Genomic DNA, 54,141 nt, shown 5'->3' with positions numbered 1-54,141 from the left:
AAAAGCAGCAAACAGGTAATAGCTGTGTATGTTGGTGGGGCGGCATATTTATGTTTTATATTTTAGCAGTATCTGTCGTGATCTGCTGGTTTGACTCACCCAATAAAGAAATGCATAGACAAAAAACACAGAGTTATATTTCTCTTATGTATGAGGACAAAATTTCAGCAGACAATTCTACAGGACGACAGTATTCAATGCAACTCACCCACTCACCTTGTAGAAACTAGACATGGACCGATCCGATATTACATATCGGTACTGGATCGGCTATCGGCGAGAAATAAAAAATGTAATCGATCCATTAAATATCAAAAAAGCACCTCACAAAACTTGCTACACGGTGTAACTCTGCTCATAACCGTAGCACGTTGGAGCAGTATGCATCACGGCTGTGTGTATTTGTAGGGTAGCTACCAAACCAGCATTTCATCTCCGAGGAAGTTTTCCCAGAGAGAAGTAAAGCAAGTGTGTAAGTTCATCTCTGAATGTTTGTAAAGCATTCCCACGTTAAGCTTAACAACCGATATATGGTGCGACTGCCTCTTCTCTCTCTCTCTCTCTCCTGCTGCTACTTCAATCCTGAAACTGCTTAATGATCAGCTGATCGGCTTTTCTGTCGGAGTCCGTCTCTCTTCTTTGTTTTTGGCCCATTTTGCACCAGAAAGAGGAAACCAGCGGCTGAACAACAGCAGCACGTTTAACCTTGATAAGCTGTTGTTAGAATTTATTTAACATTACTTTCTAGACCAGGATCCTTTTCTATGTAGCTGGTAACTGTGCAGGGGCGGATCTAGCAAAGTTTAGCCAGGGGGGCGATAGGGCATGAACAGGGAAAAGGGGGCACAAAGACATACTTTTCTTTCTTATTCTCATTTAAAATGTCCAGCTTTCAATGAATGATCATCCGAATCTTACACCCAAAGTTTTAATCTGATGTATAGAAGTCCATTACTGTATATAGTAACTGTTAAGTCTAATATACCCTAGTAAGCTATAGTACTTTTTCCTTTGTGAAAGTACCATCTGTGAATTCTGCAATTCTGTTGAAGAAAGATGTTGAATCTATTTAATTATTCTTGAAAAATAATTTATTTCTGTGCATTTCCCCCCCTGCATCAAATTAAATTTGATTACATCGATTAAGCATCATGAGGTGGAGGGTGGGGGGTGGTTCCCTATTTTATTTTGCTGGGAGTTTGCAACCCTATTAGTTAGGTTGCTTAATATTTCTTCTAGGTACTCTTTAAATACCAGAATAGAGAGGATGGAGTAGGTTTACGTTTATTAGATTGATCAGTGTTGCTGAACTATGAATATTTTGGGCGCAGTGTATTTTTTACATACAGGTATAACAGAATAGCGTTAGTGTTGTTATTTATTTAAACTTGAGTATAAACTTATACAAAATGCAGCAAGATATTAAAAAACGTTTTATTGATTAAAAAACACTATATCGGATTCATATCGGTATCGGCAGATATCCAAATTTATAATATTGGTATCAGACATAAAAAAGTGGTATTGTGCCATCTCTAGTAGAAACGCTTGAGTCAAATGTGTGACCCACCTGCCCCTGGGACTCAAATCTGTATTAACAGTTTTGCTTCACCTTTTATTAAAATAAATAAATAAATGCATATAAATATGCAACTGTACATACTTTGAATTTCTCCTCTTACTGTGGCTCCCCTGCAGTACTTTCAAAGCCCACCAGGGGGCCCAGGACCACACTCTGGGAATCACTGATCTAAACCATTTAAGAGAAAAGGTTCCTTTAATGCCCACACAATTCTCAGTCCAGAGACTAGGATACTATGATCCACTGTGCCAAATAGCATAATCATTCGAGTCTGAGATTAATAGAAGATGAATAAAAAACATCTAAAAGTGCTTATTCTGTGCTATTGTGTGCTTTGAAACCAGACTTCTCACCATTGAAACCATTTGACATCTTTTTCCAGCACCTTGGACAGGAAAGGAAATTTAGAACTCATTCAGTTTTTCTGTTTTTGTTTTTTTGTGAGAGAGAGCTGGCTGCACTACCACATGTTTGAAGATGGCAGGGAGAAAGACATGTCCCTTTTAGAAGACAGACATCAATAATGGATAGCACCCTAGGCCTGACTGTGTCTTCTTGAATAAATGAGTGGGAATAATGTCTAGGGAGACACACAGAGAGCTTAAGATGGGTAATCATTTCAGCCAATTTAGACAGAGAAACAGGCTCAAAGTGATAAAAAAAACAAAACCAAACAACCAAGGATTTTGGGGGAACCGAGGGATCATAGGCAGCTGGAGTCATTACCGATAAAATTTTCACATATAGCTGGAGTCTCTGGAAGAGAAGTGGTAGGTTAGTGACTGATAACAGTGGTAATGGTACCAAGTAAAAAACGAAACCTGTCGCAGTTATTTGAGATGTCAGTGTGTCAGATGTGTATGTGGCTAGAGACTGGCCACAAACATATGTCTTAGAAGTTATTTTTAATTTAGAGACCACAAATAGGTTTTCAAATTATATTTGACCCTTTAGCATTTGTATGTGTATTTTCTTAATCTTTCTCATCTCCTTCTTCTCCCCCCCCCCCATTTCTACCTCATTCTCTTTTTCCTCACCTCAAGCCTCATTTCCTGAACTGCAGTCAGCGCTCTAGCGCAGAAAAACCTACTTAATCGTTTTCAGTATTGTCAGTTACTTATTGCCAGCAGACTAGACATGCAACCGTCCCATCTCCAGACAGCTGACAAGCCAGCTAAACAACAGCTGGTCAGGAGCTAAGATTATGCCTGCTGATGTCAGGCTTGAGTGTCTAAAAGACAGAAAAATCACACTTTCCCTCTGACAAACAGTTTGATTACATTCTCCTCCAAGTATCCCAAGTTTCCAACAAAAATGTTAGAGCCATTTCAAAGAAAATATGGCTAACAGCAGCTAACAATGACAAAAAAATAATGCACAGAAAATTTCAGGATATCCCCAACAACTCACCTCATTATCACTGTCATTGGACAGAAGTCAGCTTCACGGCTCATGGAGTCCTTTCACAAAGTTTTATAGCTTCCTCTGGAGTAAATAGATATTGACAATGGTGGTCAGAGGGCCCGGTGGCGCCAGTGTCCGGCAGCCTCGCCTCTGTCAGTGCGCCCCAGGGCAGCTGTGGCTACAATGTAGCTTGCCATCACCAGTGTGTGAATGTGTGAATGACTGAATGTAGTGTAAAGCGCTTTGGGGTCCTTAAGGACTAGAAAAGCGCTATACAAATGCAGGCCATTTACCATTTACACCCGAGGTAGACATCAGACTGACAGCTTACAGTCACAAAAGATGAACGATGGCCAGAGGTGCTTGTTCTTTGTCTTTGGCCACAGATTTGCTGGTACTCTTAGCTAGGTTTATGCACTTGAACTTAACCTAGTTCCATTTTTGTACTCCCCTGACTGCAATCTACTGACATCCAGTGATGAGATTTAACACACTGTAACTTTAAAGTTGCAACTTAATTTTAACAAATTAACAATATGAAGGAGCTAACTGTGGTAAGCTAACAGTGGATATTTAACCAGCACAACACCAGTGGTTCATTAAATAGTCAGTCAAATATTAGCAGACAAATCATACAAATGGCATTTAACACATGTTGTTTATTATCCATAACTGGGATTTTTTGCATTATCTCCTGCAGGAAGTCAATAACGTATCTGTTAATGATGTAACCTAGTCTCCATTCATTTCTAAATGGCAACAAATGTTTATTAAAACACAAAAACAATTCACATGCTTGAACTGGCACTTAAACGTTTGTTTTTTCATTAAAGAAACAAACAAACAAACAAAAGAAAACACACACGTGGAGAGCAGAATGGACAAATGAATGTCCCTCTGAGTCTGAGTTTCTAAACCAGTCAGTTAAACATACATTTGCATTTACAAAAAACCCAAAACATGTTGCTGCCTTTCTTCAAGCTGGAAGCTTTTCTTGTAAGATTACAAGACCTTTCAGCTCTCAAACTTTTTGTATGTGTTTTGAATGTCACTGTCTCAGGTTCCAAACTTAAACTGACTAAAGTTTTTTGGTACATCTTCGCATTTATCGTAATCCTGCATTAATTCAGTCATGTTGGTTATAGCTGTTGAAGCAACACTTGACATTGTTGTACTGCATTCTGTTATATACACATTCTGATATGCCTAAAACTGTGGTTATTGAACGCCTGAAAATCTGGGTTGTATAAATCTACTTCAGGCTGTTATCTCAGTATATATAGCAGGCAACCTAGTTGTCAGCAGTCAGTACAATTTGTGTATCTTCATAGTCTATAAAAATTTATTTATTTATTTTTTACTAATTTTAAAAGAAAAAAGGCTCAGGCTTCTGGACCTTAAAATCGCATTTCATGCACAGTGATGACAGTTCAAATTCTTAAAGATAATTGCAAAATTCTTGTCACCATTTAGGAAGCTTCTCTGCTTCAAACTGAGATTTCACAGCAAGAGCACGATCTGAATTACAGCCACATGCACCACGACACCACTGAGGTGAAACGGTTTAAGGTCAGATTCAGGCAGACAGTTCACTAGTAATCTTCAACTGGCACTATACTGTAGAAAACATATTGCTCCTTTCAGAGAGGAAACGTGTGAATTTTACACTGTACATAAGTAGCTCCCTTATTTTTGACCCTCTAATATGCCCTGGTCTCAGAATATTGGTCATTTTTGGAAATTAACCTTCTGCATCTTTGTTTGAAAGTCAGCGCACAGTTAGTACCTATAACTAAAAAGGTCTTCCCATAATAAATTGGGTTCCCATGTGATTTAAGAGGTCTGATTATGTCCACAAAAGTAGCATTTCTTTTTCTGTCAGAGTTGACTCAAGAGCAGTGAAATATTGTTAAATTAATATTTGGTGGTACTCTTATTTCTAAGGAGCATAAACACTATATTATAGTTATTTTAATTGACACTAAATCTTAGGTCAGATTGTCTTATTATTTACATACAAAGTGCCGAATTCAGACTTACTAAGCTACTGTTAGGATGCTTTGTGTCAAGAGCTGAAAAGTGTACTGTATGTAGACAAATTGGATTCATCCAGCTAAGATACTGACAATGTATTGTCAATGGTTTCTTGAACTTGTGCTCTTACACTGTATCATAAGGCCCCAATATAGATTATAATATAGATTATTTGTACACTGGATTAGGGATATACTGGCTATGGCTGCAGTGATGGCAGAATACGATTCCTGTGTATGAAACAGAAAACTATAGCTATAAAGAGTACTTTATAGGCCACTTAGTTATAGTTGATTAGACATGATTGCTGATCCCCTTTCAACATGAGAAACTGCATTTTTCAATATTTAACAAAAAAAATAAACATGTAAAAAATCTTTGTAAATTCATTTTCTATTTACAAAAGACACAAGTCAGTGTGGAATATACACCAGGTTTCGGGAAAAAGGCTTGAAACTGAGCTTTTGTAAAAAACAAAACAAAAATAATAAAAAAAAATTAAAAAATCCCATGCCTCTATTCCGAGATGTGGTCCAATATTAGGCTTTTCATCGGTTTCTGAAAATATCCATCATTCATACTTAGTCTGGGTTTTTTTTTGTTTTTTTAAAGAGGTCTCATCCGGGGGGAAGTTCCAATGAAATCAAACCGATAAAGCTCATTTGTGCACCTGTTAACTCCAGAGAAAAGTCTTCAGAAAAGTGCTTTTTACCATTTGGGATGAGTGAAGCTGATGTTGTACTGCTTTCCCCAGCGTGCAAACACCTGTTTCTCTGTAATAAAGCGATGGTGGTTTCCTCTTCGGCTGCTCTCGTGCTGGATGTATGTTACACATTCATCACCGCCCCTGGGCTTGTAGTAGTGGTATGGCATCTTCTTGGATCCAGATTTTCTTCTGGAAAAACAAATTGATTTCTTTATTGGTTAACTGGTTTAAATTCCCTGTAATGGGTTGAAGTCAAATGTTATACTTACCCACAGTGATTGGGTGGAACCATCCCATATACTTTGATATTATCACATATTTCAATGGCTATGACCATTGTGAACCAACCTGTGCTCAACCACGAGTGAGATTTTTGTCTGAGAAGAAAAAATAAACATATAGGAAAACAGCATTTGGTTACATTTATCAAAACATTTTATAACCACCCTTAACACTCACCGGTCACGTCCTGTCTCTCTTTGGAACAGGCTGTCAAATCTGCGCATTTTGCTCGGTGTGACAGTGAAACAAGAGAAGTCTCTGTAGGTCATGCTGACTCTCTGGATCAATCTGTACAGGGTTCCTTTGGCATCTTTCCCAATCTTGTTTGGGGGTCCCCAGAAAATGATCACTGGGTGGCTGTCTGTATGTCGTAGGAATTCATTAGGTCTCCGGACCACCCTGAAAACACTGGAGTGGGCTACGACCCTCAGAGTGGTCCGGTTCCCGACGTCAGATTCATACCCCGTCGTAGGGGCGTCGTTCATGCGGATCACACACTCGGTGCGGTCAATCTCGTCTCCCGCTCGACTACCCAAGACGTGGCTGGAGCTCGTCACCAGTGCACACTCATGACAGTGCATGGTCATACTCTGAAAAGAAGCACAAGATGGAGCTTTTTAAGATAACATATTAAAACAATAGCTGTCCGCAACAGTGGTGTGGTGTCTGTATTTTACCAGTTTAAGTGCTGATTTAATTTTTAAAAAACCTAAAAACACTAAAACTAAATGCTAAATCCAGCTGACAATGCTCATAACAATGATAATAAGTTAATATAGACGTTTTCAGCAACACGGGTCATGCAAATGTGTGTGGGTTTAGCCACACATAGTCTATGATAACGTCCATGTATCTGCCCAGTCTTAACAACTACAGCCCAGTGTGTTAGGCAGGGTTATCACTATATCAGATTCTCGCTACCTGATTAAAATAATAAACTTTATTGACATGCAGTATAAGAAAAAAACAATAAGGGTTTCTTTCAGGGAGTTTCCGGGTGTTTTTAGCTCTGATCACATTATAACGGTTGGCAGTGGGACAATTTGGAGGCAGTGCACCTTATCCCAAGTCTCTAACTTCAGATTGGGTTGACATCCCAGTCAATGCAGTTTTTTCCTGAAGAGGAAAAAAGCAACATTTTTTCTTTACTATTGGCTGGTTCAGGAAGCCACCCCTATGCACAGATAAAACTCAACTTGGATATAGCGTTCACAGGACAGCCTGAGCTGGGCCCAGTTTAATGACATCCTGTTACAGCTTCTTCCAAAATACATATTAGTAAATTACTTCAGCAGCATTTGATGCACTCCATTTTGTCTCCATACCTTCACAGGTATTTAGAATAAAACACAAGATTATATATCCAAATGAGTGTCGCAGTCAGTCTCTAAAACTAAATTAATTTCACTCGCATTACCAATCGGGAAACTGACTCTATATTGATTTCTGGTTCAAAGTTCACTTATAGTTCCAGCTTTAACTTTGAGTGTTTGTGCACAACCTACTTTGTTCCCATAAACTGGCACATAGCCGTCTTTTCCTGTCCATTTCCTCAGGTCTGTGGTCTTGGTGGCATGGTTGGTAGCCACATGGAAAGAAGCGTAGACAGCATCGATGCTGCTGTTATTGTTGGAGCTGTACAGGATGAAGAGCGTCATCAGGATGAGGATGGCAGCAAAGATCACCATCTTGTGGCTCTGTTGTCCCTGCAGAGTAAAACACAATGGTGCAATATACAGAAAAACATTTACTAACATGGAAACTAGAGGCAATACTTTTACTTTTTATTGGATTAAGAAAGGACCATGAAAACCACAGTGTGTGAGAATGCAGCAGCAAAATTAAATGTTTTAAAAAAAAAGTGAAACTGCACACAACCACGTTATTTTAGATTTTAATACACAAAAAGGCAAGCTCTAACTGGCCCTGATTCTTGCTATGAGTGACTTAGTGTAGGCCTAAATCATACACAGTGTAACAAAAAGATGTTTTAGTGGCCCCATCTGGCATACTTGCATACATGCAGAGTGAGACAAAAGCTGACATAAAGTTGTTTCCTGTGTACAAACAAACTGTTAATGGAGAGGCAGCAGCTAATGAGGCTAACCCTCAAAACGCACATGCTCACTGTCTGAGCCACTCACCACCGGCTGACCACTGAGTGTCTGCATGATGCAGCTGACTGACAGCATGAAAATAGCAGCCTGTGACATGCCAAGAAAGTGGTTGTTTCCCAAAAAATGGCCGCCAATATTAAAACTGGCGGAAATCACTTGCTGAACTATAATATGTCAAACATCTTGAGGCATGCCTCTCAACTCTTTAGGCACTACCAAAGCAGGTCATCTCTTTGCTTCATGTATAACCCTTTCGTAAATCCTGTTGACTACATCCTTTTTACTAATATAAACAAAGATATTAGATAAGAAAAACACATACAGCCACAAGTGCCTGCTTTTTAGCACCAGCTGCTGCAGCATCATCATCATAAAGCTGCTGGCTCACAGGCTGATCGACCGGCTGATCATTGCAGCATTATCATATGTCACATCTCCCAGAGTGACATACCACTGACCACTTATGAGGTTTTTTTTCTCTTTCTATCCAGGTATGCTTTTACTACACTGTCAATGTGATTGGGATCATTGTCATGTTAATAAAAATGAAGCCACAGTCAATCAAATGCTTTCCAAATAGTACTGCTTCGTCGAACACACTCTGATCGTAGTTTTCTGTATTACTAATCAGTTTTTATCAATTTTGTTAAAATCCCAAACTCCACTGGCTGAAAAACAGCCCCAAACCATGACAGAACCACCACTGTGTTACACAGATGGCTGTAGAAAAGGGGTGGGCAACTCCAGGCCTCAAGGGCCCTGCAGGTTTTAGATACCACCCTGTGTCAACACACCTGAATCAAATGATTAGATCATTACCAGGCCTCTGGACAACCTCAAGACATGTTGAGGAGGTAATTTAGCCATTTAAATCAGCTGTGTTGGACACATCTAAAACCTGCAGGACACTGGCCCTTGAGGCCTGGAAGTTTCCCACCCCTGCTGCCGCCGCTCATGGTTTCCCGTCAACTGAAGCTCCATATGCATCTCTCAGGTCTTTGTGCCAAAAAGTGCCAGGGACAGAAATGCTCTTGATGACCAGCAACCTTCTAGCCATCAGTCGAAAGTCACAACAAGTGCCTGCACTTTTTAACAGTACTAACAAAGATACTAAGGGCAAGAGGTATGGTGCCACCACACCCTCTAAAGGTCTTACCTTGCCACCCAGCCTGAGCCCCATGCTTCCTGATCAGTTCCAGCACACGGACTGTAATTGTCTGTCATCATACCTAAACAGGAAAAGGTAGACTAAAACAGACATGCACACAAATTCATCCCACTTCATTTAAATGGCGCCACTCGTAGTGATATTATCTAGTTAGCTGTAATTAGTCTAATAGCATGTTTAGACACGTAAGTATTTACAGGCTATGTGCTGGTGTACCTAGCAGCCGTCATACAGCTGCTAGGTACACCTGACAAATGTTAAAGCCAAATATTACACATTTTGATACAAAAACACCATCTTAAATGCGCAACCGGCCGCTTTCCGCGGGGTTACGCTTTTCTTTACTGGTTATTCTTAAGAGCAGCGTCCGGCTAACGGTGCTAGCATATCAATGAAGTTGACGGGTGATAATGGGTTAACGGGGGCCCGTAATGGTCCGGGTTTTTTACCTTTTCATGGTCTGTTTAGCCTCCGTTAACGCTCTCCCTCGTTTCTCTCGTGCCTATCTTCCTGCACCACTTTCTGACGTCATTGCCCCCGTCCTCTCTGTGTGCCTGCAGAGCAGTGAGCACAGCTGCGGACTCCGGAGCTCATAAACAAACGTTGCTACGGTAGTTTCCAGGATGTAGCCTGACATCGTCACAGATATGTCCTTTGTAATCAGGTTTTATTTTATGTCTGTTTCTGTTATTGTTTTCAGTTCATTTTAGTTTCACCAAGTTTTAGTCTTTTAAATGCTGCTCCATATTCCATAAATTAAGTAACAGATAATATGCATTGCACAAAGTCTACACAAAGCTTTGTGAAGACAGTTGATTAACAGGAAAGTAGAGAACACAACCCAGGTTGCCAGTATTATCTAAAACTAATGTGTTAAACATTTTGAAACTGAAATCAGGTAAGGAAGCATCTAAACTGAGGCACAACAGCACAGAGCTTTAAATAAAGGCAAACAACAATCTCACATCAACTGAGGGAGTTCTTCAGCCTTAAAAAACAGACAATAGTACAGAGATGAGTAACTGCTGACAGCCTCTAGGTGAGTGAGGCCACCTAGACACAGGAGGAGTCCCACCTCTGAAACAGACAATCTGAGTCCACCCACTACAACACTGATTCAGATCAGATTTGTCACTGAAACCTACCTGAAGCTTTGCTGCATGTGTTTATTCAGACCTGGGATGTCTGCATAATTGTGAGTCATCTGCCTTTGCAGTGTAATGAGATGTATTGTAATATCTGTCCCAAATTTTCCAAATCTTACTTCTAACAAAAGGCCTTATAATAATAATAATTAACAAATTAAACTAATGAAAGCCAAACTAAAAGTAAATTCTTTATAAATAAAAACTGAACTGAAATAACTACTTCTACTCTGGGAACTAATGAAGTAAAATGAATTGAAAACACAAATCCAAGACAAAATAACAATAACATAAAATAAACTATAAATTGAGATTCATGGGTAAGTGATCTATGTGGAGTGTCAAATTTGTTTAGCGTTTCTTTTTGGGGGTTTTTTAATTTTTTTTATATGAATCTTCATAACTTTTTCAATTCTGGGGGGAGCATAATGGCATGAAGTGACACAAATTTAGACACGAAATTAGTTGATTTCCAGCCAGACACAACTGCCCTCTGAGAGAAATACTAAATGGCCTTTGCCTTCTGCTAACTAGTCTTGTGCTGATTATTAAGCTAATTTTGATCTGTGACAAAGTTCGGCACAAGTGAAGAGTCTCACTTTCCTCACTTTTCATTTCTTTAGTTTAGTTTCAGTTTAACACAGAAGGCTCCTCTTTGAAACATTTTCTGTTCCCCACAATCCCTATGCTATGTTATACTGGAAACTTAAACAACAACAGTATATACTTAGGACATGCAGTCTATGAGTAACACATTTGGATTTATGCACTTTATCCTCCCTTTAAAAGTAATGTTTTATTTAATCCTGTATTAACAAAATGGAGGTATTTTATACAATTTTAAAATAACAAAAGCTAACAGAAGTGAGCCAATCATCTTTCACATCCGCACACTGACTAATCGGATATTGGTGAAAGCACCAAGGGTAGACAAAGAATGTCCAAAGCACTGAACTGAATTCAGATGCACATATTCAAGTAAACAAGACTCTGAAATCCAAACTCGCACATACAAACAGAAAGTGTTCTTTAGCAGGTTTATTCATGATAACACTTATCTTACAGTGATGAGTGTTTACATTCAAGTTTGTGCCTTCAAAGGTTGTTTTTTTTTCTTCCTTTTACCATATACATGGACTTTGGCTGCTAAAACACAAGTAAATTTAAACACTTCATGTCTGAAGTACACATCATAGTAAAACGCTTCCTCACTAGTGCAAATACTGATGCAGTCTCTGTAATAAGCCACCAAATAAGCATTATGCAACTGAAAAGGCGGTGCTATGTTTTTAATAGTAACAGGCAGCAAAATATAAATGGTAAAAAACTTTAAAGATGAAATTTAGTATTAAAACAAGACAATGAGTCTTCCTTTGCTCACAATTGTTCATTCAAATGTAACATTTTGTCACACACCCTAAAGGGTTTTTTCAGTTTCCGTGAGTGTGAGCGAGTATGTGGCCACCAAAGCAGATGTGAAAACAGCAAACTGCAGAATCACGAGTTCAACGGCACCACAGAAAGACCTGAACACGTTAATGCACATTCAATGAAATGTTGCCACTTCGAGCATTTTAACACTGTAACTCGCCCATATTGTTACAGTTACTGTGTTAGCAACAAATGCAAGCATAAAGCTTTCAGTAGAGAGCTTACAGCATAACAGCAAGAGGTTTTTACAGAAATAAACACCAACTTCAAGTTGCTCAAATATGCTTATTTGTTGAAAAAGTTCAAATGAAATGCAACACAAAGGCTTGTCTGAAAACAGCTTTCCTTTTAAAATGTCCCGGGGCCATAAATACACTATTACCTCAACTGTGCTTTAATGCTGAATCGGCATTGTCATCTTTTGATCACGATCATGGACCAAGAGCGTGTAAAACAATAATAGAAGAGCTGAAGGGATTAGTCATTATTTGTTCTAATCAGCTGGATTTTCTGGTGGTTGACTTTCTTATAATAAGTTATCTTTCATACAAAAATGCTAAAATGCCACTATCTTATGCGTGTTTAGATTTCTGTGATGGTAAAGTAAGTGCCAGTTATTTTCTGACAATTTGTTATCGATTCAAAAGCAGCATTAACCTAATTGTGACCCTACATAACTATAGGCTGTATATAAAAGATGGCCATGATGGCATAGTCATCATGACACCCATTGGTTAGTGAGGTTCTTAATGAGAAATTGAGGGACAGCGTCCACCACAAAGTAAAGCTTAATCTAATTACTGTCTGTTTTGACTCTGAGGAATATAATTTATAAAATCAACATGTTATATTCAGTAAAACCTGAAACTGAGACCACAAACTCATAACAAGGGTTGAAGGGCTGTTTTCGTGTAGACTTCTATTAAACCAGATGAAACCAGATGGGTCGCCCCCTGCTGGCCATTTGAAATGAAGCACCTTTAAAGAACATTAGCTTTTTTTAGCTAGGTATATCTTTTATATACAGTCTGTGTATATAATTATAATGCACTTTCTGTCTCAAATGAAATGTATATAATTGCAGCTTTATATTACACAGGCCAGATTGAAGCATGAAGTAAAAAAAACTGTGCAGAAAAGAGCAAAAGTCAAGGCACAGTTATAAAGAATCTAAAAGCAGCTTTGGTATTGACAGGTTTTAATTTATGGTGTTGTGTTTTAATATGTTTTTTTCTTGTAGTCCTACTGATCTCTGCAATACCGAGGGGCCATTATCATTTGTTACCAGTAAAGCTTAATCTCATTCTTCAGAGGCTCCAGGAGGGGTGTTTAAACTCTATCCTGTGGCGTGCTGCCCATTTGGCATAGATGGCTTTCTCAGTGATGAAGCGATGGCCTCCACGTTGGGTGTGCTCATGGACCTTGTACATCTTGCACTCATTGATTCTGTTTTGTTCATAATAATGGTAGGGAACAACACTGTGATTGGCTCGGCTGTTGACAGGAGGGAAACAGTAGGTCACTAAAGATAGTAATAAGCCACTGTATGTACATAGAATATATACACACATAGAAAAAAAAAGATGGAGCTTGATTATGGATCATAATCTCACCTGCAGTAGCCGTCATCAATCATTCCATAAACATGGATGCTGTCGCACATTTCTATGGCCAGAATCATTGTGAAGAATCCAGTGCTGAGAAACGCCCCAGTTTTCATTCTGAGTGAGAAACACAGAATATTTGTTCTTCCAAAAAAAGTTTTGCAAATTCTTACAAATTCAAAAATAAATCCTACAACTGCCACCAGTCATAATCTACACATTAGATCATAACTGTATCATACACTGTACAGAAGAGGGTATGTAATTATTTAATTTCCTGTAGAATTTGTAGGTTTGCTCATTTTCCAAATGAAAGAGAACAGCCTCTATTTTTATGGTAGTTTCATTTTGATGGAGAGAGACAGAATATCAACCACAAATCCAGAAAGAAAAACACATAACATTAAAGTTAGAAATTGATTTGCATGTTATGGAGTGAACTGTATTTGATCACTAAGCAAAACATGAATTAGTACTTGGTGGAGAAACCCTTGTTGGCAAACACAGCGGTAAGATGTTTTGTGTAGTTGGTCACCATGTTTACACAAATCCCAGACTGGATTACTTATTTTTATTTCCTCCACTGTATTTCTTTTTAGAGACCCTCATTTCCTCAAGAGGTTTTGCCATTAGCCAGGCTGTCATTGTGTAAAGAACGTCCTCAGTAAATGACTGACCTGATTAAACAATGGGAACACTGAGTAGCTTCACCCCCTTGTGGTAAAAACATGGTATTACATAGAGCCCAGCCCAAGCGCAGCTTCAATTGATATCTCTTTGACGCTCACATTTTTGGATTTCAGGTTATAGCAGTTATTTCCTCACATTCTAACTGTAATTCATTTAAGAAAAACTTAAACTTTGAACACAAGAATTCACAATAACTTCCTTTAAAGTAAGGTATCAAGATTTAACTGAGTTGATTTAAGGCTGAAATGGGTAAATTATATTTTCACCTTTAATATTTTGAATTAGAGAACAAAGTTATACAGTGTGTAAATGGCTACACTTTCTATTTGTACAACTTACGAGTTAAACTCCTACCGTACCTGTTTTTTCCCGTTTCGTTCTGAAACACCCCGTCACAGTACTCAATCTTGTCTTTCGTCACAGCATACATTCGGACATTTGGATATTTTTTTGCCATTTTCAGGAGGGCATTGAAGATGTGTCCTTTGCCATCTTGCCTCATGTTCCTTTCAGGACCCCAAAACACATATGTGGTCTCTGCTGACTGCTGGAAATAATACTGCTCATTTTTTACCAGCAGGGGAACGCTGGTGTGAGACACAACACGAACGGTGGTGCGCCTCCCAACGTCTTTCTCAAACCCCTTAGTGGGCGCGTTATTCATCCGGATCACACACCCGATTTTGTCTATCTCCTCTCCGGCGCCAACTCCGAGCATCTGACCTGAGCTGGAGACCAAGGCACACTGACTACAGTTGATGTCCAGTATCTGTGGAGAGAAAAGGGGAAAGATGAGAATTTTTTAGGCTGTGGTTTGTGCACATAAATCAGTAATTGGATGGTTATAGCTCAGCTGTTATTCCATTGTAATTACAGAATGTGCTTTCATAATGTTTTGTGTTGGGCTAATTAAAATAGACGAAATCAGAATTTTAGGTCAAGTATGTCTTGCTGGGAACAATTGGAATTGATTATATTATTTACTGGGTTCAGCTGTAGACTCTGGATGTGCAACTCAGGACTTTCACAGACTTTTTCCAAAGCCACTCCTGTGTTCTTTTGTGGTACGCTCTAGCTTTTTGTCTTGTTGAGATGCAAATGTATTCACAGTCTGACAGAAATACTACAGATCTGTAGTAATGGTTTTCACCCTAACACACACAAATACAATCAACAGAGACTGACAGTTGCATGCCTTTGTTATTTAGGTTAAGAAATGCACTGTATAATTAATATGAGTGGCTATCAGTTTTCACGGTCACCATGAACTTAGGGAACCAGACCTCTGTAAGCTTTTTTTGTGTAATCCTACCCTCCTTGTGTCTCACCTGGTCCATTCTGTCGGGCTTGATCCTCTTGTAGCCCTCGAGTCCCTTCCTGGCCGCAGCAGGTGATGGGCCGTCCCGTATCATCACATGTCCAACCCAAAACAACAGAGGGAGGCTCAGGGTGAGCAGGCAAAGCCAGCGAAGCATCTGCACAGGCGGATAAGATGTAGGAAATGTTAGGGTAGTGCAGCTCCGCACACATTATTAGCGATCGGATGGGTTAAATAAGCAAGTGACTCTTACCAGAACGTTCATATCAAGGCCTTCGGCAAACCCCTGCTTCCAATGGCCCGGACGACACTCATTTTTCACGCCGACTCGAGAGAGACATGCCCAGTCAGCCACCGTCGATTCATGATCACAAAGGTTCCATATCAAAAGATTTTTAATTGCCTTTCCAGCTCTGTCAAATTCCAGCATCCGTTTCTTTGTGCGGTTACTTTCATTTTCATCACGTAGCCGACCACATTATTCTAGTCTTATTTGCACCATGTTTACATCAACTACCATCCGAAATCTGCAAGCTGCCCGTTTCTTCCCCAGCTTTGTTGACACAGTACCCTACAAACAATTCCTAGGACCCGCCTTGTAAATTATAACGTAGCCCGTCTTTACAGAATACGGCTTCCGGGGCCACTATTTCGCAACAAACTATCACCGGAACAAACTTGATTAAAAAAACATTACTTACCAGACATAACTGTAACTTTAATAACAATAACTATAATAACTATGAATTTAACTATATAAACAATGATGGTATACGTTTTTATTGTTAGTATTTAAATTCATATAATGACATTAGACATGCGGAGGGCAGTCACGCCTTTATTCTGAAAGAAACATGCCAAAACCGGAAGCAGTCTTCTCAATACTTTTGGTTACTTTAAAGTAGCCGTCCATGCGACGTTCCAGTACCCCTCGTAAATTTTCTTTCCCACAATAGAAGGAAAGTAATTTATAAACATTATTTCAGATGGTTAAACTACGCCGTCTCAATACTTTTTCTCGTTATACTATTCTGGTAGCCTGACTCCAATGTTATGGCCTTTAGCATATAATTAAGAATAATTGTGTTTGCACATCTCTGTTGCTTGTGGGGCTCGCACACAAGAATTTCACTCGCATGTGCTGTGCCAGTGTGCCTGCACATGTGATGTGACAATAAAAAAAAAAAAGTGATTTGATTTGATAATTATTCAATAAACGTAACCCATTTATGTCCCTTTAGCATTGTTTTTAATTATAAAGTATATACACCGCCTTGAACTTTCTAGCAGTATTTCCCCTCTGTTTGATCAGGATAGAGTGACGATATTTCAAGAACTAATATCTGATTGGATTAGAAAAGTCTTTGCCCCGCCTACTCTTTTATCTGATTCGTCAAGAAATAGGTAACTGTCTTCACACCTCACCCGACTGGCCCGTGTCCGCGTCGGTATTCTTGCGTTAACTACGTAGGGCCTTGGGAAAAAAAAGAATCCACCGTGCGACTTTCACTGACTGTGACACGGGGATGTCCTTCCTTGAAGCCTCGGATGATCACGGTATGTACCTACGCAGGGATTATGTTATTAGTTGTGCCTCTGGGGAAGCTGCACACAAAGCCGCCTTGAAGTGTGTGAGCTGTCAGCTCACAGACTTTGCTCTGAAGCCAGCTTGACCTGGTGATGCTATGATGCAGACTGACAGATAAGGCTAGCCGAATAAGCTAGCTGACGTTAGCATATGCTCATCTAAAAAGATAGTTTCATCTTTGCTAGTGCTAATATTTAGCTGTCCTTGACTTGAGCTTTAAAGAAAGACATAAACCCTGCTGCTGAATTTATGGGGAAAGCTCTAAAATAATTTGTGTCAGTTGAAATTACTGTCTTCTGCTTCCTGGACTGGCTAACAGCTAGCTTTCGCTTTAACATATTGTCAAAGTTCTTTCAACTAGCAGCCTTGTTTTCAATAACTTAAGTCTGCATGGAACATAGTTGTGCTTTATGTACACTAGTTTGCTTCAGAGACGTAGAAAGTCAACCAGTTTCTCATGTTGAAGCTACAACTACTATCTTTTGTTAGGCTTTGTCTCGTACAGTATGTTGAATGGCGTGCTTGTTGCCTATTTGCATACCAGACACTCCAGACTGGTTAAGTAGTAGCTGGCAGAGTGTCAGTCTGCTCTCCTTCCAGGTCAAACCATAAACCTGTACAAGTTAAGTTTTTGTCTGGAGAGTGGTACAGTGAAAATAGTTTCTACTAATAGCTGGTATTATAATGGCTGTGCAGTTAGAAGCACCTACACTTAGGTACAAACCTTGTGCCCTATCTGTTGTAGAACAACAAGACTGCAGTTAGCCACTGGATGAGAGAGTGGTTGATTACGGATGGTTCATCAGCAGGTCCTGAGCTGGCTGATCTCAGACCAGAGGGGAAACTTAATTTTTGCTGTGGCCTGAAGGCATTATAATTCCTGAGATGTCAATGAGACGAGGAGAAGGGATGTCCATCGCTCAGGCTTTGGCCATGACTGTAGCAGAGATACCCGTCTTTCTCTATTCCACATTTGGGCAGGTAAACACCTTTATACAAATGCACACACAGAGTGTACACTATGTTTGGTCGTATCCTCACTGCTTCTTCTGCTGTCAGTCCATATTTTCCCAGCTGAGGCTTACACCTAGCCTGAAGAAGGTGCTGTTTGCCACAGCACTGGGCAGTGTGGCTCTAGCTCTCACTGCTCATCATTTAAAAAGGCGAGGAAGAAAGAGGAAGCAGGGAACACAAGAAAAGGATGGCCAGAAGACAGTGGGAATACCAGAGTCGCTCATGAAGACAGGACGGCCCTCATCATTAAAGAGAGGTGTGAAGACAGAATATTATGTTTCTTTTTTAGGGGAGGGGGATGCTGTTTAGTGTCTTTCAGCAGTGGTTGCTGTGAAACATTCAGTGAGGAAATGTTTTTCCTTTGGGACAGCCCCATTTACTGGTCGACAGATGATGAGTCCCAGCACTCGAAGCAATGATACGATGAGTGGAATTTCCTCCCTGGCTCCCAGTAAACACTCAAGTTCATCACACAGCCTGGCATCTGTAAGTTTCATACTTTTTTTTTGTCATGTTTGCTTTATCTTTGACTTATTTATTTATTTATTTTTTTCACCATCTTTGGGTGTATATGTGTCTGGATGCTCATTTCTGGCTTAGATGCGAGTCCCAAGCTCTCCAAATCAGTCTGCCAATCCATCCACACCTTGGGAGGCAGAGCCTGTGGTGGAAGAGTCAGGGGCGGTAGAGGACGCTAATGCAGAGAATCTCTATTTAATGGGTAAGTATTCACTAAAACTCATGTTTTGTTTTTTTTTGTTTGTTGTTGTTGTTTTTATTGTTTAATATAAAAACAGCGTAAAGCCACTTTTTTTTGGGTCTTTTTACTATTTCATGCTGACATTAGAGCACAAGCTATCTATAATTACATTGCAACCAATATTAATCCGTATCAATTTAATGCAAAAATGCCAGTTCCTGTAGCTCTGTGCCACTGGTACTTGTAGTGCAGTACCATTATTTTTCAACTCAAGAGTAATGTGCTTAAAACTGTTTTTGCACATGCACTGCAGCCTTTAATTTCTCTTTTAATTAACTGGGGAACTTTATGTGAGTAATAAAATCTTTCAATGAATTGGACCGACATACAACTGGTTTTAGTCTATGTAAAATCTGATTGAGCCCATGTGTGAATTGAACTGTTGTGTGCTACATTTAAGACGGGGCAAAACTGCAGACAACGTTGGGATTTGAATCTAATTTTTCGCTTCCTGTTAGGCATGGAGCTGTTTGATGAGGCTCTGCGAAAGTGGGAACAGGCACTGAATATTCGCCATCAACCCCACTCAACATCCAGCAACAACAGCCTGGCTCTGCAGGGAGCAACATGTGGAGACGTTACCACGGTAACTATTAAACTGTTATTACCAGTGTGTGGTGGGATTGCTAGTCATTAAATGATGTCAAGCAACATTTTGAAAGATACAATGTCTGAAATTCAAAGTCTGAACCTCAACATATTTTCCACTGAAGATCACTCAAATCACTCTGTGGGTCTAAGATGGGAGTGACTCCAAACCACCTGAAGCTATCGTTGGCTTCAGTTTATCAACTATCATAAGCTTTGTCGTTTCCCAAACCAGATATGCATTGGAGTCCACTTGCACAGTGGGACTGTGACTGAACTCTCACTATGAAAAGTAACTCAGTAAATCATCTCTGCTATAGCTGCCGGAGAGCTGTCATCTTTCAGTGAAGGCTGAGGTCAGAATATAAATGGTTACACTGGGGAACATTAAAGCTGAGATTTCCTGTTAATCTTATAAAGCATTTTTATCCCTCAAAAGGCAGAAATAATCAAATACTTTACGTGATGTTGTTGCAACACATCAGTGCATTAAACAACTGCCTAATAATTATAGAAAAAAAGAACTGGTCATAAACTGTTGCAAGACTTTTATTTATTAAAAATAAAATAAAATGATTAAATTTAACTATAAAATGTGATGCGGTTCCAGAAAAGCTGATCAATTTCGCTTAGTCTGCCTCCTGGATTAGAGCCCAGTGCCAGTTTAATTTAACTAAATAAACTAATTCTTGGGTTATTTATTATATAATATTAAAGTGGTATCTTTATTATTTTTATTTTACAGGGTGAAGCCCAAAATAAAGTGTTTGCTGAGAAGTTAGAGACACTACTGCACAGAGCGTATCACCTACAGGAGGATTTTGGGAGCAGTATCCCAGCAGACAATGTGCTGGCAGACTTTGGTAAGAATTTCTGTGTGACCCTATCAGACAATATAAATATTATTAATCAAAGATCATACATTTCGACTGTTGGCTCTTGGCCTCTGTCACTGCTTAGAGCTATATATGTGTGCTTCCGGTCTGGCTCTGGCAGTTAGCTTGTGTTGTTCGTTTGGCAGAAAGTGAAGGAACGCTAATCTTGCCTCAAGTGGAAAGTTTCCATAGACTGCAAGAGGACGATGCTACTACTGTCACTTCTGATGACTCCTTCTTTTCGGCTGCGGAGGTGAGCTTCTTTCCCCTGCCCTCTAAAGACCGACCGTCAGAAAACACAGTACACTCCAGACCCTTCAAAAAACCTCCCCCTCACTCGTGTATTCATCTGTGTACACACACATACAGGCTGTGCACTGAGGTATTTGTGTTTATGTGCAGCTGTTAGATCCCATGTCTCTAGGGGAGGTCTATCAGCCAGCAGCCCTTTATGAAGAAGCCCTGTCTCTGGTCCATGAAGACAAAGTGGCCTATAGGACCCTGAGGTAACTGTTATGTGAGGCATTTTTATTTGTATACTTAAAGATGCACTGACAAATACTTTTATAAAAATAGTATATATTACTGTAGATAATGCCATATGAGTCACTGTCTGTTGTATCTGTGGTCCCTCATAGACTTTCAACTAAAACTACTGAGAAACGCAGTTTAATTGTCAAACATCAAAAAGCCTTTAGCAGTTAAACTGGTGGAGACCAAAACTGAGCAAAAAGTGAATTTTTTTTTAGACTCCAAATTAATGCTGGTGTTACTTTTTGGATGTGAAAATGCACATTTTAACAAAAGGTAATAGTGGTGCTAAAAAACAAAACATCTTATACTCCAATACACAGCAGCCAAGAGAAGCATGAGCCTTTGTTGACTTAAATAAATCTTTCTGTGTTTACCAGGACTGAACTACTTGAATGTTATAGTGACCAAGACTTCCTTGCCAAGCTTCACTGTGTGAGGCAAGCATTCCAGGTTGGTTTCAGCAAACCCACACTTCATACGTATATACATGTTTAAAACCAAATTACTACAGAAATTAAACCAGTGATGCTTTTCTTTTCCAGATCCTATTGTTAGATGAAACCCATCGTACGTTTTTCATGGAGACCGGAAAGCAAATGATTGTTGGTTTAATGATAAAGGCGAACAAGGTAAAATACTCCTCACTGGATCCTCAGTTATGAATGTCCTTTTGGACAATTTTAAAGAACTGTAATTATTTATTTTAATTGATCTCATTTGATCTTTTGCTTCATCTTAGAGCCCCAAAGCTTTTCTAGAAAGCTATGAAGACATGCTGCTGTACACTCAGAGAGAGGAAACGTGGCCCATCACTAAGATGGAGCTGGAGGGTCGAGGAGTGAGTAATCATGCTGTTATTCAAGTCATCACATCAATGTGATAGTGTATGTGTGTTTACGGTAAGCATGAATGTGACAAGTGAATACAATCAGTAGCTATTAATTGCAAACATCAGTTAACATTTGTATTTTTTTTTTTGTTTGTTTGTTTGTTGCTTTTTGGTTTTTTAGTGAAAATATTTAAAGGGACCGATTGCTTAATTTTTTTAGTTTCTCTGTGACAGATATAACCCACTCATGACCAACACACATGACAGTGTGCTCAGCTCTTTGAGCTCTTTGAGTCAGATGTACATAATTTTAATATGTTGCACATTGCTGCCACCAGCTGTTCATCAGTAGTATAGCTTCAAACTATCCATAGGACATGTTCACACATGCTTGGGTGTGTGTATATCTGAAACAGACCGACCAGGAGCCCACTCTTACAAACCTCCATGTCACCACAGTAGATAAGAAAAAAATACAGAAGTTTTTTTTTCTTGTACAACAGTTGCACAACACTATCTAGTCCTTTATGTGTTCCAAGTCAGGTATGCCTGATGCCACAGCAGTTCAAAACATTACTGCTGCTAAAAATAAATAAATAATGCCTTCACCATTCCTCATGGTCCACATTTCCTGAACATTGCAGGTGGTTTGTATGAACTTTTTCGACATAGTGTTGGACTTCATCCTGATGGATGCATTCGAAGACCTGGAGAGTCCTCCTGCCTCTGTGGTGGCTGTGCTGAGGAATCGCTGGCTCTCTGACAGCTTTAAAGAAACGGTTAATATGATGCACATGCATCAGCACAGACACTTACTCCATATTCCACCAACATGCTTATAACGGTTTCTCTAATAATAGTTTTTAATTTTCTGGCAGGCTTTGGCGACTGCTTGCTGGTCTGTCCTAAAAGCCAAAAGGCGTCTTCTTATGGTGAGTTTATACTAGTTTTAGAAATTAATACTTTTTAACAGCTTTATTTAAACCTAAAAAAATTTGTTTATTCTGATAGCTTGTTCTTCTGCTCTCTCCAGGTTCCTGATGGATTTATCTCCCACTTCTATGCCATATCTGAGCATGTAAGCCCAGTTTTAGCTTTTGGCTTTTTAGGACCCCGGCAGCACCTGAGTGAAGTGTGCACAATTTTTAAGGTGAGGCCATACAGAGTATATGGTTTAAAAATATTTCAGTGCAAGCAGACACTATCCTCTGTGCAGGAAAACCACTAGCATAATGTACAACTCTACAATTCTTACAGCACATGACACTAAATGTATAATTTATACAATTGTATAGTGAGATGTACAGCAGAGGATGCAAGATGCTGCGAGATACTTTCTTTAATCGGGTTATAAAACTTTATAGAAGTGCAGTGTTGGAAGAAAAGAGTCAGAGTGAAACTCTTAAACCTACATTTCCTTTAATGCAACTCTAAAGGTTCTTTGCCTGCTGCTTTGTTAGAGCACATTTATATACAGTTTGTGCCAAACCTAATTTCAATATTTTTTAGATTTAAGTAGCAGCTCCTGAGCCACAGACATCATTACATGCAAGAGCCTTTACAGTCAAAGTAGTAGTAGCTGCAGTAACAATGATGGGGGAACTTGCATTCATGTGGCTCAGAGCTAACTAAGCCACATGAAGTTGTCTTCACGTGGCTTAACAACACACACATTATCATACCATCTTTTCATTTTGTTTTCTCTCCTTTCACCTGCAGCAACAAATCGTGCAGTACCTTAAGGATATGTTTGACCACGACAAGGTCCGCTTCACCTCTCCACAGTGTTTGGCCGAGGACATCCTGAACCTTTCTCACCGCCGAAGTGATATTTTACTTGGGTATCTGGGAATCGATAGCCTTCTTGAGATCAACGGTGCCCTGCCCAGTGACCAAGAGGGCTCTTCAGGGACCAACTAGGAGGAGTAGGGTAACAAAGAGCTTCACTGGGCCTTGTACCAGCCAACAGCAAAGAGGCTGACGAGTTGGGAACAGCAAGAAGTCACAGCTGAACAGTGTGTCGATATTAAGACTGGAAAGAATCATCCTCCTGTGATACACTGAGAACCAGCATTATTCATTTATTCATCCGTGTTTCATTAAACATGACGGCTTAAGTAGGACATACTTTCACTAGTTCTACAAAGTCATTGGTCCTTGTACTAAGGAGTGAGTGTAACGATCCCACTTCTTTTATGTTGCTGCTGTGTAGTCATCGAGAATACAGACTGCAGTCATGTAATGACAGACGTGCAAGGACTTGTCTTTGCCTTGTTGGGTGAGTTCTTGAAAACAGGCCTGACGGGAAGCATTACCAACCCATGAAAACTGTAACTGTGCCCGCTACACTTTTACTCCACATGGATTGAGGGCTTTCAGAGAACTCTTCATCACCTCTGGAATTAAGGGGAATCATGGTGTGGGAAACAGCATTTTGTGTTTTATTTTAAATTAAGTAAGCTTAAATGTTTAAAATGATGAGATTTCCTGAGAGTTCTTGAGCACTTTGGCCAACTGATTATTAGTGCTGCTGGTTAATGCAAAATGGGGTGGGTTTGTCTCCACACTTGTCCTTAAATCCTCTTTAATGTCTTTATTTATTTTCTCCACTTTTGGTCAATCGAGCTTAAAATGTGGTGAAACCAAGAAAGTCTGTTGAATGCAAAAAGACTTGAAATAGTGTAGGGTTCTGGCATGTTACTCATGTTTGACACCAGTGTTCACAGTTGCAGTAAACATGAGTGTTTGAAGAAGCATGTGCTAAGGGATTATGAAGGTTTACTTTCTATAAATTACAACGCAAATATTCAGATTTAAATGGCAACAAAAAACAAAACAAAACAACACTCCAAACACAAAAGAGTGTGAGATGTGAAATACCTGTCTGAAAACTATTACATAAAACACAACAGTTTAGAAGACGCTAAAGACAATAAACAATGTAAGACTTGAGTTCTCTTGATTTGTATTTGCTAATTCTAAAGTCTGAATCTGAGACATTCTCCCAGTTTAATTGCTTAAAAACATTTGGGTCTAAAAGTGTCCAGTCGCAAGTTGTACCAAATAAGCCTTTAACAAAGTGGATACTACTCACTTGTCCTAGCAGGGAAAGTACGTGTTACTAATGGTACCAGTAGCGCTGTGTTGTTCACACGACATGAACAGTAGAGTCTTTCCGTGGCAGTTTCACTGGTTAACATTAAAAATGGCTTTAAAGTAGGTGAGCCAGTGTTGGGGCCCGAGCACTGTGCATGTTTGCTCACTCACTCACTATCACACCTTAACAGCACACCTACTGAATCATTTATGTTTTTGTTTACATCTATACTTTCAGTGATAAAAGCTCGCTGTGGGGTTGTTTTGGGGGTTTTTTTGTGTAAGAAGGTGGACACCTGTGGAGATCTTGCTTAGAAAAAATATATGTAAACAGTGACACAACCTCTAAATGAAACATTGCCATTTAGTATTCTTAGGAAGGATATTTCTGATGTTATAAAGATCTGTAATGAAGAACAGGGCATTGTACAGCTGGACTGTCATCCACATAAGTGCACTGATGATAACGTCTGAGTCTGCTTTGCTATCCAAAGTACTGTGAACTTGTTATTGAATGGCATTTATTCCGCAATTATCGCATCGATTACACCACTACTGCACAGGCGCATTTCTGATACGCAGATATATACAAAGTAAATCGTCTTCATGAAATTGAATTTAAAGATTATTTATTTACAGAGAAGCACAGTTGTCTGAGGGGAGGAAAAAAAATTTCTCTGAATACTTTGGGCCGTTTTAGTGTCAGTAGTTTATCTTATGAGTCCATACAAGTGTATTTCTTGTGGCAGTGATAATCCAAATCAAAGTCTCTTAAATTAAGAGCTTTTATTTTCTTTTATTTTGATTCAGTATTTGCAGGGTTATTTGGTGTTTCTGTCTAACATGAACCAAAACTGTAAATTGAGCTTTTACAGAAAATCATTTGGTTCCTCATTGTGACAGATGAGCATTTTGCACTTTAGCAGAAAAATCCAAGAATGTCCAATAACCCTTTTTTAATAGCTGTTGATTTATTTGTTGCATCAAAAAACGGACATATTATTGATAATAAAGAACATAAATGTTGTACAGTAGAGAAATTATCTTTCCCAGATCACTATACATATGATTATTGTTAATCTGCTATCTAGGTTTTGTTTATGTGTCCATCTTGTTCAAATTCTCCCCTTTTAACTGTTCTAGTAATTTTTATACCATTATTTGTCATGCAGGTAAATGCTGTTATGGAAAAATGCTTCTGTTTAGTCTTGTGTCCATAGATTGGTCTGCTTTTTCTCAGAAATACATCAGTGTATAATGCTACTTGTAGACCCAGGCTTAGCCTTTAGCTGTAAGTTTTAAAGATCCCAGATTACCAATATTTAGGAATTTCTAATTTTAAAAAAAATTATGCATGGAGTCTTCTTAACATATATTTGATGCAAGAATTTCAGGTGGCCAAACTATAGAGAAAGATTGGTTTTGTTTTGAAAGTCACTGCTATGTTTCAAGTGTCCTACTCATGCCTTTTGTCTTTTCTATTGTTAATCAACAGCAGAAACTAATCTGATTTTAATTTTCCATATTAAATGTTATTTTTTTGTTAAATGATATTGAGTTATTTATTTTACTTCACAAAAGTCAAACATTCTAATTGAGAGTTTTAAAAGAATATTGTTAGAATAGGTATATCAAAAAACACTGGCTTAATTTTGCGTGGGTTCCCTCCGGGTACTCCGGCTTCCTCCCACCGTCCAAAGACATGCAGCTTGTGGGGATAGGTTAATTGGAAAATCCAAATTGTCACTAGGTGTGAATGTGCGAGTGAATGTGAGTGTGAATGGTTGTCTGTCCCTTTGTGTTGGCCCTGCGACAGACTGGCGACCTGTCCAGGGTGTACCCTGCCTCTCGCCCTATGACAGCTGGGATAGGCTCCAGTGCCCCCCGCGACCCTGAAAAGGATAAGCGGCAGCGAATGGATGGATGGATGGTTTTTAAGGAAGTACATGATCATAGTAGATAATAAGAGGAAAAAAATCTAATGTGACTAAAATATTGGTCAGGAATTTTAAATCATTATTATTATTATTATTATTAGTAGTAGTAGCATCAAAAGAGGGCAAATATCATCAGTATTCCCAATTGTTCAGGTGATTATTGTCATCATGTAACTGTCCCCTATAAAAGTCCTGAATTTAAAAAGTACAGTTCTTACATACTTTATCTTTATTTTGTCAAAAGATGATATATGCGTCCGTGGTGCTACCACCCTTTAAAAACCTTCAAGACTGATGTTATTTTTTTTTTTTATCGGCCTCACGTGCAAGCGATTATTAGCTAGCATGCTAACACACTAGCACCTACCACAAAATTACAAATCTACTAACATTTAGCTCGATTATAGCACTGCTCGGGTGGATACAGGCATAGTTTAAAGTCAAAAATGTTTTTGTTTCATCATTTGCTGCTCCTTTTAAACTATTTAAAGTAATAAGAAAGAGATGGCGGCACACAAGAGGTAAAAGCTCTGTAGTGATTCAATAGTAAGCCACAAATCTTACAATAACTTTGTATAACAAGTCTGGATAACTTGTTACTTTTTATCCCAAAAGAAAGACATTTTAATTTTTGAAAAAAAGGACATAAATGGGAATCAAAAATTCCTTACACTGCATTTATGATCAGGTTTGTCTTACAGCCTGAAAGTTTGTATTCAAAGTTAAGGCTGTTTCCAATATGAACTCATGCAACCAATTTAAAATAAAATTATAATATTTGAATCATCTAATTTTAAGAGATAAGCCATGATCTTGATATTAACCTCTGTGCAATATTTGTTTCCCTCCCCTGTATAAAATGAGAGTTACGCCTGTGGATGGGTGAGGTACACCAAGCGGAGTTTGTAAATACATTTGGCTAATACAACAGCCAGACAAAGGTTATATGATCACTAATTGTTAAAGCTCTTTTAGAGAAGTATTGATGTTTGTGTGTGAACTTTATAAGCAATTTAGTTTATTTAAATTATGTTAAATTGACTGGCAAATTGTGGTATAATATACAGGTGTTCTGATTATTTTATATAATGTCTTTGATATAAATAAGGTGTACAAAATACCTAAAAAAACAAACAAAAAAACCCCAAACTGTATAGCTCCAAGTTATAGTATTTAACCATAGATATTATAAAGAATAAACACAAAGCAGGTTGTGCCAGAGTTTTATAGTTTTGGATTTACTAATTAGTTTATATTTTGTTTTGTATTTTGGTTTTTAATTCAGTTTAGTTTAGTTTTTACTTTTCATTGCTTGACAATGTTTAGTTTTACTTTTGTTTTTATTAGTGTCAGTGTTAGGTTTAGTCCCTTTTGTATAGAGTGCATATGCCAGATGCAAGATTTAGAATTCTCAGTAGAAGTATCATTGCAATAAAAAACTGAACTTTTTTGAAAGCAGTTGACTCTCAGTCTTTTAGACATCCAAAATTTCAATAAACATGTCTATTAAAGCCTCATCAGCTCAATTATGATAACAAATTTTCCCTCTGTATTAGTATTTTTATTTTAGTTTGTTTGCAAAATTGTTTCAGTGACTTTTAGCTTTTCTTGAAAATCTAGTTTTTATTTTAGTTAAGGAAAATATTTTTCACATCTAGTTTTCATTTTCAGTTCAGCTTTATTTAACTATAATAACCTTGGCATGAGCACCTCCCCTGCAAGTGTGGCATTATTGTATATTGCACACGTATAACCTGAAAGAGACTGGTCATCTATAGTTAATGTGGGAACCTATGTGCTGGAGTAGCATTACCCAGCACCTTGGCACCACTGACTGGTTTGTAAAGACCGCTGCACTCTTCATTGGCTAACAGCTGGTTAATTCCAAGGCATAAGTCACTGAGCTTCTGGCTTCCTGACATTTAGAATGATAAAAATTTGCAAAATGGACACAAATATGACACAAAAGGAATGACTGAGCCCATAAAATCATCAGGAAAGTGTTTACAGGGGTTAGAGCTGAAGGCAGTTTTCCCACAGACTTCTGTAGGACTAAAGTCTTTTTGCAACCACAGCAATTTGCCCCTTGTGGTCAAGAAATAGAAAGCTACGCCCATGTTTAGTTGTTTAATATTCTCAAATAAACCCTTCTGGCTTTGAACATTGTTCAGGAATGATGGCGGGCCAGTAAAGTGTAGGATAGTGAAAAGGCTCAAATTAATCTTAATCAGTAATGAAATTAATTCAAAATGCACTGATACCCCCATATTGGCCCTGCCATTCACCTATTAGCAATTAAGATGACATTTATGTGTTGTGTGAAGGCTAAATGTACAAATATTTCAAAACACTTCAGTTTTTAAAAAAATATATTAAATAATCTGCTTCTTGGACACAAGGTGGAGTAGGCATCTATTCCAAATAAAACAAGTAAAATAACACAAGTAAATATTAAAAAACAAACAAATCCACAGACCACTTGCATTTGTGTTTACCTTAAAATCTTAAAGTCAGTGTATCCCTATAATTAGTTTTGAATGACAGTTCCACTTTTTAAGTGGCTTATAATGGATCTATACAGTATTAGTCACAGTTTATCAAGTCTCCTGTAAGGATAATTTATACCTTAGCCTTTGTAAAGGTTAGCTTAAGAGTACTAAATTATGTTTTGACATTTGACAATTTGGCTCAAATTAATTCATATTTTAACACACAAAGAAATCTCAGATGCAAATTAGGTCAGTTATTCAAGGGGTAAGCAATAGTCTGGGTTCATGCCTTAAATTAATTATTATTATTAATTTCATGCCTTAAATTAATTAAGACAATTGTAGATCATACATGTTTTTGAATGAGTGCATTTTTGGTATTTTAATGTAGGCGGCCCGTTTTTTTTTTTGTTTTTTTTTGTTCATTCAATAATTCTTCTCTATGGACAAAATAGCTCGTCTGCAGATTGCAGCTGGGATTGGTCGTCGCTTCCACTGTCAGGGGACGTTTAAGTGCTGAGCTCCGCTCTCCATTGGCTGGACACGTGTCTGGGCGTTTCACTGTGGGACTGCCCGGTTGTGTCCGGGTAAGATGGCGTTGGAAGAGCAGTGCTCGGCACCACCTCGATGGCGGTCCATATCTTTGACACACGTAGAGTTCCCCGAGGGTACGTACACTTAGCGTCTTTATGTGTCTGCTGAAGCTCTGTCGACACTGGCTGTTGTGTAATTTTTCGGGCAGTGCGTGTTTTGTTGCTGCTGAATGAACACGGCCGTCGGTGTTGCTGCCAAATTGTGAGCTGCTGTAGAACCAGCAACACAGCGGGAAATGTAACCCGGACTGCAAAATTGTGAGACAGCGTCGCATGCGCAGTTTGTCACAATGTCCACAATGAAGGCTAGTTAGCCTGCTAGCTGTCTTTATATCGTCTTCGGTATTTTCTTTCCGCTCTCTGCTAATACGCCGTGTACTGTAACGGTTATTTGGCCAAACTCAAGTATTTAAAAAATAGGAAAAAAAAGGTATGACTACAGTAGAAATAAATTGGTACTCCTCGGAAAGCATTGTAGCTAGCATTGTAGCTAACATACTAGCTAGTCCCATGGCCTGATACTGATCAGTGTGACTGAATCTCATTGCACGTATATGTTTGAGTTGCACCCAATAATGTGCTCTGTTAGTTTAAATATGGCTTAGCTACTTAACCACACCAGCTTCCTTCTTGTAGCCACAGTGTCTTGGTCATCCGGGTTCACTGAGAGACACAACTTGTCACTCCCACCAGTGACTTCTACTGTTTATGTGCCATTTAATATCTGTAATCTGTTAATGTGTTTTAGATGATCTGACGGGACACTTACTGGCCTACATCAGCCTCATCCCTATAGCAATTCTTGTGGGCTTTGTTACACTCATAGTGTTTAAACGGGAACTGCACACGGTGAGTCCTGCACATGTACTTGACAAAGTTGTGGTTTTAGAAAGGGCACAATATTTAAAAGTCCGCCTGTGAAACTGTCAATTGTCTCACAGGAACTTGATCAGCATTGTCAGACAGGGCAGAAGTATGCAAACACTCATGCATTGCCTTTTTTTTTTTTTTTTCTCATAAAACTAGATTTCCTTCTTTGGAGGGCTTCTCCTGAATGAAGGAGTGAACTGGCTGCTGAAGCACATTCTCAGAGAGCCGCGCCCATGCGCAGGTGGGTGAAGGAACAAGTTTTTTCTTTTTTATGTATAGCAGGTTGGGTTGGGCAAGCATTACAAAAATGTAACGGTAGCTAGAGTTCATCTTCTGCTATCAACCACAATATCTATTCAGGCGCACAGCACTGAAACCTGAGACTACAAATTTATCTTGCTATTATCTCTTTATCTCCGAACTGTGTGATGATGGCATCAAGATGATTCGAGAGCCCCAATTTAATATAAAAATTGGCTTATAGCATCTATTTTTTTTTTTCGTCCAAAATTTTTTTGTTTTGTCAAATATTGAATTAGAGCTAAATAGAAGTACCTGTAGAAAATGCCGATATCCACTTCAGCTTTATGAGTAGTTTTATTCTTTTACTAAACCCAAAACAGTGCCTGCACTGGATACGCTGATCAGCCACAACACAAAAACCACTGGTCACCTCATTAAATGGAGAATATTGGGCTGATGGCGTTTCTCTTTAGTTTGTAGTTGCAGTCCACCTAACATGCCACTCCTGCCTTATCCTCTTGGTGAAAGTACTCAGTTTGAGGCTACATAATAGATGTGGCCCAGTGGCTACACCCATCTTTTATTTTGTCCTAACCTCACTACTTGACAAAAACTCCTCAGGAACATAATAATAGGCCATATCCAGCCTCCAAATGTCCCAGGATTCTATCATCATCATTTGCTGGAATAACTGGAAAAAGCTCACTAAAAGACCCCACCCCACAGCACCCAGGGGATCATCTGCCATTGACCCAGAAATCCTGTGCCAATGCTCCATCTGTTTAAGAGTGGGACGTACACATTGTTAGACACATGGTATTATACTTTTGGTTGATGAATACTTCATTGAAGGGGAGAAACGTTTTATTGGCTGATAATAATGGCTTTGTTTTCTTTTGTTTTTTTCCCCTCTTCTTCCAGGTTTTTGGACAAGAGCATTTAATTGTTTTCTTTATGCATGATTAAAAAAAAAACTGAATAATTTTTGGGTTTTGTTTGTCATAGCCGAACTGTTGTAAATAAAACCAATATTGTAAATTAATGTTTATAAGATTCTGTTGTCTCTCTGCAGGGGCTCACACAACCGTGCACACAGAGTATGGGATGCCCTCCAGTCATTCCCAGCTTATCTGGTTCTTTGTTGTTTACTTCTTTCTTTTCCTTTATTTAAGGTGAGTTATTTTGTTGTTGTGTGGGGAAGTTTAATGATAGAAACATAGTTGTGAAATAATTCAAATTGCAGCAGCTACTTGACAAAGTGAATTTAGTCTAGCAGTAGGACTAATGCAAACATGCAATGTGTATTGTGTGCATCTCAAACAAGCATTTCATTTCTAGTTTTCATCTGGTGCTCAGTTTGGTTATTTGAGGTCATTACAAGAATGGTTTGGGCTATCAGTAATTATTCCACCTTAACTTTAAAATGTGCCAAACTGCTGTATATTATTATTTATTCTTTTTCCCCGTCAGAATGCATCAAACGAACAATGCTCGATGTGTGGACCTTCTGTGGAGACACATACTGTCCATTATCCTCTTGGGCATAGCCTTATCAGTGTCATACAGCAGGTAAAATCCAATCCCTATCCTCTGCACATATCCCAGATCATTGCTAAAATCTGAAGTTCATAGAAGAGTACTCTAACAAACAGTAATATTAGTACTTGTTTTACTAAAGTTGACCCTCATTATATAGGTTTTATGCATGCACTGTACACCACATCCTTGCCCTTTTTCTTATTAACTGTTTTCTTGGCCCTTGTTATGATAAACAGGAAGGTTGTTTTATTTATTTATTTATTTTTGCTGGTTCAGGAGGTTCCCAGCATGTTATGTGATCATTTGTGACACTAGACTACATGCCTGTACTCTGTTTACAGATGCCCATTCAAGTCTGCACTTTCATGAGCCATCTTTATTTGTTGAGTATGTTTAGGACTTTAGTCCATTCATGACTGTTCAGTAGAGTTACAGAGTGAAGCTGCTTCCCTCGCAGGTGATCTTTGGGGGGGAGGGAGAAACGCGTTATTTCAACAGAAGTCGATTTAAAGTCAAGGAAGTTTTGACCTGAATTGGCAACCATTACTGATGTGATGGGGACGCAGAGCTCAGTGGTTCTGTATTGGCATTTCTGCCAGAAATTGCATAAGCAACACTCGATATACTTGTATATTCTTATAGTGCTTTTTATGTTCTCTTTTCTATAAATAATTGAGATATTGACCTTTTTTTTTTTTTATTATTATTATTTTTTTAATTAGATGGTGGCAATTATTTGATGAAATGAAGGACTTAAGTTAACTGTCTCAACTTGTGAAGCATGAATGTCAGTAGTGGGTGTAAAACTCAGAGATGACATTTGACCAGGCTGCTCACACTTTGCAAAGAACTTGATTTCCTTTGTAACAGCATCACTTTTGCTGAGCCGATAACACTTTGAAATGGTTTAAAATGCATTTTGATTTTTTTTTTCTTCTTTTCTCTTACTTACTTACTCATTCTTCAGAGTCTATTTGTTGTATCACACCTGGAGCCAGGTTTTCTACGGTGGAGTGGCCGGTAGTACGATTGGCATAATCTGGTTCTTTATTACACAAGAGGTGCTGACACCAATATTCCCCAAAATAGCTGCATGGTAAGTAGTTCTCTCATTTTCTGCTTCCTTCATGTGTCACAGGGGAGGGCAACTCATCCTCTGCCTGAGTTGCATGAAAATGGTCTAGTATCTATTGTCTAATGTTCATATTTTTCTTTCTTTTAAACAATTCACAGGCCAATATCAGAGTACTTCCTGGTACGAGACACAAGCCTGATCCCAAACATCTTGTGGTTTGAGTACACAGTGACCAGATCAGAGGCACGGTAAGATACTGTGGTGGTGGTAATGGCATTTCACTCGCTTTTCTACATCTGTGATTATCGAGGCCTGACTAAAACACTTGGTGATGGTAGCAGCTAACATGTTGGCAAGCCAGGAATAATTCGTTGCTAATTAGACGTGACACATTTAGAGGTCTTCCTGTTTTCTTTCTACTGTGCCGTTAACTGAATGAAAATTTGACAGGAGTGTTGTTCAGCACTTTCAAAGCTAAGTTCAACTTCAGTAGCGCTGAGAGCTTGAGACAAAAATATTCATGTCACGTAGCTCCCTGCTTAGCAAGACCGTTGATCCATTGAAATGTTTGGTGCTTTAAATATGACTGGGTCTCCTAATATTTTGAGTTTGCTAATTTTCTTTTTTTTTTTTTTCTTTTTTTTTTTCTTTTTTCCTTCCAGGAACAGACAACGAAAGCTTGGAACAAAAGTTCAGTGATCTACAAAGTTCATTTGTGAAACTGAGTTTAGGACCACACGTGCACACAGATACATTCCCATTTACAGACGCAAACAAATGTTCACTCAACCCCTTCCCCCCCCCAACCAAAAAATGGCATAAAAAGTAAACACAAAAACGACACTGGAGAACCATCATCTGGACTGACGTGGTTGCAAAGGAGTAAAGGGCAAAAAAACAAACAAACACAAAAAAAATATTTACAGGTGGCAGGAGTGCCTGGACCTGGCCCGGAGCCTACAGCCTGAGCAAGTCCGTCCCCACGCCTCTCCTCCTTGTACAGCTTGCCTAAAAATGCTCTTCAGTGCATGCAAGACTGTGTAAGAGGCATACTATTTAATGATAGATTAATATATATATTTTAACTATAAACTCGCGCTGACAGTAACGGTGTGTTGCAAGAGCTTCAAGGGGCCAATTACAGGAGCCTTTGCTCAAGTTTCAAACAGATTGATGGGCGTCATTGCAGCATGTACTTAGTGATTCCTTTTTTTTTTTTTTTTTTTCTTCCCTTTAAAAGAAATATTCTGATGGATACTATAGCTGGTGGGGTGGGTGGGTTGATTATGGCTTTGTTAGGGGTGATGTGGAGTCGACCATTTTTCATTGTTATAGACTAGAGAATGAACAGTTTCTAAAATTGGTTATGATGTAGTATAAATATGAAATTGCACTTTGTTAAATTTACAAGTTAAAATAGGACTAACACTAGTTAAGTATCATGAATGACCTTCCCTGTCTTTTTCCCTCATTGGGTTTTGCTTTGTGTCTCTGCCAGTCCTCATAATAATGATATTAGACTCCAAAGCTGATCTGTAAGCAGTGTAAATTTAATGAACCTTCTGAACTAACAAGCTATAAGTTATGGTTTCTGTTCATATCAACCTTTAAGTGGCACAGCAGTGGGTTTGAGTTATTCTTTTGTTGTTGAACACACTTTGGACCGAGGTGTTTTGTTAATGCCTCTTGCATAGTAGCAGCCTGGGAACAGAATTCTGGGATTTGTAATTTTTTTTTTCTTTTTTTTTCAGCAAGTTTCAGGTCTTTTCTGCAGTTGCGGAGACCCTTTTTAAAATTTTCCTTCTCCCCACTTTTCCCAACACAACATTCCATATCAGATAGTGAGAAAATGAGTGCTGAGGGTGGACTTTTTTTTTTTTTTTTTTTCTTTTCTCTCAAGACAGGAAAAAATCCTCAGGTCAGTAGCAGCATGTGATTATGCTTATTCCTCAAAGCCTGCGGCAGCTGATGTTGGAAGCTGTCAAGTGAGCGCCGAAGCTGATTTTTAAGTGTCACCATTAGCTCCACAAAGGGAAGTAGATCTATAGTTTGTTTTGGGTTTTTTTTTTTTTTTTTTTTTTTTCTCGTATCTTGGTTTTTTTTCCATGTGTAACCTATATCAGGCTGAATAAAAATGTGTTTATGTACAAGTGATGGTCAAATGTCTTACTTTGAAATATAGTGACACCTTGTAATGGCTAACACATTCACTTGACTAGCAAAAGGTTGCTGGTTTGATTCCAGCCCTTTGGGGTTGAGTTAGGAAGGGCAAGGCCAGTGTGAAGTTGCCAAATCAAACATGAACAGCTACCTGCTGTAGTGACCCCACTGTGACCATGGATCAGTGGAAAATGGTTTCATTGCTTACATATAAAATTTTACTTTGTAGCATATTTATTGAGCCAATACGGCACTTAAACAATAAGACAAACACTACTCTGTTTAAAAGAAAAAAAAATGCATTAAAAAAAAGTTCAGCTTGGTTATAATTTACAATTTGGACTGCTACATCTTTTCCAGCATTCTCAGAAAAAAAACAAAAAAAAACATCCTCACTTTTTCCAGTGGCCCTGAACCTCTTCTGTAGCCTACAAAGTTTTACCAGAATTTACTCAAAACTTTTCAAGCTATTGTGTTTGCAGACATAATGACACACATGCAAATGATGCCAAAGGCATAACCTTGGCTGAAGCTATTACAAGCAATGACACACACAGTACGTGTTATTGCAAATTTTGCTAGGAAAATGTTAAATGTGCAGTGATTTATTGAAATTTGCAAACATACATGGAAATGCAGCAAACAAGGCAAAAACAGTTTGCACATTTCCAGCAAGTCTGAAAGTCAATATTTGGTACGACCGTCTTTATTCTCCAACATAGCCTGAGCTCTCTTGGGCAACTTTTTTTCAGCTTTGTTTCGTCTTAAGGAATAGTTTTCCAGGTTTCTTGTTGGACATTCAAAGCTTTTCTTTTGATTTTGTCTACCTTTTGTTCTTTTCTCTGTTAAGATGGTCCTGCATTGCTTTAATAATGTTGGGGTCCATGCTCTGGGGAGGCCAATCTGTGACCAGTGGTGGTCCATTGTGTCGCTTCTATCCAGCTATTCTGTTACTGTTTTAGCAGTGTGCTTGGGATCATTGTCATGCTGTAAAATGAAGCCAGTCCTGATGACATGCTTCTCAGATTTTATTGCTGGATAGATTAAAATCTGACAGTACTGATATATTTATTTATGAGTCGATCAGTTTTGAAAGCATCCTTGACACTATCATCAGTGTCATCACTCTAACATGTTCAAACGAATCACTTGTTTCCCCAGTCCCCCTTACTCTGCTGTAAAATGACAGTGAAACGTTGTTGTGGAAAATATGTTAAAATTCAGTTTTTTGCTTCATTTGCCAGACTGGGGAATTTAAACATGCACCGTATGTTAACACGATATGACCCAGTGTTGGTGACAAATCCATGCATCCGTCTGTTTAGTTGAAACAACGAACAAGCTCTCTGTCTTGTTAAGGGAACTTCATGCACTTCTCTTCCTCTATTCCCCAAAGTGACTGCTGAACACTGCTGAGAAAATACTTCAGGCATATCCTCACGACTTGCACGGCTCAAAAGAAACGTCTGCCCTATTTAAACGACCCATTCCATTTTTGATTCACTTTTCAGGTCCTACCTCAGGCTATCCCCAAACACCCATCGGGAACAAGAATAGCCTAAATTATGAAGACTGCAGTCTATTTCTGTTCCTTCAAGCTATTACTTCTGTGTTGCACTGTTCAGTTAAGCAGCAAGCACTCCTGAAGAAAAACTCTTTGGATGTGATTCAGAGGAATGGCTCAGAGCTGTTTGGTCAGTCTCCACTCCAAATATGTCAGATGTTTAATTCTGGTTCTTCATAGTTCATCAAAAAATGAAGGCATCAAACTCTTGAATTAAGAGTCACAGAGGTATCTTGAACTTAAAGAAATGTAAATCAAAACAGAAACCTCTCGGCACTATTGTTATCAACTCAGCCAGACTTCTGTTTTTTAAGCGGTTAATAATGTTAAACGTGTGACCAGCTATCTCAAACAGGAGAAAGATAAAATAGTTTCTTTTAGGAAGAAAAAGCTGGTTGGGCCTATTTATTAAAGGGGAAATGAGATGATGCAAAATAATTATTCATCTTAAGTTTAAGTTTGTTTCCTGTTTTGCTTTTAAAAACTCACCATCTCCAATTCCTGCCCTTGTGTACTTTTCCAGCACTCCCACCTTTGCGTATTTAGTCTACATGTTCACTTTTTTACCACAACTACTTCTTGTCAGATGCCCTGCCTTTGTACTGACAGGATCATCAAACTGTTTATTAAACCACATTGAAAGTAATGATTGAGTTTTAAACTTTTTTCATCCTACTAAACCCTTCTATTGAGTTCATATTTGTCCAGCCAACCTGCTGAAGTTCAAACAGAACATCAAAATGGACAAGAAAGGTGATTTAAGTGGTTGTTCAAACCCGACCAGCTGGTGTGAGTTTTTCAGAAAGTGCTGATCTGCTGGGATTTCCCCACAAAACAACCTTGCCAAAAAACAAAAAAAGCTAAAAGAGATGAGATGTTTCCAAGTCCACAGATCTCAAACTCAGTGGGAGGGAGTTCCAGAGTTTGGGGGGTTACTGATGCAAAGGCTTATCCCGTTCTCATCCTTGTATGACGTACAGCCAGCAGGCCCTGATTACATCACCTCAGGGACCTGTTGGGGATGCATTGATGAAAAAGTTCACTGATGTATGTCAGTGCTTGTCCATCCAGAGCTCTAAAAGTCAAAACCAGAATCTTAAAGTTGACCCCGAAGTAATAGGATACTCCGTGTATCAACCATTTGCGACAGCTTGTTTTGATACTTCTTAAATTTGACATTTGTTTTTATATTAAAACATGTTTTAAGAGCTCTTAAGAAGGCTTCTGCTCTTTGTGCAGACAATAATCAACATGAAATTTCTTCTATAGACCACTCTGTAAATATCCTCTGTTGTTCCCTCTGACGTTGCAAAACCATTATGCACCACTGTCACATCGGTTGACGTGTTCATCAGCCTAAACATGAACATTGTTGTAAATCCTACATACAGCATCCTGCCGCTGTGAATACTTGCATCGCCAAAAATGTATCAGTCCACAGATGAAAATAGTCCCAAACAAATGCATTATTTAGTCCTGCTAAAAACTACAATGCCCAGCATATTCATGGAGAACAAATGGCTTCAGACTAATGCATTTCCAGCCTTTTTGTTTGTTTGTTTTTTTGGGGGTGCGGGGGGTGGATTCTGCGCACCTACTGATGTGCGCTTTAATTAGTTCCCCGGAGAACAAATTAAATTGCTAATCAAACAGCAGCCCCAGTTAGATTAGTAAGCAGCTGTGTAATTCAGCTCCTCCACAGTGGAATGATTTGTTGGGATCTTGTGTGCCATGTTAATCGCTTAACGGCTGGCTGATATGTATAAATGGTACGTACCGATTTCAGCGAGGCTTTGTATTGTGTCGTGTTAGCCTGGCATTTTGCTTTTGTAATGGCAGCTAATGACACGTGTGAGTTGTGCCAACCTGTGGCTGTGCGAAACCGAGACAAACAAAATGTCAAGCTCCTCATTCCTGTACAAATGACGTAATCACATGGTGGCGTGCTCGGAAGCATAAATATTATTTGTATGCACAATCTGAACATGATAAAAAAAAAAAAGGGGGGGACAGAGAATAAATCAAGTTTACTGGTTGTATTTTACAAGCTTATTTGTATTTGTCCCCTGATTTGGTTTCTTTCTCCTTTAAAAGCTAACCAGGCTTCTGTGAATAAAGGGCTGCCTCAACATTTATTACAACAAACACAATGGCTATCTTTCTAAGTTGACATTTCTGTAAGATTTTTACTTTCAGACAAGTTACATTTGTGCCAGCAGACACTGGCAAGAATTACAGTGTGTAATCTCACTGGAGGTTGGCAGCAACTTTGAGTGTGTTCTGTCTTGGCAATGGAAGCTGTTCAACATCTCTGTTCAGATTTAAAGAAATCAAGAAGCTTATAAAGGCTCCTTTCCCTTTCTGCAGTATTTACATGGTAAGAGTCGTACCATGATTTGACACAGTGATTCCAAAGAGTCTTCAGACAGTTAAATTATCAGCAAATTTCAGTGAAGTCCACAAGGCTTATTATTATCCTTAATTTGCTACATAAACTGTGTAAAACAAGCATTTACAACCAGTCTACATAAGTGATGTCCTACTGAAATAAATCGCCCCTTTAAAATACCGGCGACCACCAGTGCTACCCCTCAGCCTCCTCGTAGACGTGCCTATGGAATCAATTTCAAAATCCTCTTGACCTCCGACCTTGAACTTGAGGTCAAGGTCACTGTAGATCCCATCAGGGCGGATTTACTGTGGTGGCATGAGGTGGCCACCCCTAGTGCCACCCTAATTTTGCATATGGCAGTGTTGTTTATGAATATAAGCTAGCGTTAACACTTAACGCTACAATTAACACTGAATATGATTTCTAAAACTGAATATATACATATTGTAACTCCCCTTCTTTGAAAAATGGTTTACTCGAAACTTCAAAATGGCACAAGGATAAGTGTTATTAACCCAATAAATCAAAATGAGGTTTACATTTTTGGTGAAAAATACACAATTTTGTTCATGACAGAGTAGATTTCTGACTTTCTTCTGTCAATTTAAGCACGTAACACTTAAAAAAAAAAAAAGTATGTCCAACGCCGCCCATCTGGTGGGGTGATGTCAATACCCTAAACTAAGTGCTTTCTATCTAACATTCACACTGCAATGAACACACTGAGAGCAACTCAGGGTTTAGTATCCTTCCCAAGGATACTTTGGCTGGAGCAGTCAGCTTTCCAATTAGTAGAAGACCTGCTGTACCTACTGAGCCACAGCTGCCCCAGAAAGTGAGGCAAGTTAGATTAACTTATTTGTTTTTAGTAAGAATTACTTAAGGTTGATGCAGTCATTTGAAAAAAAGTTTTCACAGGGCTTAAAAAAGCTTGTAAAATCACCATAAACAGCAATAAACGTGCAGTGTTTGTTTTCTGTATGAATTTATCAGTCACTTACATTGTTATGGAGGGATTTTGGACCACTCTTCCTTAAAATATTGCGTTGGCTTGTTGATGCACAGCTCTCTTAGGGTCCTTCTACGGCATTTCAGTCAGGTCTATGTCTGGACTTTGACTCTGCCATTGCAGCACCTCGATTCTTTTCTTTTTCAGCAGTTCTGTTGTAGATTTGCTTTGTACCACTGTGCTCGATAGTTGGTTTGAAGTGCTGGTGCTAAGTTGAGATGTTCGGTTGTCTCCAAATGTAGTGCTGAGCATCATCCCCAAACATCTTCACTTTGGTCTCATTTGTATGCTGCACTGTCAGTGAACTTTAACATGCCGACTCAGCATTATAGAGCCTGAGATGTAAGCTTTTAGGCTTTTTGCCAGCTTCTCGACATTGCACAGTCTGAACATGGGGTGAATTTGCTGGGACATCCACTCCTGGTAAGATTATGGCATTGTGTGAACACACACTTGAATGCTCCAGACCTGGATTCTGCTTTTATAGCAGAGCTTACACTTCCTGATCAGGTGCATTTGATTAGCAGCGCCTAGTTGCTACTTACCCTCTTAGTTCTGATGAAAGCAATCAGGATGTAATTAGTTTTGTATCAGCTGTAGCACTGGTATCACTGGTATGAACCCAAGAGTGTAACGAGGCAAAGAAGCTCTACTTAATTACAAGTTAAATGAACGTCAAAATGAGTTTATTAAATGGTAGTTAAATCAGTGTTCCTGTCCCTGTGTGGTGTGGGGCACCCAAATACAAGAAAATCTTTACATTATATACAAAATGTAGATATTATGTTTAAGTTAATGTTATTTTTTCTCTCTCGAGGCATGCAGTGAGTTTACATTTTTAAATAATAAATAAAGGTAAGTGAATTTGTCACAGAAAGACAACTTTCTGAAAGGCAACAGCATAAATTTAGAAGAACATATCTACTGAGAATTGGACGATCTTGGAACTGGATAGTAGAATGAAACTGCAAAAAATGGCAAAGACAAGTGAAGTATGCTCAGAGAAAAGGTCAAACACAGAGAAGGCTACTCTCTTTGTCAGCAAAAAAACAAAAAGAAAAAACTTTTTCTATCCTCCACAGATGGGAATATTGTCAAGGACTGAAAACAGGCATACCCAGAAATACCAACAGCAGATTGGAGCACAATCTGAGTGAAGCATGAAAGACCGCTTTGGAGATGAACAAAATGTCCTACTAAAACCTAATGTACTCACAGTTTTATGATCAACAAGGAATAAATAATGATGTTCATGCAAAGAATCATAGCAACACTTTAACCCTATATTCATATTATAGTTATAGGAAGAATGAATTAGCAGCAAAATTATATATATATATATATATATATATATATATATATAATAATTATTAGACACTCAAACTGCAATATTTATTGAAGCCAAATACTTTATCTTCATCTTGAACATCAATCCCAAATACATCTTGTTGCTGGATATTTTTGGTTTAGAACAGTGTGGTATCTTCCTTTAAAAAAAGTAAAATCATTTGCTTAGATGTCTGATTGCCAAATAAATTAAATTCAGTTATTGAAGTTAGTGTGTCTCATTGTATTGAAACTTTGTATCCTCATATTGGGAAATGTTGACTTTATTGTGTTATGCTGTGAAAGAACCCGATGACTGCATATGTGGACCCCCATTACTTAGAGATGTGTGACTGCTATGGAACAAAGTAATAACTTCCTGCTCATAGAAGAAGCTTAGTATATATACTTATTAGGTTCAGCAAATCACAAATGGCTAGGAGAAATTAAAAATGGATTGCAAACAGGAGCTCGGGTTTAAGGATATTAAAAACAGGATTCAGTCTCTAGGAAAAATGGAAATAATGATTTTTAGTATATTTAGTATGTTTTCCTCTATTTGCATACCTAATGAAGGTAATTTTCAGCATTTAGATAACATATGCTCTAACTACAACTATAATTCAGTCTACATGCTATGATGGAACAAACCTATGTATTCTGTATGCTTTATATTTGACTTTACTGTTGAATGAGTACCACTAGATGGCACCCAGCGCACATTGGCAGTGAGCAGGTTGCCGTCACACACACAAAGATAGTACAGGTTTATTGGAACTCACCACCAATCAAAACACAAACACTGCACCAATTTGCACCTGCTGTGTGGCACAGTTAAATTAAATAAAACACAATGGAAAAAGAAAAACCCCCAAAACAAAATACAACAAAAAGGACAGTGGAAGTGTTTTTGGGAGAGGTTGATGTGACAGAACAGCTGTGAAGAATTGCACTTACACACTTAAAAGAAGCAAAGGATTCATTGGTGTTGTGACAGAGAAAAAGCTGCAAGTTAATGTGTGTTTTAATCATGTGATTCATATAATACTGTATGTACGTTTGACATTAGCCATTTACTATTAGCTTGTCACGTTATTGTCTTCCAAAAACCACTCCCACTGTGTTTTCCAAGTTGTTGTTTTTTGTGTGCTTTTGACGCATTTTTCATTTGCTGATGTTTTTTGAAAAAAAAAAAAATGCAGTGGATATGACCTTTCAGGGCCACTGTATTTTATGCTTCAGATTTGTTGAGTGAAATCCCATTTAATACTCTGTCTCTGTGCATTGCACTTGCACAGTTCTGAAATTTGCTTGTAAACTATATTTGCTAACAATAGCTGATAAGAACTCCAGCCTCTCATCTAAATATGGTAACTTGTAGCTCCCAAATACTAACACAGCATCCTCCAAAATGCTAAAGAAAAAGGGAATTCCAAAATCACTGGGTGATGGCTCTGTCCATCTTTGATATATAGTCCAGATACCACAACAAGACTGATATCACCTTAAAAAATCTAAGTGTTTCACAAAATACTTTGGCAGTATACTTGCTCGTTTCCTCACACGGATTTCTTTTTCTCCTTTTCTTGTTCAATAGTGTTTAATATGTTGGGAGCGACTGTCTTAATCCTAGCTCACTGGGTTCATTGATTAAGTCATAAGTCAGTTGATATACAGCCAGTGCATGAGAAATACAGTATGAGAAAATATGGCGAAAGTTCACCCTCACGTTGATTTGATTTGATTATCCTGATTTTGTTTCCAGTTTGTGGATGACAACAACACAACTCTCGGTTTTATTTTTCAAACAGAAGATCTTGCAGGTGTATAAATTCTTGCTGTACTGCACACCGAGAAGCTATGGGCAGACACAACACTTGTGGAGCACTGGAACACATAATACAACCAAAACCACTGTGCATCACTGGATACAGGAAACTCCCAACAACCTGCTGTTTTGAGCATCCTGGTGTCCAGCCCTCACAATATGATTTTCACATTTTGCCTATTTTTCTGCTTCCGGCACATTGAACTGTTCACTTCCTGCCTGTTTGGTCCAAGTCCTTGATAGGTAGGATATGAGCAGATAAACAATGTTATTCTTTCCACTTTCAGCAGCTTTAATGTTGTTGGAGAACTATTTGACCAGTCTACCTGATCAAACTGGAGCTAATTTTGACTTACTGGGCATTTTAGTGTCTAGTGGTGCAAATTCTTCTATAGCTGAATGAAAAAGAAAGTTAGTGTTAAAAAAGTTAGTTGGTAAAAAGAAAGCGAAAAATGAAGATTCAACAGCATCTTGAACCATCTTTAGCAGCAATAGCATGCAGTATTTGTTTTCTGTATGACTTTATGAGTATTTTTCATTATTGTGTAGAAATTTCAGTTCACGGAGGTGAAGGCATTCATTTAAATACAGCCGTCCTAAGGTTCCACCACAGCATTTCAATCAGATTGGAGTCTGGGGGATTGTAAGATCTTGATTCTTGTCTTTTTCAGCAATTCTGTTGCAGACAGTCTGATCTTGGAATGAGTTTCTGGGAATGTCCACTCCTGGGAAGATTGTGGTATTTGGGTTAACACACATCTGAATGCATCAAGCCAGCAAACTGCAAAAACCTTTGCTTTTACAGAGCTGCTCGTACTTATTGATGATGAATTAATCAAATAATTAGATTAGCAGTACCTGGCTGCTACTAACCTTCTTATTTTGTATGGAAGCAGTCGGGATATAATTAGTTTTATATCAAGGATAACACTGGTATCAGATTGCTGTAAGTCACATCATCTCAAAAGTGTAACAAAGTAATTGAGCTCAACTCAATCTGATGTAAATGAACTTGGCTTATTTATTTATTTGTAAAAAATACATTCAGAAAATATCACATGAATGACTTTATTCATATATTCATTTGTTCCCCATTTAAGTGGGCAGAGGTCCCTGTGTGGTGAATGGGGGACCTTAATCTAAGAGAATCTTAAAATTACATACAAAATGTAAATACTTAATTCCTATGGAGGCAGTAAGGATGTACTCTGTTTTTTCCACAGGACCACACAGAGTCCAGGGAGAAATTTCATTTTCACACGAGTGTATTTATTAAAGAAATTTCTCTAGCTGTTAGCTCTACCTGTTAAATAGAGCTGTAAAAACTTCATTTCGTGCAGTCAAAATCATCTGTCATATGCATCGCTGGCTATTCAGCCTGCTTTAATTAAATGTGATTTAAGCAGGCTGGGGAGTTATTTCTAAGAAGATAGACTATGGCATGTTGCTGCACTAAAATTATGATAACTGATTTGCAATTAAATACCGGAGAGAATGTTTTACAGCTCTAATGCATTTTTTTTACATGCAATACAATAGGGATTTAAATCAAGATATAAATGAATTGATAAAGTAATTAAATGCATCTCATTTTGTTTTGTTTGAATAGAAACTGAAGTAACTGATGGAAGCTTTCGTGGTAAATGGAAGAAGAGTAACTGGAATAAAAATACATTCCCATCTTAAATGTAGTGTAGTAATAGGATGAATTACCATAAAATGGAAGTACAAATATTAAAAAGTCTGATGCGCTTCAGTAAATATCATTTATGTAAGTAAACATAATTTTCGTGTAAATACTTTTAATGGCCAGACCTCTCTCCCTGTCTTTACATAGGCTTTCCACTTGGGGGCAACAAACACTCACCTGCACGGGTTGGTTGGTTCAAGGACAAAACCGCTATTTAAAGGACAAAAAACTAAGGTAATTGATATCGTCATTAAATGTTACTGAAGTCTACTATTAGTTTCACTACACATCTAACAAATGGCTGGTAGACTTAAGAAGTGAAAGACTTTGTAAAAGCTTTGATTGCTGAGATTTCTTTTTTAGACCTGTCCTCTCACCTCCAGCAGTTTTATTCTTTATTTAGACACAGAGAGAGAACACTGAGGGAAAGAGACAAGAGTCTCCGACAGGTCCCGCTCCTGGGCCAGTTTCTAAACGTGTACTTCTATTTTTACACAATATCAAGCTCATGTTGCAATTTTAATATTCTCGAGGATGGAACAAACAGAGCAGTGGTACAGTTCTCAAGCTGTGGTCTGGCACTATTTATACCAGATATTGGTGTGCGTGAAACATCTGTTTATGTAGCCTACAGCTGCTTTTGTGAAACCCCAACACATTCTTATTCCCAAGGCATCACATAGTGATGCTTGTTCGGAAACCTTGGGTGTCAAATTTTAAAGCACTGGGAAACCCTGTAGCATAAAGGTAGCATTATGTCGCATTGTAAGCAGCTGTTTTTGACTGTTTTGCTTTTTTATCAATTAGCTCTGAGTACCTATTCTGCTTGTTTAGATTACTGATAAAAAAATGCATTATATTGCCACAAGTATTCACTCAAACATCCAAATCATTGAAATTGATATGTTTCAATCACTTACATGGTCACAGGTGTAAACAAAACAAAAAAACACAGAGGCATGCAGACTTCTTCTACAAGCATTTGTTTAAGAATGAGTCGTTCTCAAGAGCTCAGGGAATTACTTGCTATTAAATATTCCATAGTCAACTGCTAGTGCTATTTTAACAAAGTGGAAGTGATTGGGAACAACAGCAACTCGGGCACAAAGTGGTAGACCATGTAAAATCACAGAATGGGGTCTGTGGAAGCTGAGATTCATAGTTAGCAGAGGTTGCCAACTTTCTGCCAAGTCAATCTCTCCAGACCTACAAACTTCATGTCATCTTCACATTAGCTCAAGAACACAGCGTAGAGCTTCATGGAGCAGTTTTCCATGGCCAAGCAGCTGCATCCAAGACTTAACTTGCCATACTCAATGCAAAGTGTTGAATGCAGTGGTATAAGCACATCGCTACTGGACCATTGTTACGCCGGTTTATTGTCGGTTTATGTCCGACAATAATTTCACGGACCAGCCTTTAAGGTGTTGTAGATAAATACAACAAAATAAAACCAGTACCGGTACAAAAAAAAATTATTCACAACACAAGGGAAAAGAAATAACGCTCAAAACTCATAAAAATCCTGAAAACCATAAATTTCACAACCGAGCCTCAACCCGGTACCAAAACGACTCACGGACCGGCCCAGGGGTTGGGGACCACTGCTCTAGAGCACTAGAAATGTGTTTTCTTCAGTAACGAATCACGCCTCCCCGTCTGGCAATATGGGGAGGCAGTTGTGACTGTGGCCACGTCCACACTGATCTCTCTGTCTTGGCCTCCCGTCCACAGCGAAAATGCAGACTTTTGAAAACGATGACGCACGTTAGTCATATGATGCAGTCATGTGAACAATTAAACTAAGATAGCAGAGGGGATTATACAGCAGTTGTTTTGTTTGCTCTCAATTTTGACAGCCCCATTGAAGCTTAATATCAGTTTGTACATGCTCCAGATAGCTTTTCTTCAAATTCTCAATTGCTTTTGCAACTTAGTACTTTTGTGTTACTCGCAGCAACAACTCCACCTCATTGTTAGTCCATTTAGAAAGAGCCAGAAAGTGAATAAGCGGCAGACAGAAATGAGGCAGGTCGAATCTTCTTGCGTTTACTGCAGTACTGGAACGTGAGTGTTTTCGGCCGTTTCAATGTGGATGTGCAACTCTGTAAAAACGACTGAAAACGCTAGTGTGGACGCGGAGCGTTTTCAGACGAAAACGCCGTTTTCAAATCTATCCGGGCTAGTGTGGACGTAGTCTGTATTGTGCCAAGCGTAAAGTTTGGAGTAGGGGGATTATGGTGTGGGGTTGCTTTACAGGAGCTGGGCCCCCTTAGTTCTTAATACTTCAGCATACCAGGACATCCCCAAACTGACTTTACAAATATGCTTCTGGAAGAATGGTCAAGAATTCCCATAAACGCTCCTAAACCTTGTAGAAAGCCTTCCCAGAAGAGTTGAAGGTGTTATAGCTGCCATTAGATTAAACCCTGTGGATTAGGAATTGGATGTTACTGACGTTCTTATACAGACAAATGAGCAAATACAGTGTAGTTTGGGTTAATATACAGCCTTTTACACTGGTTTTCAAAACCACATGTTAGAACTAACATCTGATATCTGCAAGAGGCTGATAGCATATGGTGTTTATGTAAAGCCCTTACAGTGCTGCTTTATCAAAGCTGCCCGCACCTCAGTGATATACACTATGGTCCAGATTTACTAATGTGTTTACTAAAGCGCAAACTGGGCTTTGACTTCCAAAAAACCCCAAAAACATGCTGTTGGTCTTTACAAAGAGAGCGCAGCGAGAAGTACAACAGCTTATCGCTTACTTGCCATAATATAACTGTGACTCGTAATTTGCTTTGCACTACGAAATTTGATCCTGGTCATTTAGCTCACTGGTCTGCCCACTCTTTATTCCTGACCCCCTCTCCATCTTACGTTCGCCATCACACTTTCGCCTCCTTTGTCCTTTCTCTCTGTGCCCCCCTCCCATCTTCCTTTCTACATCTTTTCACCTGTTTTCTTTTACAGCAACACTTAACCTCTTCACGACTCCAGATCATCACTTTGCCTTACTACCTAGCCTTTTATGTCTTTTCAGTCTTCACTTCCTATTGATACCTTTTCCATTTCACAGCCGGACCTTTTTTTGTACTGCCTTCTTCCTTGTGCTGCAGTTGCTTGTACGGTTAACACAGCAGCCACGAACTGATTCAGGTGAAGGCCGATTTCTTTCAAAATTCCCCTTACTTTTGACTTCAGGGCACAAAGAAGATGTTAAAGGAACCAAACAACAAAATGTCTTTGCTAATTCACATCGCTTTAAAGTAAACTAACATGATAAATAACAGATTGCAAGACCATGACCTGTGCATTATTAAATGGTTTATACATGAGACTGAACTCAGTTAAGTTGAATCTGCGAGTAAAACTGTGCCAGTATTGACCTCGTTGTGTTTGTGCTTTTCTTGAGCTTTTGCTTCTTTGTATTATATTCACACACTTTCAGAAATAAGAAATAAGGGTACAGTAAAAGCTCCTTTCTGTCCTAACAGGAAGATGAATGTATCCCCTGGGGCTATTAAATAACATAAAGGTAACTGTGTGTACTTTTTAGAGCGCCAAAACTGGCACATATATGTTCCCAAATAGTAAAATCTACACACTTTCACTGTCTCCTCTAGATTTTATGAATAATAACAAAAATATAATATAAATAAATGGGTTCCCCTACACTGTTTTGCACCCTTTTTTAAAGGTCAGTTTTTGTAGACCAGAATTTATATGGCACTTTTCTAGTCCCACTGATCGCTGAAAGCTTTAGACTGAAAGCGACATTTAAGCATGTATTCATAAAGTGCTTTTAATCTTTACACTTCTATCCCACATTTGGCTCACAGCCAATGCCAAATCACCAGCTAAGTCAGTGGTTCCGCGCACATGCACGCACGCACGCACATGCACAAACACATCCTCCAACCACACACACCCATATGTTGCTCCATTGCGGTTTATTTCACATCTCAAACATTTAGTAAACAATTAAGCAAATACAAGTAATCTGCAATAAATTACAGGTAGTAAGGAAATAGACTACTAACTCTTTTAAGCTACGTCCGCACCTACACAGGTATTTTTGAAAACGCAGTTGTTTCATCCACACGTAAACGGCGTTTCGAATCACTGAAAACGGAGATTTTTTTAAAACTCCTTTTTTTTGTTTACTTGTGGACACAGAGGTCAAAGGTATGTGCCTTTTTTCACGTCACGCTGTGCGCCACGTTATTGTTTACATGAGATGAATTGCAGAATGGCAGATAGTCAGATTAACAGTATTTTGTCTCTATCTTCAGGTTTTACAGGCTTACATATACACACGCAGTTACTGTCCCACTATTTAGAAAGGCAGAGGCGTCACAGTGTAATTATTTTACATGTAGTTGGATTTTTCCTGTGTAATAATATTCAACATTGCTATCAATACATTTTTCAAAAAAAAAAAGCCTCTCTGTGCAAAATGGGTTTAAAAACATAAACAGCTGTGGGATACTGTTTGTCCGTGATTTATTGTTGACTATTTTGAATGAAACGCTTGATTGTTCGATGATCACGCTTCAGAAGCTTTGCAATTTTGAGACTGCTGCATCCCTCTGCAAGATATCTCACTGTTTTTGACTTTTCTGAGCCTGTCAAGTCCTTCTTTTGACCCATTTTGCCAAAGGAAAGGACGTTGCCTAATAATTATGCACACCTGATATAGGGTGTTGATGTCATTAGACCACACCCCTTCTCATTACAGAGATGCACATCACCTAATATGCTTAATTGGTAGTAGGCTTTTGAGCCTATACAGCTTGGAGTAAGACAACATGCATGAAGAGAATGATGTGGACAAAATCTCATTTGCCTAATAATTCTGCACTCCCTGTAATTCTGCAGGGGAGACCTACCTTTGCACTTGTGCAGGTGAAACCAAAGGGAAGATATGCTTCACCATATTTTCTAGTCTTTGGCTTAGAATGAAGTTGGTTTGGTAACATGTTCAGCAATGCTTCATCTCCTGCTTTGCGTTTGTGTGGGCGCCCCGTGGTTGCAGTGTACAAGCATTGTTTGTTTGTTTTTTCCCTTTTCATACCGCGCCCCCCCTGCAATGGCTCTGCGCCTCCCCTAGGGGGCAGGCCCCACACCTTGGGAAGGTCTAAGCTAAGTAAACACGCATGTGCTTGGACTTTGGGAGGAAGCTGAAGTTACCCAAGGAAACTCATACAGACACAGCAAGGACGTGGTTACTCTACATAAATAGGTTACAGCCATTCTTGGCTCAGGAGGTAGAGCAGTTTGCCCACAAATAAGTAGGTTTGTGGTCCTTCGTTGGCTACAGACTGTCCTTGGAAAAAATATTAAATATATAATAAATGTTTGTTTTTAAAAAACAAACAAACATATAAATGTTAATAATTACTGTGTAACTCTATCTTAATTCACAGTTTCACCAAGATCGGCTCACCTGTTAAGGAGGAGACAGACAGACATATCTTTCTACAATTATAAGGCTGTTGTTGAAATTAAACCATATCAGCCTCGCTTCCCTAACTGTACCCATTTCTAATCTTTTCTAATCCCAATAAAAATGTTAAAATCGTCAGCTCTGCCACCTCCAGCTCAGCAAACCACACATTTTAGCCGGTCAGTCCTCTTCTCTCTAGAGCATACCTCCACCTCTTCAGGCTTGCTTGTTCCCTACGCTCACTACCAGAGATGGGCAGTAACGCGTTACTTGAAACGCGTTACTGTAATCTGATTACTTTTTTCAGGTAACGAGTAAAGTAAGGGATTACTACTGCAAAAACGGTAATTAGATTACCGTTACTTTCCCGTAGGAACGCTGCGTTACTAAAACCGTGATTTTTTTTGCGAGAATGTCTCATGACAGTGACGTAAGCGAGTGCGACCTTCGTGACAACAGCTGTGTGCAGATCAACAATGGATCATATATCGAGTGCGGGAGAGAGTATGAGCGTGCAGCGTTTAAAGCGTGGAAGTACTGACCTCATTTTGAGTTTGATTCCATAAAAAGTGACAAAAACATTAGTGTCCGTTGTATGTGGGAAGAAAACATCTTTTCACAGCGAAAAAAACGAGTGCACTACCACGTAATGGGAAACTCACAGAGAAACTCGCGGATTCTTCCACTGACCGCTGCGGCACACCTGCACCAGGGTAAACCTCCGCCTACCACACTCCTGCTTTACAGGTGAAAATAGAGCAACAGGACCGCTAGTCTTTGATGTTATTTATTTTCTTCTGTGTTTTACTTGCATCTATTGGAAAGAGTGAGTGTAAACACACACACAAAAAAAATATTTTATGTGCTGGAATGTGCAGAAAATAGGTTTAAATGTTAAACAAATTTCTTCCAGTCAGAGAATGTTGCATTTAATTAAATTTTTGCTTGATGCATAAAGTTAAAAGATTAAAACTAATAAAACAAGTTTTAAAAAGATACTTTTCCATTTGATTACATTTTGTATGATGGATTATGTAGAAAAAGTTGAATTGGGCTGAAAGATCTATCGCTTTATCACCTATTCAGGTTGTAAATCGTGTTTTTAAAAAGTAAGTAACTTAGTAACTAAGTAATTAATTACTTTTGAAAATAAGTAATCAGTAAAGTAACAGGATTACTTTTTTGGGGGAAGTAATCGGTAATTAGTTACTGATTACTTTTTTCAAGTAACTTGACCAACACTGCTCACTACAGATCACACTGTCATCTATGAACATCTCATCGATGGAGACACCTGCCTGACCTCTGTCAGAGCTGATCCTTGATGTAGTCCCACCCCTACTTTGAACCCATCTGTCGCTCCTGTCTGTCCTCATACAGGCCCTTCATGACCCTCTTGTACTTCTCTCCCACTCCTGATTTCCTTATGCAGTACCACAGTTCCTTTCTTGGCACCCTATCATATACTTTCTTTAAACTGACAAAAACATGGTGAAGCTCCTTCTGACTTTCTGTACTTCTCCATCAACACTCTCATAGCAAACATCGCATCTGTAGTTACTACAGCTAGATCAAGCTATCCTTGATCTTTAGAATCAGTACCAGTACACTTCTTCTCTCTTTGTCAGACATCCTTTCAGTCTCCAAAATTGTGGTAAACAATCTGGATAAAAAGTCCAGTGCCCTCTCGCCCAGACATCTCCATACCTCCACAAATATTGTCATGGTCCGCGGCCCGGCGTCTGAGGTGCTGATGGGATGCCCACTCCCGTGGGCGTGGCCGCTGACTCCACACCTGCATCCCATCCCAGGCGATCACCAGGTGGACCATTTAATCCTGCCCAGCCTGCTGCTCCACGCCAGTCCGTAATCGTCCTTCAGCGGTAACGCACACCTACGGGAAAGTCCTTAGGCAATCCTATCCGTGTGAACTAGTACTAACTCTGCCTTGTATACCCAGATCACTGCTCGGCGTGTTTTGAGTCACCAGCCTGTCCACCTGCCTGTCCAGAATTTGGATCACGATCAACCCCAGCCGCCTCGCCCTTTCTGGAGCTTCTCCCCATGGACCCTCACCCCTCCCTCCGGTTCCCTTGGCCCCGCTATCATCGTAAGACGCGTACACTACCTCCCCTCGTATGCTGCCGGTTTACCCGCACCCCAATAATCCTTTTTTCTTTTTCTGTTTCAGCCTCCCACGGTCCCGCACTCGGCGTTTCCTGCGCGATTCTTCTCCCGGTCCCTCGGTTTCTCTGGTTCCGTGCGTTTTCTCCCTTCTACTCTCCCGGGACACTCTCAGTTATAATAAAGTTTATTTTTTCTCTCGTACCGCTGTGTGTGTGTTCTGCTCCTGGGTCCAGCTTGTGTGTTGAACTTCGGTTCTTGACAAATATGGCATATGGACCAAACACCTTTCCTTCTTCTTTACATGTCGCTAATCCTATGTTGACTTTTGAAATATATACATTTATATTTAAAGTAAAACTAAGCTTTTTTTGTGCTCATTGGATGTGTGTACTCCTTGTGAATTCTTAAACTCTAAGCACCTTTCCTATTAGGTTATCAGGCAGACATCAGGCTCAGGATTACAGCCAGGATCTGTCTGCATTCCTCCCGCATCTTCATAATCCTCACAGTCTGAAAGAATAGCTTGTGAGCCTTCTTGTGGTTATGTGTGTTGTCACCTGTTCATACTTCTGTTGTGTCTTAACAGGGATGTTGACGCTTCCCATTATAGCTTCTTATTATCATCCTGTACCGTAGATGGGCTGCTACAGCACTCTGATACAAAAGTTGTCTTCGAGGGAGTTTGAGTGAAAACCAATCAAAGACAAGAATTGGCGTAATCCAATTCAGGAAAAATTTGAACTGCTATATTTGTGTAATTTGTATGTGGAGCAGCAGGTGAATCACTATCCAGTAATACACAAGAAAGAAAAATTAATGGAAATTGTAATATAATAACCATAAATGAATGCATCAGATTTGTTTTTCTCTTCTCTCTCATGGCAGATTTGTCCTTTATAACTCAAATATAACAAGACTTTTTGCCTATATCCATCTCCTATGTTTTCCACTGTTTACAGGAATCACTCAGATAGGCTTTGTAATGTTAAACGACTCAACAGCCCAATCAAACTGATGAAGGCTTCAAGATAGTGAGCACTGGACTTTACTAGATGTAAAATTATTATGATGATTTCAGT

At 38.9% G+C, this 54,141-nt stretch overlaps 4 protein-coding genes across 6 annotated transcripts; 2 read left to right on the top strand and 2 right to left on the bottom strand.

Annotated features, from left to right (window-relative positions):
- Positions 1-3,625: 3,625 nt before the first annotated feature.
- On the bottom strand, positions 3,626-9,897 carry st6galnac6 (ST6 (alpha-N-acetyl-neuraminyl-2,3-beta-galactosyl-1,3)-N-acetylgalactosaminide alpha-2,6-sialyltransferase 6). 2 transcript variants are annotated; one of them, XM_085280026.1, is made up of 6 exons: positions 9,743-9,897; positions 9,282-9,373; positions 7,514-7,714; positions 6,186-6,598; positions 5,996-6,103; positions 3,626-5,915 (listed from the first exon to the last, which is right to left on the bottom strand). In XM_085280026.1, exons 2-6 carry the CDS (start codon positions 9,303-9,305, stop codon positions 5,729-5,731), a joined length of 933 nt encoding a protein of 310 aa, XP_085136152.1. In that variant the 5' UTR covers positions 9,306-9,373; positions 9,743-9,897; the 3' UTR covers positions 3,626-5,728. The 2 variants fall into 2 exon arrangements, with proteins under 2 accessions (XP_085136152.1, XP_085136151.1); XM_085280025.1 differs by having other exon boundaries at positions 9,282-9,354.
- Positions 9,898-11,461: 1,564 nt separating this feature from the next.
- Positions 11,462-16,063, bottom strand: st6galnac4 (ST6 (alpha-N-acetyl-neuraminyl-2,3-beta-galactosyl-1,3)-N-acetylgalactosaminide alpha-2,6-sialyltransferase 4). Its single transcript, XM_085280024.1, has 5 exons — positions 15,735-16,063; positions 15,492-15,638; positions 14,523-14,932; positions 13,483-13,590; positions 11,462-13,363 (listed from the first exon to the last, which is right to left on the bottom strand). Exons 1-5 carry the CDS (start codon positions 15,909-15,911, stop codon positions 13,177-13,179), a joined length of 1,029 nt encoding a protein of 342 aa, XP_085136150.1. The 5' UTR covers positions 15,912-16,063; the 3' UTR covers positions 11,462-13,176.
- An 818-nt stretch (positions 16,064-16,881) lies between these two features.
- miga2 (mitoguardin 2) lies at positions 16,882-26,316 on the top strand. 2 transcript variants are annotated; one of them, XM_085280022.1, is made up of 16 exons: positions 16,882-17,038; positions 17,815-18,050; positions 18,129-18,339; positions 18,454-18,569; positions 18,684-18,804; positions 19,302-19,429; positions 20,177-20,294; positions 20,453-20,559; positions 20,709-20,812; positions 21,218-21,290; positions 21,383-21,469; positions 21,580-21,678; positions 22,314-22,448; positions 22,548-22,601; positions 22,703-22,819; positions 23,389-26,316. In XM_085280022.1, the coding sequence occupies exons 2-16, from the start codon at positions 17,955-17,957 to the stop codon at positions 23,587-23,589; spliced, it is 1,767 nt and encodes a 588-aa protein (XP_085136148.1). In that variant the 5' UTR covers positions 16,882-17,038; positions 17,815-17,954; the 3' UTR covers positions 23,590-26,316. The 2 variants fall into 2 exon arrangements, with proteins under 2 accessions (XP_085136148.1, XP_085136149.1); XM_085280023.1 differs by having other exon boundaries at positions 16,897-17,038; positions 17,879-18,050.
- Positions 26,317-29,706: 3,390 nt separating this feature from the next.
- dolpp1 (dolichyldiphosphatase 1) lies at positions 29,707-35,661 on the top strand. Its single transcript, XM_085280020.1, has 8 exons — positions 29,707-29,859; positions 30,533-30,633; positions 30,811-30,895; positions 31,970-32,069; positions 32,368-32,466; positions 33,404-33,532; positions 33,670-33,759; positions 34,174-35,661. The coding sequence occupies exons 1-8, from the start codon at positions 29,784-29,786 to the stop codon at positions 34,208-34,210; spliced, it is 717 nt and encodes a 238-aa protein (XP_085136146.1). The 5' UTR covers positions 29,707-29,783; the 3' UTR covers positions 34,211-35,661.
- The last annotated feature ends 18,480 nt before the right edge of the window (positions 35,662-54,141 follow it).

The sequence above is a fragment of the Mchenga conophoros genome, linkage group LG7, assembly GCF_057382185.1.
Source record: "Mchenga conophoros isolate Kocher_MC1m ecotype Shallow Benthic linkage group LG7, M_conophoros_male_GT1.1, whole genome shotgun sequence".
NCBI classification, from domain to species: Eukaryota; Metazoa; Chordata; class Actinopteri; order Cichliformes; family Cichlidae; genus Mchenga; species Mchenga conophoros.
Note: the sequence above shows the minus strand (reverse complement) of the source record. Positions and strands in the feature narration are given on the sequence as shown.

Excerpts from the sequence above, each read along its gene's own strand:
- dolpp1 (XM_085280020.1), top strand. The coding sequence starts at position 29,784 with ATGGCGTTGGAAGAGCAGTGCTCGGCACCACCTCGATGGCGGTCCATA. Across the intron at positions 30,634-30,810 it reads TTAAACGGGAACTGCACACG|ATTTCCTTCTTTGGAGGGCT; the intron begins GTGAGTCCTGCA and ends TCATAAAACTAG. Across the intron at positions 30,896-31,969 it reads AGAGCCGCGCCCATGCGCAG|GGGCTCACACAACCGTGCAC; the intron begins GTGGGTGAAGGA and ends GTCTCTCTGCAG.
- st6galnac4 (XM_085280024.1), bottom strand. The coding sequence starts at position 15,911 with ATGCTGGAATTTGACAGAGCTGGAAAGGCAATTAAAAATCTTTTGATA. Across the intron at positions 15,639-15,734 it reads GCCTTGATATGAACGTTCTG|ATGCTTCGCTGGCTTTGCCT; the intron begins GTAAGAGTCACT and ends CCGCCTGTGCAG. Across the intron at positions 13,364-13,482 it reads ATTGATGACGGCTACTGCAG|CCGAGCCAATCACAGTGTTG; the intron begins GTGAGATTATGA and ends TCCTGTCAACAG.
- miga2 (XM_085280022.1), top strand. The coding sequence starts at position 17,955 with ATGTCAATGAGACGAGGAGAAGGGATGTCCATCGCTCAGGCTTTGGCC. Across the intron at positions 18,570-18,683 it reads CATCACACAGCCTGGCATCT|ATGCGAGTCCCAAGCTCTCC; the intron begins GTAAGTTTCATA and ends TTTCTGGCTTAG. Across the intron at positions 21,470-21,579 it reads TAATGATAAAGGCGAACAAG|AGCCCCAAAGCTTTTCTAGA; the intron begins GTAAAATACTCC and ends GCTTCATCTTAG.
- st6galnac6 (XM_085280026.1), bottom strand. The coding sequence starts at position 9,305 with ATGGGGCTCAGGCTGGGTGGCAAG. Across the intron at positions 6,599-7,513 it reads TGCCAGTTTATGGGAACAAA|AGTATGACCATGCACTGTCA; the intron begins GTAGGTTGTGCA and ends GCTTCTTTTCAG. Across the intron at positions 6,104-6,185 it reads AGAGAGACAGGACGTGACCG|ACAAAAATCTCACTCGTGGT; the intron begins GTGAGTGTTAAG and ends TTTTCTTCTCAG.